The 72,089-nt window shown below is 46.9% G+C and overlaps 2 protein-coding genes across 2 annotated transcripts in view; both read left to right on the forward strand.

Annotated features, from left to right (window-relative positions):
- PRKX (protein kinase X-linked) overlaps positions 1 to 8,701 on the forward strand; it is a 210,673-nt gene extending 201,972 nt beyond the window's left edge. The window contains exon 15 of the transcript XR_003796375.1: positions 8,515 to 8,701. The gene's annotated coding sequence lies outside the window, so the exon portion shown is untranslated. The remainder of the gene's footprint in view (positions 1 to 8,514) is intronic.
- A 19,203-nt stretch (positions 8,702 to 27,904) lies between these two features.
- Positions 27,905 to 55,921, forward strand: MXRA5 (matrix remodeling associated 5). The gene is made up of 7 exons (XM_029240536.1): positions 27,905 to 27,951; positions 30,373 to 30,588; positions 35,667 to 35,796; positions 36,047 to 36,437; positions 40,159 to 45,135; positions 48,496 to 49,396; positions 52,901 to 55,921. Exons 1-7 carry the CDS (start codon positions 27,905 to 27,907, stop codon positions 54,807 to 54,809), a joined length of 8,571 nt encoding a protein of 2,856 aa, XP_029096369.1. The 3' UTR covers positions 54,810 to 55,921.
- Positions 55,922 to 72,089: the final 16,168 nt, after the last annotated feature.

Consider the following 72,089-nt stretch of genomic DNA (forward strand, 5'->3'; position numbering starts at 1 on the left):
AATTAAAACTGGCCCTTGCCCTCTGACCTCTACCACGGGCTACCTGGCCAGCCTAGGGCTGTCAACTACTTCCCAGGGTGACATTTTCATCTTCACTCCATCTGCTTGGAGGGATCCAAGGGACTCCATGCTCCTAAGTTTCTGATGACCTTAGTACTGGGAATGACAGCAACACTCAATATGTGGGGCTTCCCTGGTGGCGCAGTGGTTGAGAGTCCGCCTGCCGATGCAGGGGACACGGGTTCGTGCCCCGGTCCGGGAAGATCCCACGTGCCGCGGAGCGGCTGGGCCCGTGAGCCATGGCCGCTGAGCCTGCGCGTCCGGAGCCTGTGCTCCGCAGCGGGAGAGGTCACAGCAGTGAGAGGCCCGCGTACCGCAAAAAAAAACTCAATATGTGAATTACTTGCCAATTCCTGTAGTGCAAACGTTCACCACGGCTGATTACAAGTCGTCAGTGACTTGAGAACCTGCAAACAGAGCTTCTATTGGTCTGTCTGGTCTGTTATTCTACAGATTAGAGGGACCCAAAGTTGGCCTCACATTACCCGAGGAGCTCTCAAAAATCCTAATGCCCAAGGATATGGAGAAAAGAGAACCCTCGTACAGTGTTGGTTGGATTGTAAATTGGTGCGGCCACTGTGAGAAACAGTATGGAGCTTCCTGGAAATTTTAAAAGTAGGATTACCATATGATCCAGCAATTCTACTCCTGGGTATGTTTCAGAAAAACAAAAACACTAATTTCAAAAGATACATGCACCTCAACGTTCATAGCCGCTCTATTTACAGTAGCCAAGACATGGAAGCAACCTAATTGTGCATCACCAGATGAATGGATAAAGAAGATGTGGTACATGTATACAATGGAATATTACTCAGCCATAAAAAAGAATGAAATAATGCCATTTGCAGCAACAGGGAGGGACTTGGCGGGTTTTATGCTAAGTGAAATAAGTCAGACAGAGAAAGACAAATACTATATGATTGCACTTATCTGTGGAATCTAAAAACTACAACAAATGAACAAATGTAACAAAAAAAGAAGCAGACTCACAGATACAGAGAACAAACTATTGGTTCCCAGTGGGGAGAGGGAAGGGGGGAGGGGCAAAATAGGGGGAGGGGATTAAGAGGTACAAACTACTAGGTATAAAATAAATAAGCCACAAGGGTATATTATACAGCACAGGGGATAGAACCAATACTTCATAATTACTTTAAATGGGGTATAATCTATAAAACATCAATTCGCTATGTTGTACTCCCGAGACTAATATAGTATTGTAAATCAACTATACTTCAATTAAAAAACTGCTAATGCCCAGTATGAATTCCTGATCAGTGAAGTGGAATATCTGGATTGTGTTCTGGGTACCGGCATCTTTAAAGTTCCCCTGATGATTCCAAGGTTTGATAAGGTTTGGAATCCTCTGCTCCAGGTATTAAGCCACTAATCAATTAATTAATTAAACCATTTTGAAGATGCTTGTTTGTTGCCTGCTCGGAAGTGACTGGGTTTTGAGGGTTACCCTTGAGGCCCTTACCCTGAGATCTTTGTACAAGGCGGTCCCCCCCATCAGGAAAGCAACCCAGCATAATATTGTTGATTACGGGCATGCTTGTATAGTTAGGGAACAAAATTAAATCTAGGGTTTCATATCAATTCATATACTAGCTTCATGGAAATTCATTTTTTTTAATTATTTTTTAAATTAAAAAGTTAATTCATGGTACATGACATGTCATTATACATTTTCCAAAACCCATAGAAGGTACACCACCAAAAGGGATCCCTAATGTAAACTGTGGGCTTTGGGCGATGATGACGTGTCAGTGTAGGTTCATCGGTGAAAACAGACGTTCCGTCTGGTGGCGGATATGGACACTGGAGGAGCCTGTGGGCAGGGGTCGGGGAGCAAGGGGCTGTCGGAAATCTCTGTACCTTCCCCTCAATTTTGCTGTGAATCTAAAACTGTTCTAGAGAAAAAAAAAAAAAAGTCTTGAAAAAAAAGAGCTAATTAGCCTCACGCAAATTCAATATTTTTCTCCATTTGTAATGACCTTAGAAATAATAGCTGAAGAAAGAGTTGAGCTTTTCAATTACTTTTCTTCAAATTTGACTCTTTGGGGGGTTTCTTTGTTTGTGTTTGAATTATTTTTAACTTTCTCCATTTTAATTGAAGTCTAGTTGATTTACAATGTTGTGTTAGATTCAGATGTGCAGCAAAGTGATTCTGTTTCACATCTTTCAGATTTTTCAGATTCTCTTCCATGACAGGTTATTACAAGACATTGAAGGATAGACAATGAGGTCCTACTGTATAGCACAGAGAACTGTATTCAATACCCTATGATAAACTGTAATGGAAGAGAATATTTTAAAAGAATGGATATATATGTATATATATGTATAACTGAATCATTCTGCTGTATAGCAGTAATTAAAGACAACATTGTAAATCAGCTATACTTCAATTTTTTTAAAAGGCATTGAATATAGTTCCCTGTGCTACACAGCAGGTCCTTGTTGTTTATCTGTTTTTTATATAGTAGTGTGTGTTTGTTAATCCCAAACTCAGCTGACTTAGATCCCAAGCACTAGGTTATCAACTTACTATGTACTTCTCTGGGTGAATTGTTCAACCTTCTCCCTACTTCTGCTCTGCTTACCAGTGAGCTCCTTGGGATTACAGATTACGGGATCAGTGTCTACCAGATAAAGCAAAGGTCTGCAGTCTGCTTGACTTCAATTCTTGAGCAAGTATTTTTATTCAATATCTTTGGACATTGTTGGGTTATGGACGGGATTCAATAAGACGCCATAGGGCAAGGACTTGGCTCAGAGGTTGTATACGACTTATCTTCCTATTTGTGTTCCCTGGGGTTTGAGACGGTGCCTCTCGCTGGATGAAATGAATCCGTTCTCACCTCATGGTGTTAGATCCAAACCAAATATAGAAACACACATTTCCCCTAATGTTGATGGAATTCCATATGCAAGTATACGTATACACACCACCTCCTTCATCTGCTACGTCTTACCAGCGTCTCTAGAATACTGCCGTTGAAGCCATTGGGAAAAATAGAATAATAGGAACCCGTGACTTTGGGATATAACCAGAAGGCCATGGTGGATCAAAGTTATTTTCCTTTTCAAAGAATCTGAAAAAGAATACATATATATATACACGTGAATCACTTTGCTGTACACCTGAAACTAATACAACATTGTAAATCAATTATACCCAATTAAAAAAATCGAAAACAACACAAAAAATGAATTATTCCATCCAAGGTGAGAAAGAATGTTTAATGTTCATTAACGACCTCATGTCCTCGTTGGCATCTGGAACCTGACTGCTGGCAGCTTGAGAAGATGAATCCTGACATGCCTCTCAGTCTGAGGCATAAACGGAATCAAGCAGTTATTAGGATTAATAAGATTTGAGACAAGAACAGCATCAAAAAAAGAGTCCTTATGCTCAGAATTCCAATGTTTAGATGAGAAACAAACCTAACATCATAGAAGGCATTAAATACAATACGTTCCCGTGAGTGGAATAAGGAACAGCTTTAGACGTGGTCATGAACTGTGCAGTCTGAGCTACCCAAGTACATTCTTTGCTTTTCAGAATCATTGCAAGGAGCCAGAGAACAACCCCCGAGGGACAGAGTTTCCTGTTTAACTTTCTCGTCCAAGACAGGCTTCCTGGTAGCGAACTCTTTAAATAGCTCTGGAGTGCATTACTTGTATCCATTGATTCGTGCGTTTTTGTTGCATGCCTGCTAGGTTACGGGGGTTAAGAAGGGAGTACAACCAGAGTACTGGAAGCGAACGGTAATTTAAAAATCAGACGAGTGGACAATTATAGACTGTGGTAGGTGCCACGATGGAAATAAACAGGATGCTCGGAGAATGCCTAACAGACAGAGTGGGTTGGTCCAGCAGGTCAGAGATGGAGCTTCCACAGAAGACGCAGTATGTCCAAAGGTCTCCAGCAAACGGGGCTGAGAGTGGAGGAAAGCAGTGTGATGGGAGGGCATGTGGAAAGGGGAGAGAGCTGAGAAATGAAACTGGGGAGGGAAGGAACTTAGGATCCTGGACATCAAGCCAACTATAACAGCCATGGCAAGCTGTGCAAGCTTTAAGGAAGGAAGGATGCCTCGAGCACAAGGGAGTTTTGGAAAAGTCACTGCCTGAAGGGTGGAGAATATGGAACAGAGCCAGTCCATAGGGTGGCCATTCAGGAAGCAAAGTGTCCAGGTGACCAATGATGGTTTCCTAGTGGTGCTGATGGGCACAGAGAGATGCAGGTCAAGGAGAGCTGTCCTTGAGGGCCGCTGATGGATAAAACAAGGAGGAATGAAGACTCCTAGGCTCCTGGCTTGTGGGCCTGGACCTGCAAGGCTGCGAGCAAGTTTGATTTTTGGTCTTGATGACTTGAACGACCTTTGAGGTGTTGGAGATGAAATATAGGGGTCTGGAGGGTGTAGACAGAACCTAGGCTACACCACACATTTGGAATGTTGGAAAGTCTAGAGTGGTGACGGACACCAAGGGTGTCTGATGATAAAACTGAGCAAAAGTGGGTCGAATAAGAGAAAGTAGTCCAGGAGAGACCCTAGAGGAAGAATGGAGAAGGCCAAATGCATCCTTTGGGGTCAGTGAAGTTAGTTATCATGAACTCACTGAGAGCTAAGGGTAAATTTCAGATTATATCTGAGGATGAAGAAATAGGACTTTCAATATCAACAACTCAAAGAATATGGTTCACTCTACTCATTTAGTGATGCTTCCACTTCTTTTTTTTTTTATAAATTTATGTATTTATGTTTGGGTGTGTTGGGTCTTCGTTGCTGCACGCGGACTTTCTCTAGGTGTGGCGAGAGGGAGCAGGCTTCTCACTGCAGTGGCTTCTCTTGTTGCGGAGCACGGGCTCTAGGTGCGCAGGCTTCAGTAGTTGTGGCGCGTGGGCTCAGTAGTTGTGGCTCGCGGGCTCTAGAGCGCAGGCTCAGTAGTTGTGGTGCACGGGCTTAGTTGCTCTGTGGCATGTGGGATCTTCCCGGACCGGGGCACGAACCCGTGTCCCCCGAATTGGCAGGCGGACTCCCAACCACTGCGCCACCAGGGAAGCCCCTTCCACTTCTTATATCACCTACGTGTAACATACAATACATTAATCATCTTATCTCATTAGAAACTAGGTCTCCTGCGGTTTCTCTTACCAGTGCATAGGGTTTCAATTCAGCAAGAAACTGTAGATTCTGTTTCACTGAAGGAAGTGCAATCTGTATGTCTCTTATCTCCCCTGGAAAATAATATATTTTAAAGCCCGGAACTGAAATCATGAATATGCAAAAGTACATGTCTTCCATTTAATGGCATGGCCAATTGCCAAAAGGAAGCGTGTTTTTTGGGGGGGGAACATTCCAAAAGTCACCAAGTCTATGAAAAGGAGAAGACCATTCCTGGAAATGTGTTCACAATTTCAGTAAAGTACCGTACATTCCAGAAGATGTCAGGAGGAAGGTCCTTGCTGCCCCCAAAAATCCGTTCAGTGGGAAGCAGTTCTGTTTCCCCAGATGAAACTGCTTGGGTCAGCAATTCTTTGCACAGGAGCTGAGCTGCACAGGTGATTTCCACTACGAGCCTGGTGATGAGGCTGGACCACTTTGAAGGACCTCTTGTCCAGATGGTTCAGGCCGTCCTCTTGTGTGGTCAGCAGCCAGTATTCCTGGGGAGGAAAAGAGACAGATGCCATGGCCTGGCGGGTCTGGGGGTGCAAGGGGGGCTTGGGAGAATGAGGCGTCTGCATTCATCACCAGCCAGGGAAATCCCAAGAAGGAGGTGGTAGATTCTTCTTCCCTGAAAGAACTCAGAGCGGATGCAGTTTTTACATTGTGGTCTCTTGGAGGCCACAGGGAACGTTTCGGGTGGGAATCTGGTAGCTGCCAGAGGGAGCATGTTTCTGGGGAGGAAACGGGTCTCCCACGCAGTGGATAAAGCACGGAAGGGAGCACATCAGAAGCTCCTGGGATGGGCTGAGGAAACTCGAGAAGTCCGGCAGCAGGAACAGAAACGCTATAGTCAAAGTCTCATGGGGTTCCTCCCTGCTTTCCCTGTTCTACCCACTCATGTCTCCTCTGCCCTGTAGCATCCTTGGTCCCTGTCTGCCCTTTCTGTCCATCCTTTCCACCTCCTAGCTCGCCCTTCCCATCCTCTTTGCGCATCCTCTCTTCTCCACTCTCAGAAAATGACTCTGCTTCCAGCTAACCAACAACTACTTCTCCTTTATCCCTTAGTCTCTTCCGGGGCACATTTCCTTTAAATACAAGACTGTGAAACCCTGCCAACAGAGAGGATTCTTCCCCGGGGACGTTTCAAGATGTGACAGGCAGGTGAGGGGGCTCTGTTGATCAGGAGAAGCTTTTTAGCAAGCCTGAAAGTCAGTCCTCAAATTCTCCCAGACCCACAGCTGGCTTCATGTGACGCTGACAAATGCTGGGCAGGTTTTTACCACGAGATGTGTAGGTATGTTTCTGCAGGTCAGTAAAGGGTGATGAAGATTGAGTGACGAACCCAGATAGAGGGTTAGGCGTTGTGTGGGGAGCTTAACTCTATGACCAACTGACCTTACTGCTCTAGGACACGACTCTGAACTCCAAATTCCATGTGTGTATTTGTGCCCTAGAGCTGCCATAAAGAAGCACCATAGACCGGGGAGCTTAAACAACAGACATATATTGTCTCCAGTCCTGGAGGTCGGAATCTGGGATCCAGGTGTAGGCAGGGCTGGTCCCTCCTGAGGCCTCTCTGCTTGGTGTGTAGACGGCCCTCTCATCCCTGTGTCCTCACTTGGTCATCCCTCTGTGTGTGTCCTAAGCTCCTTTTATTATAAGGATACTGTCATGCACAGTTTCTGGTTCATGGTTAAGACTGCATGGAAGTAAAAAAGTGAACGGTGCAGGTTCTTCAAAATGTTCATCAAAGGGCTCCCCCGGTGGCACAGTGGTTAAGAATCCGCTTGCCCATGAAGGGAACACAGGTTCGAGCCCTGGTCCGGGAAGATCCCACATGCCGTGGAGTAGCTAAGCCCGTGTACCACAACTACTGAGCCCGCGTGCCACAACTACTGAAGCCTACGCGCCTAGAGCCCGTGCTCTGCAACAAGAGAAGCCACCGCAATGAGAAGCCCGTGCACCACAACAAAGAGTAGCCCCCGTTCTCCGTAACTAGAGAAAGCCCACGCGCAACGAAGACCCAACACAGCCAAAAGTAATAAATAAAATAAGTAAATTTTTAAAAATGTTAATCAAAGAATTACTATATGACCCAGCAGTTCTGTTATGGCCTGAATTGTATCCTCCCCCCTGCCCCCAATTCATATGTTGAAGTCCTAGCCCCCAGCACTTCAGAATGTGGTTGGATTTGGAGATGGAGTCTTTAAAGGGGAGACGAAAGTAAAATGAGGTCATTAGGGGGGTCCTGATCCCATAGGACTGGTGTCCTTATAAGAAGAGGAGATCAGGACACAGACACACACAGAGGGACGACCCTGTGAGGACACAGGGAGGCGAGGGCCGTCTACACGCCCAGGAGAGAGGCGTCGGGAGGGACCAGCCCTGCAGACACCTTGATTTTCAATTTCCAGCCTCCAGGACGGGAGACAGTAAATGTCTGTTGTTTAACCCACCCCATCCATGGCACTATGCTATGGCATCCACAGGACACGAATGCACCCATGCACTGGCCATACCTGTCCAGGTAGCCTGCATACCTGAGCTGGATAATGTTCCTCTCTCCCCAGGCATTTACAATGCTGATGAGAACCATGGCTGCTTACCTCAAGGTATTTGGTTCATGGTTGGTTTTTTTTTTTCCATTTTCAACTTAGATTCATTATCTTTAAATCATTTCAAGGCTTATTTTAAAACAATATGGGTCACAGAGTTTTGAGAGTTTCACACAACGTGTTTGTGGCAATGAGTTTCAACTTTTAGGGATTAATATATTTTGCTCATCTCTCTTCCCATTACCAGTAAAGGCTGCCATTCATTAGTAACGTGTGAGAAATATTGATCGAAGCAATTCTTAGTCATAGCAAATGTCCAGTCTGGTCAAGGATGCAAGAGTAACCCAGAGAGTTTCAACAGGAAAGTTGACTCCCTTGATTAGGGTTGAGGAAATTCATAAGTCACCAACATGTTTTGAAACACAAGGAAAACTGCACATGGATGAATTGGTATTTTTAGAGCATCGTAATAAAGTACAAAATCAACTGAGGTCACGCCCTGAGTAGGTTTGCATTTTTGTCCAATTCACCCAACACCAAGAGATGGTGAAGTGTTTAATAGGGCTAGAACAACAGAGCAGGCAAATAGGATGAAACACACACACACACACACACAATCCTCAAAGACTGAGGAGGCATATGAAATATCCCTGCAATGGAATAATGTTCCCGGCTTCAAAAGAAGCCATTCTAAGTTATTTTTCCTGTGTCTTCATGCCTAGACACTGAGTTCCGCTCTCCTCCTACACACAGAGTAGGCTGGCCCTGTCGACCAGAGCTCTTCGACCACAAAGCCCGGGGACAGATCTGTTGTCTGAGAGAAATGGCGTCCATGCCACGAGTTTGCCTTCTGGGAACCCAATAGATACACTGGATATATGTGATTAAGAACCTCCCACGCATTACTTACCTAAAGGGTTGCTCGCTGAGATCATTTTTGGCCAGAGTCATGGATTCTAATAAATCATTATTTTCTACTCTTCCTATTGCTGGTCATTTTTTTTTTTTTGCATGTGTTATTCTGTAATTCTCCAGGGATGTTTTTGCATCCTAATGGCCCATCTCCTAAGCACACAAATCTTATATCATCGCAGCATCTTGTCGGTACACAGCATGTCTGGAAGAGGAAGAAGCAAAAGAAAGATCTAATTGTAAGACCGCGATGAACCGACTTCTGAAAGTATTATAGGATCATCACGATACTGTCAACTGAATGCCCTCTGTGTGTGCTTGGTCCGGGGCTAATGGCTTCACAGACGTTATGTTTGTGAGTCAGGACACTTACTATCCAAGTGGGAGCTGGAATCTGAACTCAGGGTTTGGCTTCTGTCTCTGAGTTCTTAACCACTAGTCTACACAACAGAGCATTTCAGAGCTCAGCATAATCATTATATGTGGGTTTTTTTTTTTTCTTTTCACATCAGGATCTTGGAATTCTTTCAACACACAAATAAACGTGGATTTTGTGTGTCTGTGAAACAGAAACTTTTTGCTAGAAATTCTTTTTTTTTCTTTGCTTTTTCTATTTCATCTCCCTCCAAGCAGAAGACTGTAACCGAAGAAAAAAAATGGTGATTCAAGTAAGAACAGCTTATGATAGGGCAGAAGATACGGACAAGACTTGCATTTTTGTTCCAACGTAAACCAGGAGTGAGGCCATAGGAGGAACCATGCCTAACCACCCTCCTTGATTTTGAATCTGCAGGTGTGCTTCCCTGGTGGTTTCTATGAGGTGCCAAAGGATATTTCTCAATGTGAACTCTCCCAACAAAAGAATCTGTGCAAATCTGTTTCTTACATTCCCCTGAAGCCCTCGTAGCTCTGAAAAAGAAATCATCTCTTTCAAGAAGTACAGACTTGTGGAAGGCCCTGCCTTTTCCCCTGCTCCGTTTAGCTGCAAATGGATAAGACCGGCTGAAGCTCTGTATTCCCTGCTCTTTACTCCTCTTTGTTTCACATTTCCATAACTCTGAGCTGTGAGAAACTGTCTGCCTCTTGAAATCACCCTCACCAGCAAGACGTGTTCAGGCCGATCTCATGGTGTGGTTGGTGACAGGTGGACTTCAGGCATGGTTGGTTCTAGCAGCTCTTCAGGAAATTTCTTTTGAAAAAAAAATATCTAGCACTAGTAGTAATAATGTGTTTCAGATGATGCAAGTGGGTATGTCAGGGAATGCAGATGGGTGGACCGGGAATGGGTGCACCATCCCCGTGGAAACTGCGACTCTGCAGAGGTGTCTGTTACGTAGGCGTGAGCCCAGGGCAGCCCTGACCAAAGGCTTCTGTTGCCACCATCTGTACGTCTCGCTTTTCCTCTCCTTCATTGTCCCTATTACCACCTGTCTCCCCATCCTGTCTCGTCCAACTACTTTCATCGAGGATGGGGATTGACCCCGTCCCAACTGGCAAGTGAAAACAGCACCGAAGAAGGAAAGAAAATGTTTGTGACCGAATTTTTTCCTCCAGTCTCTCAGCTGTAGCCTTTGAGACATGAGTACACACTTTGTGTTCTCACCCATCAAAGTTCCTCAGATCAGGGATGCTAAGGTGGTACAGAGTAGATGCCGACACCTGGGAATCAGGGAAGTGGGCTGTGGTTGCCATGATTCCTCCTTGTTGTCATGGGAACATGGCCAAGTCCTAAGAACGCTAGGTCTTACGTTTCCTCTTCTGGAAAACCAAGGAGTCGGGGTCAATCTGGGTTTTTCGATCCTGACCACATATTAACGTGACCTGGTCCAGTGCTAGGTTCTGGTCCAAGAGATTCTGCTCTAATGGATCTGCTACTCAAGAGTGTGGTCCATGGACCCATAGCATCAGCATCACCTGGGAGAGTCTGAAATGCAGAATTTGGGGCGCCTACTCCGGATGTACCGAACCAGAATCTGCATTGTAACAAGATCCCCGGGTGATTCAAAAGCACATTAAAACTTTAGAAGCACAGGTCTAGGAAGATTTCTCAGACCCGTCCATTATGGGGTTTTCTTCTTGCAAAGCGTTACGCATGATACCGTATCTCCTAAACTTAGGAAGCACTGATTGTATTTTAAGAAGCTCTTAACAGACCGTCCACCCATGAAACACATTCCCCCAGCACCCTCTTTATATATAAGAGGGTATATATACTTTATAGATATTACATCTGCATTTTTATTTTTAGATTGCTTTAATAGATGCTTGCCCTCACAACCCTTTAATTTAAATCAGGATAAATTAAGAGCCAGAAAGGAACCTTAAATCTCTTTCAAAGTAAACAATATTGAGAAAGAATCTTTTGATGGCTCATCATTGTTTTTGCTAAACCAAAGCTAAACCCCCCAAGAACATCGACTCCAATTCCAGGGCACCATGTGGACTCTTAGAAACAAATTATATGTTAACAATTTGCGACCACAAAGTCCCAGATGACCGGTAACCGGGAAGGTAGGCACAACTTACAAAGAATAAAGAAAAACTTGAAGAAAGGAACCGTTCTTTCAGCCATGGCTTTACTTTTTAATTTGGAAATTGGCTTCCTTTTTGGATTTGTGTTCCAAGATGTGGAGCGACTTAACGGATGGCCCCTTGCCATCTGCTTTATTGCATTTAACACTCCTCTGATCATATTATTATTTTTTTTGACCACCACTTTTCCTTTCTTTACATCTACCTGCTTAGTGACCGTGAAAATGTGCATTTGCTCTAAAAGCTGCAATTTTCAAGGTCTTTTTGCCAAAATCATAAAAGGAGATTCAGTTGCTTCTCTTTGTTAAGTTTAAAAGTTTTTTCTTTAGACACTGACATGCTGTAGATCACGGTCTATTCTGTTAACCTGTCTTTCGCTTGTCATGAGTATTCACCGTGTGCATTATTTAGTGAAGATGTGTTATGTTTCGCATTTGTGACGTAGTCTCGTATAGTAAAATCATGGCAGATTTTTTCTTTTCTGTGCTGAGGTCTGTTTAAGAACTGTTCAGATAAAAATGTCTAAAAATGCCAATTTTTCCCCTTTTGCATGTAGTTGAATTAAAGTTTCCAAGGGTTTATAGATCATCAAAGGTTACCTCTGACTCCAGGGTCAAAACGAAGAAGTTCCAGTGTTTTGAACGGATTTCACTTTTATTTCCAAATGCTAGTCCTGTAACCATTTGCAAACTCAAAGGACATCCTTTAAAGACACCCAGAAGGCAGGTGGCTGAAAATGATCAAAGAAGGACAGGATGAATACGTTAGTATCACATATGGAGATGAATTTTTAAAGCACATTCGGGTTAGTTAAAATAAATAAATTAATTAAAAGTTAAAAACAAGCAAACAAAAAAATGCATTCAGTCCACATTTCTACTTTCAAAGAGAAGCCTCTGTTTCCTGTGGGCTTAATGATTTGTCTCTGCCTCTTAGTATCCTGACCCGGAGATGTGAGAAGAAATGGCAAACGAGAGTCAGCAAGCAGGTTTGACTTTGGATGGGCATTAGGACGATTCCTAACGCAGCGGGATTTGAGGCAAATGGAGAAATTCTTCCACCGAAAAACAATAAAATAATAATAATTATTATTGTTATTAATATATTACATTATATATTATAAGCAATCAATAGAATAATTTTTATAGAATAATTCCTCTATAAAAGTTATTTATAGTAATTATTCTGTAAATAATACTGATGCAATAGAATAGTAATAATAATTATTACTACTCTGTTGACGCCAAAGGGTCCAATATTCAGTCTAATATCAAGCCACTTATCTTTTATTTCTCAAACTCCAAATGGCCAGTGGTAGGGTTGCCAGGTTTAGAGGATTCCAGTGAAAGGTGAGTTTCAGATTAACAATGGAGAATTTTTAAAATTTTTATTTTGTATTGGAGTATAGTTGATTTACAATGTTGTGTTAGTTTTCAGGTGCACAGCAAAAAGATTCGGTTATCCATATACATGTATCTATTCTTTTTCAGATTCTTTTCCCATTTAGGTTATTAGAGAATACTGAGTAGAGTTCCCTGTGCTATACAGTAGGTCCTTATTAGTTATCTGTTTTAAATATAATAGTGTGTATATGTCAATCCCAATCTCCCAATCCTTCCCTACCCCACCCTCCTCCCCCTTGGCAATCACTGCTCTGTTCTCTGTGTCTGTGAGTCTGTTTCTGTTTTGTGGATAGGTTCATTTGTGTCATATTTTAGATTCCACATAGAAGTGGTGTCATATGGTATTTGTCTTTCTCTGACTTACTTCACTTAGTATGATAATCTCTAGGTCCATCCATGTTGCTGCAAATGGCATTATTTCATTCTTTTCATGGCTGAGTCGTATTCCATTGTGTATATGTGTACCACATCTTCTTTATCCATCCATCTGTCAGTGGGCATTGAGGTTGCTTCCATGTCCTGGCTATTGTAAATAGTGCTGCTATGAACTTTGGGGTGCACGTATTCTTTCAAGCCATGCTTTTCTCCAGATATATGCCCTGTAGTGGGATTGCTGGGTCATATGGTAGCTCTTCCTTCATACAGTCAGTATTACTTCTCTGTCCTTGAATGGTGTAGGTCATCGGGTGGAGACACTAGCTTCCTCTGTTTAGGGTCAGAACTCTTGCTGGCATCTCTTTGGGTATACCCTGATTTTCTAGGTGGCTTCTGGGAATTAAACAAGGCATTCCTTAGGATGGAATTACATGGAAAAAAAATATTTACTGTCTCTTTGGGAGCTAATAGTCAAACACTGCCTGCACACTGTTCCTCTTTATAAATTTCAATTTACGTGCGTTCCCACAGACAATTAAAATTCTGTCAGTCCCCCTTATGTCTGAACCACAGCCAAAAAATGGGATTGGCTTCAAATCAGAGAAAATTACATTTTTACCTCTAGGGCACTGAGTATAAAACACTGTGAAATAAAAGAATTTCAGAAATATAAATTGATAGTATAATGACTCAAGTCCTTAAGTGATAAACACACACACATGCACACACACTCTAACTCAGGTTAAAAATTGAGTTCTTTTTACCCTGTAGAAGGAAAGTATGACCACCTTGATTTTTTTAAATCAATTTATTTATTGGCTGCATTGGGTCTTCGTTGCTGCGCGCGGGCTTTCTCTAGTAGTGGTGAGCAGGGGCTACTTTTCCTGCAGTGCATGGGCTTCTCATTGCAGTGGCTTGTCTTGTTGCAGAGCACGGGCTCTAGGCGTGCAGGCTTCAGAAGTTGTGGCTCGCGGGCTCAGTAGTTGTGGCTTGCGGGCTCTAGAGTGCAGGCTCAGTAGTTGTGGCGCACGGGCTTAGCTGCTCCACGGCACGTGGGGTCTTCCCAGACCAGGGCTGGAACCCGTGTCCCCTGCACACATCTGGTATGTGGGTGTCCTCTGATTCTGGTTTCCAATAGATGTGCTTCTGCTCCCTTCGTAAGAAACCCCATGGCTCTCTCAGTCCGTGATTAAACCTAATTTGTTTTCCCTCCTTCCTGAGACGATACTTTGTACTCATTTAGCACTCCACCCCCTAAACCTGGGCATGCCCATTTCTTCCTCCAATATATACTGATGGTTCCAGGCACTTTCTTAGAAGAATGCAGTGAGAATGCTGACAATCCCGTTGACCTCATGTTCCAGGGGGAGCGGTTAGAGACGATGCAATAAATACCAAATCCCAGTATTCGCGACTGTTTCCAAAAGTCCATCCGGCCACAGGGAGGGGGGAAGCTTATTCTGGAACAAAGGGAAGCAGGAGAGCCACTCTGAAGAGACGGTATCTTAATAAACCATTCAGCATTTGGAGAAAGAGGCTTCCAGTAGGTTTAAAGGGGCTGAAGGGGTCTATCTTGTGCTGTAGCTTGACCGACAGGATTTAAGTCTACTGTCTCCTGGGGCTGCTGTAACGAAACTGCCACCGCTTAGCAGCTCAGAACAACACAGATGTATTCTCTTCGCGCTCTGGACACAAAGTTCTGAAATCAAAGTGTGGGCAGGCTTGGTTCCTTTCGCAGGCACCAAGACAGAACCTGTTTCTTATCTTTCCAGCTTGTAAATCTGTCCAGGGACTTCCCTGCTGGTCCGGCTGTTAAGACCGCGCTTCCAAGGCAGGGGACACAGTGTCGATATCCGGTCGGGGAACTGAGATCCCATATGCCACGCGGCCAAAAAAAAAAAAAACTCTGTCTAAGTCCTTGGCTCACGGCCCCTTCGTCACATCAATCCAACCTGTTTCTCAGATCACATGTCCTTTTCAAGCTTTGAGTCTCTGGCCTCCCTTTTCCAAGGACCCCTGTGATGACGTAGGGCCCACCTGGAGAAGACACGTGCTCCCACTCTGCACAGCAGCACTTGTTATCTCCACACCCGATGCGCAGAGACTGAAGCTGAATCCAGCCTCTGTTACCCCGACACGGAATTAATTCTCGGAGACAGAGCTTTGGGGTGAAGTAGAAGAGAATAGCTTTCTTGCTTTGCCAGGCAAAGGGGGCCACAGTGGACTCATACCCTCAAAACTTTGTGTCCTGACCTGGGGGGGGTTAGGAAGGACTTTTACAGTCATGGTTCAAAGGGGGCGTGGTCAGCTCGTGGACCTTCTTCTGATTGGTTGGTGGGGAGGTAGGTGGGAGTCGGCATCATCAACCTTCTGGTTCCAAGCGTCTGAGGTGTGCGTGCTGGTGGGCAGCACGCAGTTACCTTCTCCTGCCCCGTGGAGGTTTCAGTATCTTCAAGACGGCTCAAGGATATTGTTCTGTGTATCCCTGGAGGGGGAACCAGGACCTGCCCCCAGGCTGCACTGTTGTTTCTTCACTGCTCCTCCCTTGTCTCTGCATCCCCTCCCTTCCCTGATTAGCATCTGTCTGAACCTGCCCTTTGGAACTCAGGGAAGGCTGAATGAAGCCTACTTCCTGTAATCGAGAAACGGGGGACACAGAAAGGCTTCTGTGCCCAAGAGCCCCCCCAGGGCCCTGCTCGGTATCAAGATTTCTAAATGCCTCCGAAAGCTTTTACAAAAATCTACAACGGATTCAATGAGACTTGGTCATAAGAAACACTTTCCCAGATCAGGTGATGTATTTGGGGTTGGCCAAAAAGTTTGGGTTTTTCCATAAGGTGTTACAGAAAGACCCGAATGAACTTTTTGGCCAACTCAGTACTATGACACGCGGCTCCATCAGCTGAAGTGTAGATACAGCCCTCGTCCCTACCTAGCCCCACCTGGATACCCACGAGCGAAGAGTCCTCTTGTTTTGAAAGAATATAGAAAAGCGAAGCCTGCTACAAGGGCTTTTAACCAGGACGTGCACGGACGTGTATGTATTCTAAAGGAAATAAAACACGGGAAGCACAGGGATTTTTTTTTTTTAACTTTCAAAGGGCTGCCATGGAGATGAAGTACCACAGACATCTTAGATGTCCACTTGGGGCATACCTGTGACCCATTAAAGTTACAAAGAGATGGGTTTGGGGCTGAATGTGATCGATTTTGGCATGCCTCTAAAAGAATCAAGCCCCCATCATTGGAGGCAGTCAACTCATTCAGGAGCTTGGCGAGGATGGTATGGAATTACTTCAGCCATTAATGGGGTGATAAAATCAGATGGGGACTATATAAACAAATGGGCAACTGCCCTCCGTTGAAGTTTTTCCTTTTGAAGTACACTTATGTGTGCTCTCACTTTTTTCTGAAACAGCCATCCTGAGCTAAGCCCATGGGCTATTATTTCCCTCTCTTTCTAGCTCTCCTAACCACTAAAATTAAAGAAGGATCTAGGTCATCTGACTTGCTCTGGATCTGTACCCATTTCCCGCCCCAATCAAGGTTATACTTGGTATGGCAGCAGTGTATTCCTTTGCAATTAACTTAGCTCCCTAGATTATATACACAGACTATCATTTCCGTACGTGGAAAGTATGTAAATTGTATCTATTCCTTCAAAAAATATACAGTATATATATATATATATATATATATATATATATATATATGCAGTATATACAGTATATATATATAAAATTTTCCAGGTGTTTAATAGGTGTGTTGGCCCCAGGGTTGAACTTTATGTATGAACATGTTACTTGCTTTTTCCTTCCTTAACAGTCATGAAATGTTTAGTCTCTCTTGGAAACACTGTTATATAATATCACTGCACGGTGTGTGTCACTTAAGGATCCAGGATATTTGGCTAGGTAAGCAAAAGTAGCTTCTCTCAGATACCTTGCATGACGCGTGGGGAGAAGGTGGGTGGTCCGTTTAGAACGCAGACCTCCTATTTCAAGATTCCAATTCACATGCGCTTGGCACTTTTTTCCAGGACGGGCTGAAGGAGGAACTCAAAGGATGTTCTTAAAGTCATGTTGCGTTTAACGGTTCAATTATCGAATCTAATTTGCAGTAGTGAGTGACTCAGTAAGCACTTTTAAAGAAAGAAGGTTTGAGGGGAAACTTGGGAAACTGGAAACTAGGATCATTAGATTTATGTTGTCCTCCTGACAGTGTGATCCTTAGGTTAGAAGAGTATCCAGGTGGTAAATCATCACCAGGGTTGGTGAGTTGGTGTAACTGAATTATATGGGGAGAAGCAAGTATAGGGCAAAGGTTTTCAACACTAGATTTAGCAATGATTTCTTGGACAGCGTACCAAAGGCACAGGCAACAAAAGGAAACATAGAGTGGACCTCATGAGAATTAAGAAATTTTGTACATCAAAAGACAATATCAACAGATAAAAAGGCAGCCCTCGCAATGGGAGAAAACATTTGCAAATTAAATACTTGATAAGGGATGCACATCCACAGTACACATCAACCTTCTAAAACTCAACAACAGCAACAAAGCAATGGCAGGGGACTCCACATTGGTGATTTTGACTCAAAATACCCAATTAAAAAACAAGCCAAGGACTTGAATAGACATTTCTCCAAAGAAGATATACAGATGGCCAACAGGCACATGAAAAAGATGCTCAACATAGCTAATCGTCACGGAAATGCAAATCAAAACTACAATGAGGTATCACCTCACGCTCATTAGGGTGGCTACTGTAAAAACAAACAAACAAAAAAATACAAACACACAAACAGAAAAACGACAAGTGTCGGTGAAGATGTTACAACAGCAGAAGTGTCGGTGGGAGTGTGAAGTAGTGCAGTTGGCAGAGGACACATTGTGGAAGTTTCACAAAAAATTAAACATAAAACCACCATATGATCCAACAATTCCACTTCTGGGTATGTAGTCAAAAGAATTGAAAGCAGGATCTCACTTTTTGTTTTAATGTGGAATGCAGTTTATTATTATTTTATTTAAGAAGAAATCGTCAGACTCAAAAATTTCGAGCAAACCTTTGGATAAGGCTATTTTTTGGGTCAAATTAATGGAAATTAGTTGCATTCGTTTGTCTTAGGTATAATAGGTATAGGCAGGTAGGTAGATGATAGATAGACAGAAATGATGAATAGATTATCTTACTCCATTCAGGAAAAAATAGACCACATTAAGAAGTAGTAATGTACAAAGTCTGACAAAACCCACACTTGCTGGGGTAACATTGTTTCTACGAGGCTTTCATTATAACTTGACGACCTGATTCCGTGCGTAGACCAGTTACGTTGGGAGAACAGCCAACCAGGTGATGATTCTGAATGGATGCTTCATTGGAGAGCTTCTCTGAGTCCTTGCCAGGAATGAGTATTTCACATGTTAGGAAAGTGCAAACTACAAAGTCATCTGCTCGTCCACGACCTCTGCTTGAGGGGGACTCCTGCCCTCGAAGGTCTTCGGACAGAGGCTGGAAGGAGAAGCTTCCTGTGTATTCCTGTGTCATCCTCGCGGTGCCAAGACTTCACCAAGTACCTGGGATTTCAGAGTCTGGTGTTTGGACTTGTACAAGGACAAGATATGTCCGGGATCCTTTTCTTCTCTTGCCAATGCGTAGGCAGTGCAGCGTGGCATCCCTTTGGGTCCAGAATCAGGTCTCAGAGCTCTGAGCTTTTTTGTTTGCTTGTTTCTTTATCATTTTGATGTATTTTATTTTATTTAAAAAAAAATTTTATTGGAGTGTAGCTGATTTACAGTGTTGTATTAGTTTCAGGCGTGCAGCAAAGTGAATCAGTTACACATATACATATATCCACTCTTTTTTAGGTTCTTTTCCCATATAGGTCATTACAGAGTATTGAGTAGAGTTCCCTGTGCTATACGGTAGGTCCTTATTAGTTATCTATTTTATATACAGTAGTGTGTATATGTCAGTCCCAATCTCCCAATTTATCCCTCCCCCTCAGAGCTCTGAGTTGAATCGGGGTTATGTGAGTATGTATCCACCTCAGGACGGATTCTATTCTCATTCCACTGAGACCTTAAAGTCCTGACCGTGGCTCATCGGTGTGACCCCTGGCGGTCAAGGCATCAACAACCATAAAGTATACTTCTCCTTGCACAAGTTACATCTAACTTAAACTACTGGCAAGCAGCGGGATGTCGGCGTGCTCTCATTCTCTGTGCTGATTTAGAAACTCCTAAAATGGGCAGAATTCCACCTAAGCTATAGAGAAAAGTCTTCATGCCAGACACACGTTGCCAGTTCTTCCTAAATATAGCTTTATCTATGCAAATTGTAAGTTGACATAACCCTTGCCCCTAGGCAGGAAGTTCGGAGTCAAATGCCTTTATTTAAATCAAGTCAGCGGCTAAGTACAAGTCAGCAAAATCCAACACAACTATTAGAATCTTAAAAATGATTTTGTCGTCAGTAATTGTATGGAATGATGCTACACGTGGGATCCAGAGAGATTTCTCATGCATTCCATCCCTGTGGAGGGGAGAGACATTAGGAGCAAAGCTTGCCTTTCCCTGCAAAAAATACAAGAACTGTGGTTGCAAGGTGTGAATCGGAGTCTCTGCGTGTCACAGTCACCCGTGGTCATTTGCTGACCTGCAGAACCATGCCTGTTTCACTAGGTCTAAAGCAGAGTCTTACATCTTTGGCTATTTTCTAAAAAGCATTTCACTGAATTCTACCTATCCACCCGTGCATGAGTGGATAAACAAAACGTGGTCCAGCCATACAGTGGAATGGTGTTCAGCCCTAAAAATGAATGAAGTATGAATACAGGCTACAACATAGATGAACCTTGAAGACATTTTGCTGAGTGAAAGAAGCCGCACACAAAAGACCACATACCCTACGATTCCACTTAATATGAAATGTCCCAACTACGTAAATCTAGGGAGACAGAAAGCAGATGAGCGGTTGCCAGGGGCTGGGGGTGGGAGGAGGTGTGGAAAATGAAGAGTGACCCCTTAATGGGTCTCCTTTGGGGACGACGTAGGTGTTTTGGAACCAGGTAGTGGTGACGATTGCACAAGATGGTGGACGCTCTAAAGCCACTGAATTGTGCCCTTTAAAGTGGTTAAAATGGTAAATTTTGTATTGTGTGACTGTTACCTTGATAAAATAAAAGTGGAAGTCAAAGAATGACTAAACTTTGGACACGTTTCATTTGAGCAAGAAATATTCCTTCTTAAAAGATTATTCTAAGTTAAAAGAAAAAGGAATCCCCCCAAATTAAAAGCATTATATGTCCTGGATCTTTTACTGGACTGGGCTTTGACTGGGCTAACATCTTTGACTGGGCTCACATCATATTCCTTAATAGCTTTACATTTAAATTCCAAGGCAATAAAACATTCCACTGTATTGTTATAAAAATCAGGAGACATTTCTAAACCAAACAAAGGCCCCTTTTGGTATAAAACTAAAAACTCATATTGCAAAAAAAAAAGAAAAAGAATACAAACCCTAAACGTTTTTTGTCTACCCCCCCCCCCTTGTTTTTCGGTCTTAAATGTCAGAAGTAACAATTAACGATTTCTTTTAACTTCTTCAGAATTTTTATGTACAGTCAAGCATGTATATATGGGTGTATGCCATTAAAAACACTGTAAAACATGAAAGAATAAACATTAATGCATACGCTTATATTCATAACGATTATGCCTGAGAAACAAATGGGGAAGGACCAGTTGTAAACCGTTACCTTAGGAATTATTTTCAGGAAATCCTGAAAACCCTTTTCAGGAAAAAAATGAAACTCACGGATAAATGACTATGTGTTCTAATAATAATAAAACATAGCATCATAATGAAAACAAAGCAAACATACATTTTTCTTTCAACCATACAGGTTTTGTTGATTCAGAAAATGATTTGTTCTAAGTGGTGCAATTTAAAAAAAAACAAAACTGGGTTAACATTTCAACGGTGATTGTTATATCACTGAGAACTTTTTTCATTGCAAGTAACAAAAACCCAACTCAAGTTAGGAAAGCAATAAAGGTGCCTGTTGGCTAAGTGTGTGCTGAAAGGTGATGGAAAGTTGCCTGAATCAAAGGGAAACTATGCAGTCCGTGGAGATTACAATTACCTTGAAACTCAAAGCTGCCACCCACCTCTGTCTGCCTCTCCTCAGGTCCACCTGTCTCTTCTCAGCTCCAACCTGTGGAAGAATAAAGCTGGAAAGACGAGTGAAAAGTATAGGGGGAGTGGTCAGAGGAGGACTTGCTGAAAGGGACCCCCCTGAGCAAAGACCAGGAGAAGGTCCAGAGGAAGGCATGGGGGAATCTGGGGAATGAGCACTCCAGGGAGCAGACACAGTCAGTGCAAAGGTCCTGAGGCAGCGTCTTTTGTGATAGTTAATCTGTAGTTCCCCACAATAAACCAACACATCTGAGGGCAGAACATCTGTCTTTATGGGGCTTGGAGTGGAACACCATCCAGTGGGCATTTCTGCTTTGATCCATAACAGGAAAAGCTATCAACTCAGTTGAACCAACTCAGGCAAGACAGGGAGGTTACTGGAACCCACATGAACCTTGAGAAGGAAGCAAAGGTGGGAATTCCCTGGTGGTCCAGTGATGAGTACTCTGCGTTCTCACTGCCGAGGCTGCGGGTTCAATTCCTGGTCGGGAAAGTTAGACACCCCCCAAGCTGCACAGCGAGGCCAAAAAAGAAAGAAGAAAAAAAAAAAGAGGCAAGTGCTCTCTGCCACATGTCCCCTTTCTGGTTCTCCAAAATGTTGACCTCACTTTCTTGAACAGCCTTCCTCGCCAGGACAAGAAATATGGCGGCTATGGGTCTTCACACGGGCCCACTGGGCATCACCAGGAACTGCATCTCCCTCTGTGTTTGAGAAATTCTGGGCATGGGTCGTGACTGGCCTGGCCTGGGTCATGTGCTCACCCGTGCACCAATCATTTGTATCCAGGAGCCAGGCATTTTGATTGGTGCAGAAGGTCCATCCGCGATTGCTCACCTTGGTGCCAGCCAATCATGGCCCAGCATTGTAGGATGACATGAACCTAGCCAATCCCACTTGAACCCAGTTTAGGACTCAGAGAAGAGCAATGCCAGGAAGGACTGTGTTTCTGCTGGGTCTGGAGGTTCTAGATGCTGGAACAAGAAAAAAAAAAAATCCATCCTACATCAATGTACCCCACACCAGGGACCTACATTTTCAGGTAGGCACTATGATAGGGTTCTATTTCCTCTATCGCAATATTTCTATCATTACTCTAAAAACATGACGTTTTAAGGTTGTTAGGGGCTGATTTACTGCTTCCATGGTCGATGTCAATGTGACACATTTTACCCTCTTACAGGGCAAACAGGTAGTGCCGTAAGGCAAACAGTATCCCCTCAAAATTCATGTCCAACTGTGATCTCAGAATGGGACCTTATTTGGAAAGAGGGTCTCACTCTGCAGATGTGGTGCAGGGAAGGGTCTGAGATGAGGTCCCCCTGGAGGAGGGTGGCCCTGCATCCAATGACAGGGCCCTTCTAAGACACAGAAGAGGAGAGACCCAGACACAGAGGAGAAGCCCTGGAAAGACAGAGGCAGAGACGGGAGGGACGCGGCCACAAGCCCAGGGATGCCTGGAGCCCCCAGGAGCTGGAAGAGGCGGGAAGGACCCTCCCCTGGAGCCTCTGGAGGGAGCGCGGCCCTGGGACACCTTGACCTCAGACGTCTGGTCTTCAGAGCGGAGCGCAGTCAGATTTCTGTTGTTTTAAACCACAAATTTTATGGTAGTTCATTACAGCAGCCACTGAAAACTCATATAGGTACGATCCAAGTTTGAAGGCTAATTAGGAGTCGTAACGACGCCACGCAGTTTCTGTTTCTAAGTATTTTCTTTGCCGTGTTCTTCTTTGGAAAACCATGAACAGAACATCAGTTTCTGCTTCACACTTTCTAATCGTTTTGAGTCATGTGTTCCTTCCACTTTATTCCTAAGTAAATTCTCTGTGCATCTTTAAAGACCATGTCCCAAAGCCTGTTGTTACTTCTTTGAACTCAGTTTGGGTTTGGGTGCCTGTCTAAGCTATTCTGCTTACAACGCGTGCCTGTGTGTTGTCCGTGCCCATGCCACTGACAATTCGGCAAATCCGTGTTTCTCTTCCGCGATGTGCAGGGAGAACTGATGGTCACCAGACACAAGAATGTCTTCCTGCTTGTCTGTTTTCAGAATGACCTAAATTCTCTGCATAAGTCATCTGTTGTCCATAAGTGAGGCTGCCCATCCCAATTCATGAAAGAGGCATGTTCCCAAAGCATAAGGGACCTTACCTGGTGTCTTGAATGCATCCACAGGTGAGAGAAATACCCTGGGATCTATCCTTATGAGACCCACGGAAGGGCCAGGGATCAAACCCTCGCCCCCTGCAGTGGAAGCGCGGAGTCTTAACCACTGGACCGCCAGGGAAGTCCCAGAAGTAGCTTTTAGTGACCTTTCATCCCAGCCTTTCGTGCACCTGCCGTATGAAATCCCGGAGAAGCTACTTGATTTGTATTCCTAGAGGCAGGATGTAAAATCAGCATAAATGCAGGTCAAAATGCTTTGTCAAAAAAAACACACCGAAAACCACAAGTCTTGACACTGCGTAGAAGGTTGAATAGTCACCATCACAGGACATCTCTCCGGAATGAATAATTTCACCTTGAGGTAGAGACCACGGGTAACTTTTATTTCGAAACGGAAGACCGATCTTGGTTTCTGACACGTTGCCATCCAGAGCTGAGGTCTCTGAACGGGTGCCTCGGCGTGGGCTGCTTACCCCAGTCTGCATGTGATCCCGTGGTATGGAGGAGAGAGCTGAAATTCCATTGTCTTATCCCCCTGCACTTGGTTTCCTACCAAGCAGAATCTGGAGACCCAGAGTGGAAGAGCCTGTGTCTGTGGCTTGTTCTAGATGCTTCCGGCTCAGATAAGGGGGAGGGATGGAGAAATAGCTTCCAGTTTGCCGAGCAGTCCCCTTCAGCGCGTCCCCCATGGTGGGTCGGACTGAGTTCACGTCTGTATCTGATGCTTTTTCTGTAGATTTCTACCCTCCCCGCTGAGCAGAATTTGCTCCAGCCCATTTTGCAGATATAATTCAACTGTGCTTTGGGAGATCTGGGGAGTTCCTCTGATGTGTACTTCTTATTTTTTGTTCTGTTTAAAAATTCGCTGTTGAGAAAAATCTGGAAGCATTTTAGTAAATGCGGCAGAATGGGAGACTTCCACTGACTGTGGTATGAAGGAACGAGGCAAAACAAAAAATACCCCCTCATTTTCAGAGAGGTTGCCAGTAGCTTGTATTCTCATTTAAGGCTTACCCTAGACAGACCGGGGGCAAGTTTCACATGCAACATTCCTGAAAGTCTGTTTCTGCTCAAATAAAGATACATCCCCACTAGCTATTAGTCTACCCCTGGGATTTCCCAGTTATGCGAGGAGACATTTCCTGTGCAGACTTTTTTTTTTTTTTCCTTTCTCTCCAGTCATCCTAGAATATTTGGGGTCAGTCCTTCATCTGATTATGGAGGCTGGGTAACAGCCGCTGATACAGGATTTACTTTTACAATCCCTGTTAAGCAAAAAACCATATAATCCCGTGGTCATGCACAGGCCCCCCCCGGAACATGAAACTCTCCCATTCAAGATTCAGAGCTCCTGCTCAAGCAAGAAACAGCCACTATATCCCCAGAGATCCTGTCTTGGGGAGAAATCAGGTAAGAGGATGAAAGATATAAGAAAGGAGTAAAAAATAAAGGAGTGTAGGTTCCACAGATCCTGTGTATTAACCACAGGTACGACACAGGTACTGTGTTCAGGTCTTTGTCTACAGGATTGCATCCTGTGGTCACAACAGCCCTGAAAGATGGGCATCATTGTTTTTATGTTACATTTGGGGAAGCTGATTTTAGGGAAGGTTTCTGCCCAGCCAAGAAAGAGTGGGAAGGAGGAAAGGGGGGCGTTAAGCCCAGCTGTCTGTACTCTTTACCAATGGCTCTGCTGTTAAGGGGGTCCAATGAGAAGACTGGATGGGAGGGCTCTTACGGTGATGCAGACAAAATTCTTCAAGAAGACAGATGCCGCTAGAATTAGAAAGATGGAGAAGCAATTGCTGATAAAATCGTTGGGTGCACCGTGCAAGGAGCTGCCATCCACCAAATCACATGGTGTTTGGTTACTCTGGAGGACTCCAACCTCTTGTCACTTCGGAGGTCAAATCACTCCTTCCCTCAGAAAGCACGTTCCGCGCTGTCCTAACTTACTGACCTGTCCCTTATCCCCTCAACCCTCCTCAGCCTCCACCTTGTGGAATTGTGGGGAAACAGGTGAATTTCATTCAACTGATATGTATTTAAAACCCTCTGTATTCAAGGACTTTTGTTGGCACTTCTGGGGATCCAACAGTAAATCAAACATGGTTTCCGGAGCTAACCACCGAGGGAACAGAACAAGTGTCGAAACGAAAGGAATAAATACACCAAACTACTGATTTTTTTTTAAAAAATATGGAATCATGGAGAATCCGTAATGCTATATTCATGGATTTGTCATATCCGTTATGTACTGTGACTTTTTAAATCTACACTTTTCTTAGTAGGATTGAACCTCATTCATTCCCTCCCTCACTTATTCATGCATTTGATCGAGAACCTAGTGTGTGCTAAGCTCTGTGCTAGTTTCCAGGTTTCGAAACGTAACCATATAATTAGACAAGGGCAAGTAACTGGCCATAAGACAAGCAAAGGGCCACGTGGATGGGCAGGAATGTTGGAAAGTGCTATGAGATGGAGGCTGAAGAAGAGATCATCAAACAGCGGCAGGGAAGGGACGAACGATGGACTGAAATACGTACCTCAGGACGAGAACATGCATGGACGTAAGAAGAAGGAGGAAGAGAAGAAGGGAGGGGTCTGCTACCATTTCTTCAAAGCCGGGACATCAGCAGATACAAGGTCCCTGGACAGGCTGGCAAGACCCTGCCATGTCATGTGTCACCGTGGACAACTTCAGAACTTGTTTTGGGCATGGGGCAGCCCTCCAGGTTCGGGTGACCCGCTGGTGGTGGGACAAAGAAACAACTGATGAAGGAAGAGGCAGGCAGAAGCTAAGACTTGAGCACCAGACTACAGTACCGAGCGGGCAAGGCCGTTGGGCTCAACAATTCCCAGGAGTCGCAATCCACGAGACTTGGCCACCAGCTGACTTCAAGGTCCTAGAGGAGAGGCACACGGGGACCGTGACTTGGGTTTCCAGTTTAGCTGAGTAGGTGGATGGCAAAGCCACGAAAGAAAGCTAAGGAGATGTTCTGGGGACAGGTTTTTAATAAATGTAATTAAAGGGTTTGGGGCATTTCAAGAAAGAGGATCCCTAAAACCAGTCCCTGGAAATATGTCAACACACATTATTGCTATGGACGCAGTGAATGGACCCACTTATGAACTGGCCCCTGATCTACCTGGTGGACGCCCGCCACCTTGGGCAAGGGGCAGTGAGGAATTCCTAGACACTTTTTTGTTGTTGTTTTTGGTTGCAGTGGGTCTTAGTTGCGGCATGCGTGTGGAATCTAACCCAGGCCCCTTGCACTGGGACCACAGAGTGTTATCCACGGTGCCACCAGGGAAGTCCCTCCTACACACTTTTCAGGAGAAACTAAGCCAGTCCCTACTGGGTGGATCAGAAGCAGCTCGTCTTAAGGTTCATTTCTGGACACCTCCTAGCAGCGCTTGGACAGGTACCAGGCACGCAGCAGGCTCACTCAGGACACCTGGCATGTTCCCCTCCTGGATGCCGGCCCTGGGACACCCCTGTTTCTTTCTCTTCACAGTGGGCGCTCTTCCTAGCTCTGCCCAGGGGGTCTCTGCTGATGAAAGTCCTCACCTGACCCCTTGGTCCCCTTCCCCAGATCTGATTCCTCCTGGGAACCAGGATACCTCCTTCTCTCCCTTCCCCTTCTGCGTTGGGGACGCAGGGTCCTCTCCAACCTGTTATTTCGCCCTGTCCACAAGCGGTTCTCACTTGCCCCAGCGAGTACCACCGGGCTCCCCAGAATGCCGGCACCGGCCCAGCCCCCCCCCCCCCGCCCCCGGGCTCTCCAAACGGGACGAGGGCATTCCACCTTTTTGGCAGGAAGATTCTGGCAGGGGGAGGGAGGCTGGCGGCCAGGAGCCACAGCAGAGGCGGGAGGGCGTGGCCGCGGGGCTCACGTGGCAGCCGCGCCTGCCCCTCCGGGTCAGGGGGGCGGTGGGATGCCGGCGGGCGCAGCCGGCTCTTGCCAACCCCGGGGTTCGGAGGCGCGGCCAGAGAACACTCCGACCCGCCCGGAGGAGTGCAGACCCTGTTCCCTCTCTCCTCCGCGGAAAGAAGGAGACCCTCTCCAACTCTGCTGGGAAGGGCGCTCCGGGTGCGGACTTCGGGCTGCAGTTCGCACCGCGCTCCGGGCCTCTGCCCCTCCCGCGGGTCCCCGGAGTTCGTCTCGGACCCGCAGCCCTCCTTCCCAAAGCCGTGTGCGCTTGGCCCCTGCCGGTCCTCCCGGCGGCGTGGACGAGGCGTGCCCACTCGGGACGCGGCGCCATGAAGAGCCGAGAGGAGGGCTGAGCGCAGAGCGGCGCGGCCAGGGTCCCTGCGCCGAGGCCCGCGCCCCGTCTCCCCGGGGTGGGGCAGGGCGGGGGTGGGCCGAGGCGTGCACTCGGGGAAGTCTCTGGGCGACGCGCATAAAAGGGCGCCGGCTCGCCGCGCCGCGCTGGGAAGCCGCGCCGCCTCGCCCCCGGCCCCGGGAAGGGCATGGCCCCGGCGGACCCGCGGCGGTGACGCGCGCGCGCCGGCCCCGCGGATGCTCTGGGCGCAGCGCTCCCGTGTGCCGCGGCTTCCGAAGGACAGGTGAGGACCGAGGGCGGCCGGGGCGCGCGGCGGGGAGCCGGCTCTGTCTGCCAGGGGCGGGTGACGAGAGTGCGGGACGGACCTGTGCCGCGGGGGGCGAGGGCAAGCAGACGTGTTGAACTGTTTCCTGGCACTACAGTGGAGGGCCCGAGGGGCCGGCTTCCGTCCAGGCGAGAGGCTGACGGAATCCTCCGGGAAGATGCGCTGAGTAGGTCTGAGGAACCCCCGAGCCTTTCTTCTCTCCTCCCTCCCCCTCGCGACCTCTCTCTCATCCCTCCCTGGTTTCCAGGGCGTCACCAAGGGGATCCCCCAGCGTAAGCGATTGCGCTCTAGCGTTGGCGGGGGACACCGGCGCTGCAGGGCCGCCACGCTCCGGGGGCTGAGACTCTCGTCCTCCTCCCCCTTCGTCTTCCCCTGGAAAGGGGGAGACGCGAAGCCCCCCTCAGCCGGGGGCTGAGCCGCGCGGGAGCTGGGGAAGTCACTGTCTGGGAGAGACGTCCTTCGCTGCCCGGGTGCCAGGCCTCAAGAGACCCGCGGGGCCCCCCGAGCCGCGCTCGGGTTAGGCTCGGCGTTCACCGCGCCGTCTGCCCGGCCCCTCCAGGTTGTCTACCGCCTGGTGTCCCGAGGCCAGCCTCCCGGGGTTCTCCGGGCGTGCCGGGAGGTCCTGCAGGCTCAGGGTGCTTTCCCTCGAGACCTCGGGACCAGGGTTCCCGGGGGAGCGTTCCTGCGGTCTTCCGGGGGGGGCCGGGTGGAAGGCAGGATGCGGAGCGCGGCTGGGGAGGGGGCATCGGGAGGCCGTTGGCAGAAAGCCAGGGCGGAGGTCAAGCGCGCAGGCGGGAGCGGGGGAGGCCTGGGCTCAGCAGAGCCAGCCGGCTGCTCTCCGCAAAGCGGCAGGAGCCCGTTCGTTCCAGGGCGCGGCGGAGGAAGCTGCGCTTGCCTGTTGCGCGGCCGCCTGCACCGTCAGCTCTGGAGGGGCAGCTGAAAGGCGGGACGCGTCCGGATTTTAGAGAGCATCTCTTTGGAGGTCCTGTAACGGATGGAAGAGCTGCGGCCTCGGAGTGTCCCTCCCGCGTGTCAGCGGAGGGAGAGTTTATGATCAGAAGTGAGGGCTTGCCCAGAGCAGGGACGAACCGACAGGCGCGTTTCTCTTCTGTGCCCTTTACTCTCCGTGTGTGTCACTTATCTGCAAATAAACCTCGTGCAACAGTTGACAGAAATATGAGTCGATGAAGGAAGGCATGACCGAGGCATGAAAAAATAATCACGGGCATTCTAAATGAGGTAGCTGATGCAACCTCATTTTTTTTTTTTTTTTTTTTTGCGGTACCCGGGCCTCTCACTGCTGTGGCCTCTCCCGTTGCGGAGCACAGGCTCCGGACGCGCAGGCTCAGCGGCCATGGCTCACGGGGCCCAGCGGCTCCGCGGCGTGTGAGATCTTCCCGGACCGGGGCACGAACCCGTGTCCCCTGCATCGGCAGGCGGACTCCCAACCACTGCGCCACCAGGGAAGCCTGCAACCTAATATTTATCTGACCGTTTCTTTTCTTCCCTCCCTTCCTTCCTTCCTTCCTTTCTTCTCTCTTTCTCCTTCTTCCTTTTTTTTTTCTTTTGTCTTACTGATCTTTTTCGTTTGCCTCAAGATTCTTCATCAGGAAATAATTCCTTTCCTCTTTCTCTAGTGGCAGATTTTTCAGAGGTTTGCCCCAAATTTCCTCTCCGGTAACTATGATGCTGCACCATCTCAACATTTTCGCTCTTCCAAGGAAAAAACAATTAAGGATCATAAACAAAACCACATATAATGGAACATATTTCGCTTTAGTGAATGCCTCTGTAAGCACTTGAAGAAGATATAATTAAAACTTTAAGGAATGTCATTAAAAGAAGGAAACCCTTCTGATAATAACGGCCTTCCTGAGAAGCTTTTTATTCAGATATATACAATAAGCAACGGCTCGGCAATAACGTTGGAGGCGGACGCATAACATTTATTGTTTATTTTATTATAGAAACATGAATGTATCTCTCCTCTCTCTGTATCTATAAGCACAAACATATATACACATTTATACAAATATATATGTCTGTGTATGTATACATTTATACACGCACATATGTATGTAAGTATATTTATGGGCGTGTATGTGGGCATGTGGATTCCGTACCCTCCTACACAGCATAGTGAGATTTCCAAGTCATCTCAAAGTCAGGAGGGAAGGTTATATTCTATAGTAACGATTAAAGTGAATGGTGAAAGATTTTAAAAAATAAATTTTGTGTTTCTTGATGCACATGTTTTGTGTCACTGACATATACTGTGTGATGTCTTGCGAAGCTTACCCCCATGGTGCAGAATTCAAGTAAGATCTGCTGGAAATACGGAAGCGCTACCTGACATCTGGTTTTGTGGTTCCACGACAGGTGTCCTGGGATGACCCACCCCGACAAGATGCCAACGCGGGCGCAGTGGCGAACACTCTCCGTGGTGCTGATTCTGCTGTGGGGACATCCGCGCGCCGCGCTGGCCTGTCCGTATCCTTGCGCCTGCTATGTTCCCAGCGAGGTCCACTGCACGTTTCGCTCCTTGGCTTCCGTGCCCGCTGGGATTTCTAAACATGTGGAAAGAATCAATCTGGGGTTTGTACCACGTTCTTTCTGAGCCATCTCAGCCTCCTTGCATGCGTGTTGATTTGGTTTTTCGTTATGTGTGTGTGCGTTTACGTAACTGCGAATATATGTTCCTTAATGTGTCACTGTGTCTTGCGTTATGTGCTCCTATATGGGCTGAATCGAGGGGGCATTTGTAACTATACTCAATGTGGTCCTTTGGGGGCTGTTATCTGAATTGATCCATCACCGGAAGCTTCTGTCACAAGGCTTAATAACGAACCGTCTCGGAGAGCTTCAGTTCCTTGATAAGTCTCCGTTGATAACAGTTCTTTAATGCAGATATGAAAGCATATGACACACACATAAGTATACTAATAGTATTCTAAATAGACTTCAGGAACTATTACAGGATAATAAAAAGAGTAAGTGAGACATCTGTGACATTTTGTAGGTTATCTGCATGACGCAGTTGTGACATTGAGGAAATAAAAGTTCTTTCAGATTTTGCCTATTTAAAATATTAATATCTTTTAAACAGATATTTTAGTGCAGCATTTCAAGGTAGAATTTTTGTATTTTTAGTTTCCTTTTATACCCATATATGCTTTCTATACATTAGTGTACATTGCTATGAATTACAGGTACTCACGTACAATTTTCATATTAAACAATGTACAACTTCAATAGTAAACAATCATTTGGACTTCTTCAACAAAACCTATTAGCTACTTTCTACCACCCATAAAACAACAAAATTATTTAGGGTTTGATGAATAGCCACTGTGGGGACATTTTCATAAGATGAAACAAAAAATTGTAAACCTGCCTAGACATCTCTGAGTACAGCGCTTCAACCATTCTTGCATTTATCGATTATAAAGTCCAGTAGTAGAATAAAAGAACGGCAAGTTAAGACAATAAGAAAAAACACTGAATCCATAGCAATAGGCCATTAAATAGCAAAAAGTTTGGCAAACTTTACGATTTGACGCTCTGAAAAATCTAACCACAGTGATGATGGTTCCGTGGGGAAAACAGTTTGGCTTTGCCAGCAGAGAGAATAGTAACAGTTTCCTCGTTGCCATCTTTAAATCATTTTACAATTTTAAAACCAGTTTCCTTTTCACAATCTTAAAATTCATTCAGAAGAGGAACTGGGGCTGCTTTGAGTCAGGCTGGGATGGGCTGTGCTAGTTTGTGGAAAGGGAAATAGAGCTTATCTATGATTTCTCTTCTTTCTTACACCTCCTGGGGTGCAAAAGAGCTCTGTCTGTAGGGATCACACCTTTCGTGAGCCATTTGCAGCACAGTGTCCCTCTTACTGGGTTAACTACCTAATCCCTCAAGGCTGACCCCTTGTCAGGGCACAGAATCGGGGCTACTGTTAGGCCTTAGGGGAGCCCCCTAGACAGTGTGGGATTGAAGGTGCAGGGGGACTGTTTTCTGCTGTGTTTCCTGTGTAGGAGCCCCGAATGCCTCACCTGTTGTGTGTTGAGGGTCTGGGCTGTCAGGTTGGCTGGGGGGTTGGGGAAGAAACCGCATGCATCCTCTCCCAAAAGTTAGCTGTGTGATAGCTTGAGACTTGCAAGACCTATAAACTATTTTTTTGTGGAGCGGTTTGCATCTCATTCACAGTTTCCAGGAGGGTTCTCTTCCGCCCATCTTTAAAATGGCGTGTTTTGTAAGCGCGGAACCTGTGTCACGTCTCAATGAGAACTTAGTTCTCCGTGGTTTCATTTTAAGCGATTAGGGCTGAACACAGTGAATTACAGTGTCCTCAAGGCTTTGCCACTAGAATGAAAGACAGATACCAAAATTATTCTTTTTCCTACCGTCTCCAATAAGATCTTGAGATGGTTTTGTGTGATATTAAAGATAAAGGGGAAAAAAAGGAATAGTTTCACTGCACCCACATATATTACTTCCATCTGGCTTAATTTGTAACATTATTCAATGTGCCACATTTTAAAAATCACTCTTATAATATCACAGCACTATTTCTGGAAGCCGGTCTCAAAGCAGATAAGGAGGCTGGCACTGTGCCTTTTGTTGGGAAAAAAAACACAAAAAAACAATAGCAACGTCTAATACAGATAGAACTCAGGGTCTGAGTTGTCTATTAGCGGTCTGGAAAGGGTTTAAAACCCTCAAGGAATGAGGGATTATTGGCAGAGCAGTAATGAAAAATTTTCATTCCCACACAGATGTTTTTAGGGTTCTCACTCAGCACTGAAAGAAAGATCTGCTGTTTCCTGTTTGGACAGCCCCAGAGCTTTTTCAGAAATCACTTTCCAAATATTTCTGAGTAAGGAAATATCATCCAGTTCCATGTCTGATTTATAGACCTTTAAAGATTTTCCCCCCTTTGATTGAAAGATGAGTTCTGATGACATCTTTCTGAAATTTCTCCCGTGCCCATTAGCGCTTTTTCATTTTAAATTTTGCTTTGGGATCCTAACGGGTATCCGTGAAGCAATTTTACCTGTATTTGTTTTCCTTTCTTTTTTATTGCGGTATCACTGACACCATTATATGAGTTTCGGGTGTAGAACATAATGATTTGATATGTGTATATATTGCAAAACGGCCCTGTGTTTCTGATATAAAAATCATTCCATTTAGCTGGTTATGTGGTCAGTTATTGCCCGTCAACAGATGAGGAAGACGCTTTGGAGAGAAGGATGGGTAGCTGACCAGTTAAAGGATGGGACTGTACACCAGGTCATTTTAGTCTGCCGGTCAAATTATTTTCCTGACTGCCACGTGAGTTTCCCTGTCTCTCTGCTGGCTTTTAGACAGATGCGGAGAGAATTCACCCACACCCCTTGGGTGTGCAGAGAGAATACCATGCTTCCTGCACTTGCCATTCACGTGATTCCCTTGTCTTTTGTCTGTCCCGCAAATGTCCCCACCCGCCCCCCACCCCCACCCCGCATTCGTAACCTTGACACCAGCAGCTCCTGCATCTGTCACTCTCTTAAAAGGAAGCACCGGGAAGGTGATGCAGGAAGGAGGATTCCTGAGCTGACATGCCCCCCATCCAGGACTTTGAGGGGATTTACTCAGGTGGGGAGGGAATCCAAACAAGGTGACCCTCTGCACCCAAACATCTTCCTCCCCTTTATCTTCTCCCCGTCGCGGCATCCACCGTTGTAGCTGGACGTCAAGTTGGAAGTGAGGCTTTGGGGAGACAAAAAAATTCCAGGAGAGGAATAGCACAGCCTTGAACGAAAATGTGCTGTGGAACATCAGACTCTTTCTGACCCATCTGAGAGATGGAGCCTTTGACTTGCACCACCGCTGCCTCCGAGTCAAGACCTGCCTCTTCCCTCTGGCCTCTCTACGCTTCTTTACGTGTGGGGTCTTCGCAGGTGGTGTCACCTCCCCCCAAGCCCTTAGTTCATGCGTCCGTTCGGGAATGCTTCCTGCATGTGCACATCTCAGGTCTTGACGTGCCTCCTGAGCCCCACCCTCACCGTGGCGTCTGACAAGCCTCTTCAACATCCCATGGCAAATATAACTTGCAAGTGTTTCCCCCGCAAGCTTTTCCTTATCTGCAGTTCCATCCCTCAGCCATGCCTGTGGCCTCTTGCTCTAAGCACGTCTGGAAACTTCCCATGTACGTTGATCTCCACGGCTGACACCCTGCCCGCGGACACCGGCGTCCCTCCCCGGGATTCACGTGGTCTCCTCATTCCCCTCTTGTCTGTCTCTGACCCATTCTGCACAGAGTGGAGCTTTGTTGTTTTACCACGTGACTTTCTTCATACCACAGCCTTCCTGAAAACCCTCTAGTGACTTCCCGGTGGACTTGGAACAAAGGAAGCTCTTTCCTCTCTACATCCTCCCAATTCTGAGATTACCTGGTCCCTGCCAGCCTCACCTACTTCCCCTGATAATATTCTCCCACGAACTGTTTCCAGACGAGCCTCAGGCAACAAGGAATGGAAAAGAGTTTACGGGCTGATACTCATCCCCTCTTGGGTGTTCACCATCTCAGGCAGATTTCTTGGTAGAGTCCAAGTAATGATGAACAAGTGAGGCAGCACACCAACCCCCCGTCCTATCCCAACCTGGGTTAAGGCAGGGACTCTCCACTTCAGCACATGACGTTTGGGGCCCACTTACCGTTTTGGACAGCACGGTTCCTTGTCATGGGGGCTGGCCAGTGCATCGCAGGATGTTGAGCTCTGGGGTGGACCTCACCTCCCTAGAGGCTGTGATCACCGAGGTGTGGGGCACGTATGTGTCTCAGGAGGAAACTGGACCTGGCCATCACCTGCCGAGTTAGCTCTGAGCTTTTACCGGCCTCCTCTACAGATGCATTTCCTTTTGTTGAGGTGATAAGGGGAAATACAGAAATCATGTCAGGATAGATGTGTTGGATTTCCGCAGAAGCCCTGACCCCAGGTTCCTGCCCTACAACACAGCAAGGTACAGGATTCTCTGTTCATCTTATAATTGGTTCTCCAGGGATTCACTTTGGGGGTTCCCTGGTGTCACTAACAACGGAGCAGTGAGGAATTTCCAGACCGGTCGAGGAAGCGTCTTTACCAATCTCTACGCAAAAACAACACCCCAAACGCACCAGAATGTTTACAGATAACTTCCATCACCCATCAGAAATGGGAGCTTGTGTCTGCGAAATAAGGGTGTCTGTTTCATTTGGTCCTTTATTTCAGAGAACGTCCTTGTCTTACTATATGCAGAGCCACTTCCAAAGCTGCCTTTTGTTTTTTTGGTTTCCATTCATGCTGGCCACATGTCTTTGTTATGATTTCCAATGAGGGGCCCTTTCGACCAGCTGCGTTTAAAGGTCTAAATCTTACGTATCTCCCCAAATAGCCTGTGACCACGTAAGTGTACTCCCAGTCAGAATTCCCAGCGATCATACCTTCACTGAACGAAGGCTAATAAAAATGTGTGGGTTTCTTTGCAACCTTAGAAATAGACAAGGACACAGAGAGAGAGGATTATGCTTTGTGAATGGCACCAGTACAACCTTAGAATCAACATTTTGCTAAGTTGCCCCTGGGCGGGCTGGGAAATCCTCCCCAGATGGGATTTAACTTCACTGTTCCTCATTTCAGTCACTTATTTTCCAGGTTTAATAGCATACAGGCTTTGTCGGAAACCTCGTTTGCGGGACTGACCGAGTTGGAGCTACTTATGCTTCACGGCAATGACATTCCCAGCATCCCCGACGGGGCTTTGAGAGACCTCATTTCTCTCCAGGTAAACCCGGGCATTTATGAACAGCGCGACTAGCAGCCTCTAGGACCAGTCGTGAAGAGGGGAAGCTATAGAATGTTCCCTAACAATGACTTAAATGGCCTTTTTTTTTTTTTTTAACATAAGAAACGAGCTTAATGTCGTTACTTTCCTTCCCTTTGTTCTGGTTTCTCTTCCTGGTTGTGGGTTGGTTGGTTTTCTGGTTTTTTATTTAATCTTAGACAGGATTTCCCGTCCTCCCCCGTCTTTGTAGGTTTTCAAGTTCAGCTACAATAAGCTTCGAGTGATCACAGGAGAGACCCTGCGGGGGCTCTGGAACCTAATAAGGCTACACATGGACCACAACAAGATCGAGTTTATCCACCCACAAGCGTTCAGCGGCTTAACGTCCCTAAGGCTACTCCACTTAGAGGGAAACATGCTTCACCAGCTGCACCCCGCCACGTTCTCCACGTTCACGTTTCTGGATTATTTCAGACTCTCCACCGTGAGACACCTCTACTTAGCCGAGAACATGATTACAACCCTTCCCCCCGGCATGCTTCAGAGCATGCCGCTTCTGGAGAATCTTTACCTGCACGGGAATCCGTGGTCCTGTGGTTGTGAGATGAAGTGGTTTCTGGAATGGGATGCAAAATCGAGAGGTAAGGACAGGAGAGCGGCTGCGTGACCCTTAGCTGCCCAACCTTTACCTCTCTGGACAAATTACTTTCTGCGCCATTGCTTCATGTTAGGTCGGGTGAAACCACGTCCTCAAACCAGTGAGGCAGGAAATGATATAACTGAAATGTCAAGGCAGCTCCATGGCATAATTCAAATGCATGTATCCTTTATCGAAATGTAGAGTGATTATCATTTAATGAGTGATAGACAGTTGACTCTGGTTGGCATAGCAAGGATGTTTGGAGGATCCTTTTCGACCTTGGGTTACAGCTAAAGGTTGGATTTTCCGTGCATCCTCGTCCTACAGGAAGTGTTCAAGGATGCTCAGAAAAGAGAACACTGGGCTGGCTATGTGATTATTCTTTTGTGATGGGGGATACAGGTGTTCTGTATTGAGCCAGAGGGGGGAAAAAAAACCAGGATTGATAGGTAGAAGTTGCAAGAAAGTAGATTTTGCATCAAAATAAGAAAGATTTTTTTTTCCTTTTTCTTTTACACCCCCTTCCCCAAGCCCCACGTTGGAACCCATCCTCAGAGCCCGTTGAGCTTATCCTACCTGAGTCTCGTGGCTCATCTCCAACCTCACAGCCACCAGCCTGGGTCTAACTCCTTTCTCCTGTCTCTAAGGAGGCAAATGGAGTGCTCTGAGTAGGTCTTTTTCTTTTCTTTTTTTAAAAACATTTCTTACTTTATTATTTTATTTATTTATTTATTTATTTATTTATTTATGTTTGGCTGTGTTGGGTCTTTGTTGCTGCGCGTGGGCTTTTCTCTAGTTGCGATGAGCAGGGGCTACTCTTTGTTGTGTTGTGCGGGCTTCTCATTGCGGTGGCTTCTCTTGTTGCGGAGCACGGGCCCTAGCCGTGCAGGCTTCAGTAGTTGTGGCGCATGGGCTCTAGAGCACAGGCTCAGTAGTTGTGGCTCGCGGGCTCAGTAGTTGTGGCGCGTGGGCTCTAGAGCGCGGGCTCAGTAGTTGTGGCTCGCGGGCTCAGTAGCTGTGACGCGTGGGCTCTAGAGCGCGGGCTCGGTAGTTGTGGCTCGCGGGCTCAGTAGCTGTGGCGCGTGGGCTCTAGAGCGCAGGCTAGCGCGGTGCCTACCCTCCTGCGATGGGCTGGTCCCACTGTTCCCTGTGCTCACTCTGCTCTAGCCACACTGCGTTGCTTTCTGTTCCAGGCACCGTCTGAACCGATTTGTAGCTCAGCGTCATTGGACCTGGTCATCATCTACCAAGAAAACTCTTCTGCTAGATGTTCAAGGGTCTGGCTTCTTTTCAGCGTTCAGATTTTCACTGAAAGCTCTCCTCCTCTGAGAGGTCTTGCTACCCTTAATTTCAGCTTAGCCTCTCAGCCTGTGGCCATCGAGGAACTTCCAGCCCACACACCTTAGGTCACAATTTTGTTTTCACATATATATATATATATATATATATATATATATATATATATATCTTTTTTACATGTATGTATATATATTCTTTTTCAGATTCTTTTCCATTGTAGGTTATTTATTGAGTATAGTTCCCTGTGCTATACAGTAGGTCCTTGCTGTTTATCTATTTTATATATGGTCCTGTGCATCTGTTAATCCCAAACTCCTAATGTACCCTCTCCCCCCTTTCCCCTTTGGTAACCGTAAGTTTGTTCTCTGTCTGTGAGTCTGTTTCTGTTTTATAAATAAGTTCTTTTGTATCACTTTTTTAGACTCCATATACAAGCGATATCGTGCGATGTTTGTCTTTCTCTGTCTGACGTACTTCACTCAGTATGATCATCTCTAGGTCCCTCCACGTTGCTGCAAATGGCATTATTTCATTCTTTTTCATGGCTGAGTAATATTCCATTGTATATATGTGCCACATCTTCTTTATCCATTCCTCTGTCGATGGGCCTTTGGGTTGTTTCCATGTCTTGGCTGCTGTGAATACTTGGGTGCGTGTGTCTTTTTGAATTATGGTTTTCTCAGGGTATATGCCCAGAAGCGGGATTGCTGGGTCATATGGTAGCTCTATTTTTAGTTTTTTAAGGAACCTCCATCCTGTTCTCCATAGTGGCTGTATCTACTTACATTCCCACCAACAGTGCAAGAGGGTTCCCTTTTCTCCACACCCTCTCCAGCATTTATTATTTGTAGACTTTTTAATGATGGCCATTCTGACTGGTGTGAGTTGGTACCTCATTGTAGTTTTGGTTTGGTTTGCCACAGTTTAATGTAGGCACCTGCAGTGGCGAGGTGTCTTTCCTCCATGTGGAGATGGTGAGATTCAGGTTCTTTCATCGATGGCTCCACTTTACATTTGGTACCAGATTTGCTAAATCAGGCAAAGGATGAGGAAGGACAGGTATACTGACCTCTTAATTTTCTTAATCAGAAAAGACACACGTCACCTCCGTTCATATTTCAGTGCCCAAACCCCACTGGGTCCAAGACAGGCTGAAAACCGTCATTTCCCAGCAGGAACACTACACGCTGATGGTGGAATCATGAAGCTTCGGGGGGTAGAGAGCCACCGCAGCCATTCTGCAGATACACGCCTGTGCCCTTGTGTGCTCATATGTATGCGTTATGTCTGTATATGTTTGTGTGTGTCCATATGTGTGTCTGTGTGGTATGTCTTGTATTTGTGTGTATGTGTGTTTGGGGGGGTATGTGAAACCATCCTATTTGCATCTCGAGATTTTTACTTTGAAACTCGAATAGAAAGCTGCCTTCAGAGAAGCAAAAGTAGACATAGTGACATTGGTTGGAAGGTTTGTAATACTCCGGGTGACGGCAGTTTGGCTGTTTTATTCCCAGCGCGGATGGAAAGAAGTGGACACGTGCCGCGAAGACTGTCAAAAAGCATCCTAGTTTTCTAGTCTCCCCACTTACGAATACAGAAAAGCCACGAGACGTCTAGCAGGGAGAAAACATAATGTGGTTCTATAGGTGTCAGTTCGAGGAACCTTTGTGCCCTTTAATAGACGTGTCAAGTAGGGCATTGGGTGTGGGACTCATAAGAATGAGTCTGGGCTGGAGAAGCACAGCTGGAACTCATCACTGGCGAGTGAACGGTAACTGAAACCATGCACGTGGGCGAGGCCATCTTAAGACCTCAGCACAAGAAGGGAAAGGGCCGAGACCGACTCAAGGAACACATCATCCATAATGAGTTGGGCAGAGAAGGAGGAAACAGTGAAAGAGTCAGTGTTGGCCAGAGAAGGAGAAAATTCTGGAGGATTTAATGTCCGGGAAGCCAAGAGTAGAATGTGAATCCAAAAAGTAAACACTGCCTGCCTGAAATGAATAATTTTAGCAAGAGAAAACATAATTATAAAAGGTAGACATGATACGATCCATGCCAACTGTTGATCCCATAACCTGGAAATATATTCATGGGTTGCAGTGACTTAACGTAGATTCTCCTGGGCCCTCGTAAAAGGTTACTTGTATAATACGTACAAACAGACGTTCTTTTTTAACTTAAAAATACCTTTTAGAAAAGTACTCATTACTCACCGTCCAGAAGTTCCAAAACCCCGGTGAGGTACCACGCACCGTGCTAAACTGACTTCCAGTCAGAGGTGACGTCACAGAGCGAGGTGGGTGAGGTCTTATGTCGTTGTGGAAGTGCATCCGGGTGATAAAGATGCAAAGGCTTTAACCCTCTAGCCGTTCTTTGCGTCACCGACTTATGGCATGTTTGTGTGTGATTGCGTGTTTCAGGGATTCTGAAGTGTAAGAAGGACAAAGCCTACGAAGGGGGTCAGCTGTGCTCCATGTGCTTCAGTCCCAGGAAGCTGCACAAGCAAGAGATTCAGAGGCTGCAGGACATCGCTTGTGAGAAGCCTTCTATCGAGTCCCCTCTGAGGCAGAACAGGAGCCGGAGTAGCGAGGAAAATCAGAGTCAAGAGCAGGACGGTGACACCCCGTCCTCCCTGCAGGGCTTCCAGTATCCCGTATGGAACGTCTCTCTGAATATGAGCGACGAACACGGGAACACAGTGAACTTGGTCTGTGACATCAAGAAGCCCGTGGACGTGTACCAGCTACACTTGAACCAGACAGACCCTCAAGAGATAGAGGTAAATGCCACGGTCGCCTTGGATTTTGAGTGTCCGATGACTCGAGAAAACTATGAGAAACTCTGGAAGCTGATTGCCTATTACAGCGAGGTCCCTGTGAAGCTACACCGGGAACTCACGCTCAGCAAAGACCCCAGACTCGGCTACCAGTACAGGCAAGACGCCGACGATGAGACCCTCTACTACACGGGTGTCAGAGCCCACATCCTGGCAGAGCCAGAGTGGGTTACACAGCCGTCCATAGGCCTCCAACTCAACCGACGTCAGAGTACGGCCCAAACGGTGCTGCTGTCCTATTCCTCTCAACATGCTGTCACCGTGTCCGCCAAAGACGCGAGGGCGTCTCGGAGCAGAAGCTGGGTAATGATTGAGCCTAGCAGAGCGGTGCAGAGAGCCCAGACCGTCTTGGAAGGGAGTCCATGCCAGCTGAGCTGCAACGTGAAGGCTTCTGAGAGCCCATCCATCTCCTGGGTGCTCCCAGATGGCTCTGTCCTGAAAGCACCAATGGAAGACAAGGACGGGAGATTCTCCATCCTCACCAGCGGCTGGCTGAAGATCAAATCCACGGAGCAGTCAGACGCTGGTTTGTACCAGTGCATCGCTCAGGTGAGGGATGAAATGGATCGAATGGTCTATAGGGTCCTTGTGCAACCACCTGTCACTCAGCCCCCTGATGGACATACCGTGACCATTCAGAAGAGCCCAGGGGAGCCGGTGACGCTGCCTTGCAATGCACTGGCCATACCTGAAGCCGAGATCAGCTGGATCCTTCCAAACAGAAGGATAATTAACGATATGGCTAACACGTCACACACATACGTGTTGGCCGATGGAACTCTTTACATCCCAAAGGTCCAAGGAAGCGACAGTGGTTACTACAGATGCGTGGCTGTCAACCAGCAAGGGGCAGATCATTTTACAGTGGGGATCACGGTGAGTAAGAAGGGATCTGCCAGGTCATCGAAAAGAGGCAGACGCCCGGGTGGGAAGACCCTTTCCAGAGGAAGAGGAGATGTCGTGGAGGATGAAGGGGGATCTGGCCTAGGAGATGAAGGTAACACAATGAGGAGAGTTCTCCATCCAAAGGACCAAGAGATGTTCATCAAAGCAAAGGACGATGCCATCGCTGGAGGTCAGAAAACCAAGAAAGGGCGCAGAAAACTGAAACACTGGAAGACTTCCGAAAAGGAACCAGACACCAACATCGCAGAAGGTCGCAGAGTGTTTGAGTCCAGACGAAGGATAAACGTGGCAAACAAACAGATCAGTCCAGAGCAGTGGGCAGATATTCTCGCCAGAGTGCGTGGGAGAAGTCTCCCTAAGGGAACAGAAGTACCCCAGGTCGTTAGAACCAGCACTCCCCCATCGGAGAGTCTAGAAGTGACACCCCTTTTGCCTGCAGCTGCTCCCCGCTCAGTATCACCTGTGCAGACCACAACCAGTGCGGAAGAATCCTCAGGAGATGTCTCTTTATTTGGCAAGGAAGAGCAGGTTTCTAGCACTGTTTCTTCAACCAGGATGGCTCTGGTCCAGTCTGGGCACGATGGAGTGATTCTTGCTGACCCCAAAGTGACAAGCACACACCTGGAAGAATTGATTGTTGATGAGATTTCTGAGAAGACCAAGCCTGCAGCTCCCACTGCAGTTGACTCGAATTGGGCTACAGCCACGACACTGCTACCTGTGCCTTACGAATCTTCTACTCTACAGACCCTGGATATGGTCCGCGAAGAGCCCACTAACAAAAACATAGCCACAGAGGGCTGGTCTACACTAGACGCTGGATCCATGCCAGGGTCTCCATCCAGTGAGTATGAGTCTCCATTGGATGCCACCTCCTCGGCTGAGTCCGAGACCCTGCCATACTTTTACCAAGATCTGGAGACAAATTCACAACCAGGTGAAAGTACGACGAAAGAACAGACCTCCGCACACGTTACTCCAGTGCCTGCCTCGTGGGTTGCTAACACCAGGACCTCTGAGCCATTTGAAGATCCCATTTTAGGGGACCCCAAAGTCCCAGCACAAACAGCTCTGCAAGAGCCAACAGAGAGCCCCGAGCTTGTGAAAAGTGGTTTAAGCCCTCAGGGCCACCCACTGATTGCCAGGGGCACAGAGGAGAATCCTCAGACACTGCAGGAAGGAGGTCTGCTAGAGAGAGACCCCAAAAGCTCCAGAATTCCTGAGAGTGAGAGGCAAGGCATCGAATCCGCCACCCTGGAAGCCACGGTGAGCATCACTGCCATGAAGCATCCCGAGGGAACCACACTTGGCCTTCTGCTCGACGAGGACACCAGCACGGTAGCAATGATGAGGCCAACCCAAAAGGCCACTTCCCCATCAGCGCTGACCACTCATCCTTCCCGAAAGAGACCCAACGGGAGGAGGCGATTACGCCCCCATCGATTCCGGCACCGGCATAAACAAACCCCGCCCACGACGTTTGCCCCAGCGGCCACTTTTTTGCCACCACTGACTCGGGCACCTGAAGTGAAGACTCCAAGCCAAGCGGAAAGCTTGCTGGTTCCTACATCTTGGGTTGATAGCACAGTTGGTACCCCAAAACTGATGGACGTGGAGAAGCATGCAGAACCGGCATCCAGGGGCACCCCACGCAGGAAACATGGGAAGAGGCCAAAGAAACATCGATACATCACCTCTACCGTGAGCTCTGTAGCGTCTGTGTCCAAGCCCAGCCCTTCCCCAGAAAATAAATATAAAAGCACTGTTACCCCCAGTTCAGAAGTTGTACTTTCACCCACCACCGTTTCCCTCACAACTGGAGACCCACGTGAGATAACCAGAGTGGAAGATTATAGGACAGCCACCACCGAAACACATTTATCTCATGATAAATTCCAAGAGACAATTCCAGTCACATACGAGCCTGTATCGGACGGAAAGGAAATTAAGAATTATGATGTCACAAACATCAAGGACTATAAAACCGACGGTCTAGTCCCTGGCGAGTCAGTCACTCACGTGGCATCACCTTCTGGGGCCGAGGTCTCCAGTGTGGGAGTATTTAAGGAGGCATCCCCTCCTTCTGGCTTTCCAGGAACTGCAAGGTGGACTCCTCCAAGGGCAGCCCAGCCTGAGCGGCTACAGACAGACCCACCTGTTACCAGCTCTTCAGAAGCTCTTACAGACTCACCCTTTTTAAAAGAGTTGGAGGACCTAGGTTTTCCTTCTGAGTTTTCACCTTCTGCCACAGTCTCCATGCTCTCGCAACAGGAAGAAGTGGTCCCTTCAACCACTCTCGCCATCCTAAAAGTAGAGGCATCTTCAAGTCAGGCGGAAACCTCCATCAGTGGTCAGAGTCATCGTGAAACCACTGCAGCCACTGTCCGTTCAGAAATTAGACACCGGAATGAAGTCTCCACACGTGCCCTGGTGGGGGAGCCAGCAACCCCATTCCCACCCTCAACTCGTGTGTCTCTGGCGGAAACGACCGCAAAGCCCACACCTCTTACGTCAGAAACACTGCCAACGTCAGACGCTTCCAAACGAAATGTTTTCTTCCGTTATGCTGCGGGGACCCCAGCAACCGGAACACCTTCAGTGAGTAACGAAGGAACTCAGCATGTATCGAAGCCAAACGAATTATCCACTCCCTCTTCCCACCGGGACAAATTTACCTTCACTCCAAAGCAGGAGTTGCGAAAGGAAGCCTTTGATGGTACCACCAAAAGCAGCCTTCCAAGGGGTCCAGATACTCACCACGAGGCTGGGAGGGGCCGAGGTTTCCACCAACCAGCCAGAGTCACTGCCACCGCGGTCCCCCAGAGAGGAACCGTGAGGCCGCCACACACGGCCACAGAAAGCTCCTTTAGGTACGTGGTCACTCACCAGCCCCACCTGACCAGCAAACCGGAAATCACTGCATATCCGTCGAGGGATCCGCCGGAGAATAAGCGCTTTACGGCTCCAGTATTACCAAGTTCCACAACTCCTGTGGTTCCGTTGCCTAGGTACAAACCTAGCATTCCTAGTAAGTCGACTGACCAGGGAGCTGACCCATCCAACGGCAGCTCCACATTGTTTGGAGACAACAGCATCCCTGATTCAAGAGACCCAGCTGGCAAGCTTCCGGATTCGAGAGTCCCTTATTATCCCGATGGAAGAGTCCCTTTCTTTTTCAACAGGACCCTCTCTTTTCCACAGTTGGCAGTTACTCCAAAGCCTCAGATCCCCACCTCTCCTGCCCCAGGGACGAGAGGGAGAAAAGTCAACCCAGGTCCCTACAATAGGATACATTCTCAGAGCATCACCCACGTGGACTTTGGTCCCCCAGCACCACCTGTACTGCACCTTCCCCGGACCGTGGCGCCACCCTCAACAAACTTAAGAAACATCCCTCTGGTCTACTCCACCCGGAGCTCCATCCCTTTCATAATATCTTCTGCCCAGCCTTCCAGAAGCTTCCATCAGAGCAGCTCAAAGCTCTTCTCTTCCAGAGGACCACCTGCATCCAAGTTCTGGACGCTCGGGGAAAAGCCCCAGATTATCACCAAATCGCCCCAGACCGTGTCCGTCACTGCCGAGACAGATGTCATGTTCCCGTGTGAGGCTGTGGGGAAACCCAAGCCTTTCGTGACTTGGACAAAGCCGTCCACAGGTAGGGTGTTTGAACATCTGCATTTTAACCAGGGCTTGTGTAGGGGAGGGGCTTACTGGAGCCTGTGAGTGCAGGTAGAACCAGAGATTCCGGGCAGAGGGACAGGCAGATGGGATGGCAAAGGACAGCTGAGAATCTACCGACAGGTGTATTCCTTTTCGGGCACGGGAAGTGAGGCATTCAAATGGGTGTCGGGTTTTAATGGAGTCGTGGAAACACGTACGAGCTTCTCTGGGTAGGGCATTCCTAACCGAGGCTCAGGGCTGCGCCACTCTTGCCTCTTCCCGGTGAGGTCCAGCACATCCACAAGCCATGTCGGGGTGCAGAGGGGCGTGAGGGGAATTGTGCAAACCCCTCTTGTCCTCGCGCTGGCCTGAGAGGTCAGTGAAGCTTGGTCTGAGCTCATCAGGCATTGCTTTGACTTGAACCTAGAGATATGATCGTATGAGTCCGCTCGGGCTGCTGTCGCAAAGCGCCGGAACAGTTGGTGCGGCTGCAACAGCACGTGTATTTCCTTTCAGTTTGGGGAGGTTGAAATCCAAGATCGAGGTGTCACGAAGGCTGGTTCCTCCCGAGGCCTCTCCCCTGGGCGTGTAGGCGGCCATCTCCTCCCCGTGTCCTCATAGGGTCGCCCCTCTGTGTGTGTCTGTGTCCCAATCCCGTCTTCTTACAAGGACACCAGTCCTGTGGGATCAGGACCCACCCTAATGACTTCATTTTACCTCCATCCCCTCTTTAAAGACCCCCAACTCCAAATACAGCCACATTCTGAGGTCCTGGGGGGTCAGGGCGTTAACGTATGAATTGTGGTGGGAACACAGTTCAGTCCGTAACAAGGCTCTATCCAGTGGTCTCTACTTGGCAGGCTGGGATACCCAAAGACCACTTTGCTTCGTAAAATGACCGTCGGCTTTCCCGATGGCGAAAGAGATTCTAGGAGACGGAAGAAAGTAATAGCGGAGGGCCTACAACCTCCACGAACGGACCTCCCTTTTCCCGTTTGTCTTCCCTCCTCTCTCAACGTGGCTGAGTCCTTCAGGCTCGCGTCCTGTTCAGAGGGTTGGGTTTTTTTCGGTTGCCATTTAGATAATCCAGGAAATGACAAGTGCTGATATCACTAGAGAGAACTGTACATTCCCTGCTTATCTCACACATGTTGGATGTGTCCCAGTGGTGAGCAGAGGGCACTGAGCATAGGGAAATTACCAGCGTCTTTGATCAGCTCCGCATTTGACAGCAAACGCTTTCGTAATGATCTAATAAGGAACTTGCTTGAAATAACAAATGGGGAACACCACGGGGTTTTCATTCTAGAAGGATTGTGCCTTCGAAGGAAGGCATATTCCTCCCCTGGGAGATCCCATTTGCATTCATCCTTAGGGTCTACCATACCTTGTGCCATTTTAGAGCATCCCTGGACCGTGCCCCCTCCCTAGACAGTCATGCACCTTCCTCTACCTGACCAGGAATCTGTTTCTACTGCTGGCTTCTCCTTTGTTAGCTAGCTCCAGTTTTTAGAAAGTTCTTCCTCATTTCATGCCCAAACCAGACAGTCTCCCATCCAGCCAGCGTTGTTTTCTGTGGTCCTGGAGCTGCACGATGTCTCTTATTTTATTGAACCTTTTCTACCCAGTAAACCAAATCATCTCATCGAGTGCTAATAGGAGGCCACCTTCTACCTGCCCATCGTGATCTGCAGGCGGTTTTAGTGGGCCTTCCCTCCCACCTGAAACCCAGTGAAATAGACAAGCGCTTTGGGGTCTCTGCGTCATAAAATCCCTCAATGGGGAAGTGGTTGAGGGGCAGCAGGAGGCCTTCCACGCCCACAGTCACCTGTCATCCAGGAGGGCTTGGACCCAGACCAGAAGGACCTGCATCTCCTCGAAGGCAGGGAGGTTATACTGTCGTCAACCAACACCTGTTTCCCTATGAGCAGGTGGGCTGGGAAGACTCACCTGCAATACCCCGTGCACGGCGGAAAGGCTTGCCGTGGGAAGTTTCAGGTAACTTAGGAGGTCGAGGACATGAGTCCTCAGCACTAGGGCCGGGGACGGCGTCCAGGGTTCCAGGGTTCCATGCAAAGGCAGGACTCCCAGCTTAGAGAAAATTACTAGGAAAAGAAGCAGAGGAGTTTGTCAAAACTAAAATGAATAGCCCACTGACGGGCGCATGGACCCGGGAACCAAGCAGCGTGGGATAGGGTGGGAGGATTGAAACTCAGGGTTTTCTGGGGCTTTTCCCAGTCTTTCAATATAGGATTTGTTATTTTTCAGGTATGGCGAGGCTAACAGGTCAGGAGATGACTGCCACTGAAAAGACACTTGGGCACTCACGGTGGCCAAGAGGAAGGGGCACAGCACACCAAGCAGGGTTACACGGGGAAGCACCAGGGTCGGTCAGGAGGCAGAGGGAAAGGGGGAAACCAGACGAGAGCCTTTACTGTGATTTTCGCAGGAAGGAACAGGTGAGGCAGGGTGAGCGGGGTTAGGACGGCCTGGTGTGAATAATTCCAGCAGGTCCTGGGTGCACGGGCTGCCCTAGTTGTCTGGTACCTGTCCTGGGGGGATGAGGGCAGGTGGATGGTGGCCCAGAGTATGGGAGCCTCTCAGAGCAGGGAGTGGGGGGCAGGCTCTGGATGGGTGAGTTTGCATTTGGAAGGGGGGTCCTCTGCTATATCTCTAGGAATTGGCCATCCCTGGAAGGTCAGCAAGGCCCCAACACGTCAAAACATCAGAAACTCTTGATTATTACAGACCCCGACTGTGGCAGAATCCTGAGAGATGGGCTATAAAATACAGGGAGTGTAGGCAGTGGGGAGAAGGACGGGTGTGTGCCCTCTGACTGTAGAGGTGGGGCTGTCAGGCACCGTCAGGAAGCCTGCGTCAGACTGCAACTCAACCAGACGGGGCACAGCACGACCAGCCCCATGTCGCTCTCAGGATCCTGGCCGGACAGAGGCGCTCGGTGACTGAGAACCTGGGGCATCCCTGCAGCCGACCTGGGGACCTCAGGAGGACAGCCTCCACGCAGCGAGGCAGAGGCTGAGCAAAGTGGGGCTGCCTCTCCAGTACCTAAAGTAAATGAAGAGGCCACCCTGGGAGACCCTGGGGTTCATGACGGCTTCCAGAACCCTCTCTGAAAACCATGCGTGCTGCCTTGGCCTGAAGGTGGCATATGCCCTGATGTGGGAATTAGCGTAACAGTCAAGACGAGTATCAGAGGAACTGGGTGGTGGGTCTTTTTTTGCTTTCACTGTCTGGACATAAAGAGGAGAATCAGATTAACTCATAATCCTTGTTTCGTCCCTTTGGCAAGACCGTGTTTGCACTGAACCTGACGGTGCCTGTTTTTGGTTTCCAGGGGCTCTCATGACCCCCAACACCAGAGTACAGCGGTTTGAAGTCCTGAAGAATGGCACGTTCGTCATCCGAAACGTACAGGTGCAGGACCGCGGCCAGTACCTGTGCACGGCCACAAACCTGCACGGAGCAGACAGGATGGTGGTCCTGCTGTCAGTCACGGTGCAGCAGCCTCAGATCCTAGCCGCCCACTACAAGGATGTCACCGTCTACCTGGGCGACACCATCGCCATGGAGTGCCTGGCCAAGGGGACCCCAGCTCCCCAGATCTCCTGGATCTTCCCCGACAGGAGGGTGTGGCAGACCGTCTCCCCCGTCGAGGGCAGGATCACGCTGCACGAAAACCGGACCCTGTCCATCAAGGAGGCGTCCTTCTCAGACAGAGGCGTGTACAAGTGCGTGGCCAGCAACGCAGCCGGCGCGGACAGCCTCGCCATCCGCCTGCACGTGGCGGCCCTCCCACCCGTCATCCACCAGGAGGAGCTGGAGAACATCTCGCTGCCCCCTGGCCTCAGCATTCACATCCACTGCACCGCCAAGGCCGCGCCCCTGCCCAGCGTGCGCTGGGCGCTCTGGGACGGGACGCAGATCCGCCCTTCGCAGTTCATCCACGACAACCTCTTCGTCTTCCCCAACGGGACCCTCTACATCCGCAACCTGGCGCCCAAGGACAGCGGACGCTACGAGTGCGTGGCCGCCAACCTGGTGGGCTCGGCGCGCAGGACCGTGCAGCTCACCGTGCAGCGCGCCACCGCCAACGCGCGCATCACGGGCACCTCCCCGCAGAGGACCGACGTCCGCTACGGGGGGACCCTCCAGCTGGACTGCAGCGCCTCCGGAGACCCCTGGCCGCGCATCCTCTGGAGACTGCCGTCCAAGAGGATGATAGACGCGCTCTTCAGGTACGTGGCGCTCCTGCCTCGCCAGCAGTCCCGGGGCTCCTGAGCCTCTCTCCCCTCTGGGTGCTGGGGAAACCTCCTCATGGGGTCGGGCAGAAAAAGGAATGACTCCTTGTCGGCAGTGCTGACGCACAGATGTTCCTTCCTGTGTGGGCCGGGTGGGGGGCGTTTCTTTCTCACACGATGCAATCTTGTCTTTTTTCTTTGTTTCCCGCCCCGCCCGGGGCGGCACGTGGGATCTTCCTTCCCCGCCCCGGGGATCGAACCCTTGCCCCCGGCACTGGGAGCGCAGAGTGTTGACCACTGGACCGCCAGGGAAGTCCCACTCTTGTCTTTATCAGTTGAGATGCAGAGCAAACACCTAGCCCTTAGCCCTGCTTTTCTACTCCCCGCCTCCAAAGAAAGATAAAGCAACAGCTTTTGTTTTCATGCTCGTAGTTTTAACTGTATTTAAATAATTAGATAAAACAATTTCTTGTCTTATTCTAATCTGAACAAAACACAAGGGAGCTTCAGATCGTATCTTAAAATGTGTTAGCAATAGAAGGAAAGGAGGTAAAACAAAGAAATTAAAGGCATATGGCAGCACAAAGGTAGCACATCTGCAGTTCTAAGAGTTCATCTTGGCTAGGAAAAAAAGCACCTTGCCATGCCCCGTCTTCGATTCGCAGATGTATGAATCTAGAGCAGTGCGTCTCAACCGAGCGGGATTTCGTCCCCCGGGGACATTGAGCCATGTTTGGAGACATTTTTGGTTGATGAGACTTGGTGAACAAGGAGGGGATGCTACTGGCACGTGGTGTGTACAGACCAGAGATGCTGCCGAGCACTCCACAGTGCACAGCACAGCCCCATGTCAGAGAGTCGTCTGGCCCCAAATATCAGTAGTGCTGACGCTGAGAAATACTTTCTTAGCGAGGAAAGCCATCATCTATCTGTTTATCTATCTGTCATTTATTTTTATCTGTCATCACCTATCTGATATCTATCATTTATCTGGTATCTTTCCACCTGCCTCTCTATCCTCTATTCTGTATCTATCTGTCATCCCTCACCTTTCCATATCTAGCTCAAACCCTTTACCTATTTACGAATCATCTATTTTTATCTATCTGTCACCACCTATCTGATATGTATTATTTACCTCTATAGTATCTTTCCATGTGTCTCTATCATGTATTCTCTGTATCTCGTGTGTCATTTATCTCTTCTGTGATCTTTATCTATCTCTAACCCTCTGTCTGTCACCTGTCTCTCTATGGAATTGGTTCTCAACTAGACAGTTCTGTCTACCAGGGGGCACTCCTCAATGTCTGGACATGTTTTTAGTCGTCACAACTCGTGGGGAAGGGTTGCTACTCTTTAATTAGTGGAGACCCGGGAGGCTGCTCGGAACCCCACCGTGCACAGGACGCCTCACCACAGAGAGTCATCCAGCCCCTGATATCAGTAGTGCCGAGGCTGAGAAACCCTGAGGTAGATCCCCAAAAGCCATTGTCTCTTTAATAAGTGTTTCAAGATGCAGAGGAAAGAGACAGTGATTGGCAACAGGAAGCAAAGACACTTCAGTGGCGCCATGTTGGAAACCCTCTGGCTTATGGTGTGTCTTCAGCCCACACAGCCTGGCAGCTCAGACAGGACCCCCCCACCTCAGCGCGGGTTCCTCCCTGGGATGTGATCCAAAGCAGCGTCCAAGGCTCCGCGCAGCTATGTCTGGTCTGCCCAGTCTCCTTCCGACGCAGGAGAGGGGCCAAGTCGCCGTATTTTAACTTCAGACGGCTGGGTGGTGCCTAGTGAACCCTGCACAATCGATCCAGAATACCACATACCCGATTTTCCCCGCAGTATCTTCCAGCTGAGCCGGTGTCCTGCCATGCAGAGGGTTGTTTTCCATTGACATTGGCGAGGCTGAGGCAGTGCTGACTGAACACTGAAGTGAAAGAAAGTAGTTCCAGTGTGAACTGGGGCCGTTCTACTGGTATCTCGCTATAAATCATAAGCCACAGCCTCTGTAGCTTCATTATTCCTAGATTCCGGCTAATTACACTCTTAGAAAAGTGTAATTAAACAGCCCGTGTGAGTTTTTTAAAAGAACGGGCTGCTTGCCCTGCCGCTGCTTGCCCTGCCTACACACTGGGACTGTTTTGAAACAGAGATACTGGACTTTCCTGTCTCGAAGCTGAGTCTCCTGTAATGACGCATGTTTTTCAGAGTCGCTCTGTTGATTCAGCTAATGACCAAGGTTAGGATTTGCTGCTATAGAAGTTTCTAAATGTTTACAGACATGTGCTACTATATACATTTTTGGATTCTAACTCCAAGACTCATTAAAATACCTCTGTCTGCTCCACGCCTATCGAATGACCTTCTGATTCAGGTTGACTTGACTCTCGCTCATGGCCAACAAAACACGTTACGTGGTCCTTGTTAGTGGGTGCTTTGATGAACAATAATCGGGCTTGAATTCCATCATAGGCAGACACTTCTTTTTTTTTTTTATCAGTGACACGGTTCCAGACGTGCTATTAGAATGACACAGTATGCAGGAAATATTTAGGGGTAATAGTCAAGCTCTCCCTGCAGATGCCAGAATTATAATTTATAAGTAATTGAGATTTTCAATCTGGACACGTTTAAAGCAGGAACCTCCCAAATCTCTTCGCCCCGTTATTCAAAACATTAGTTCTGCGTTGCTGGAGGACATACCGATATATATTTATAAAAATGTCACACACCTAGTGAAGATATTTCTGTCTTTCTTTCCATGTTGCCTTTTTAAACTGAAAAATCTTTCTCGAATATTAACTCAGCAGTGTGTGAGTTTAGGTCTACCACGTGGAGAAACGGAAAGTCAGCAGGAGGGTACGAGCTGGTGAGGGTCATGAAGCTTTCGTTACAGATTCTAGGGAAGAAGCTTTTACGCCAATAGCACCAAGTTCTGAAGAATCCAGTCGTAGCCTCGAAACTCTGGGTATAACCACAGCTACGTGATCCATACTGTAGCTACTTTGCTGCCTGTTTGCCTCATAATGGGATACAACATCATAAAAATTGTCAAGAGTAAAAATCGTCTATAAAACTTTTAGGAAAAATGTCACCTCTTCCTAAGGTTAATGCACATTCATCCTGTCCAGGACGCTAGAATTTTATCTGCTTTTATCATTACAACAAGCTCCACACTGACAGCCAGGCAAATATTTGATCCACACACGCCCACACAAACCGGGCTGATGTCTTAGACTGCGTTTCACATCTTCGAATCAGAGGCCAGGCCAGCCAAAGGTCAGACTCCACCGGGGAGTTCTTAACTGTGGTAAATAAATCACTTCTGCGTTTGGATGGCCGTCCCCTCCGGGCTGCAAAATCCATCTAACGTTTTTGAGCGGCAGTCCTGTGCGCCGAGAGTTCTGAGATCCACAAGTTTTTGTTTCGTTCCGGTGACCTCAAGCCGGGAGAGACAGCGTTCGGGAGACTGACATCTTATTCTGTTTTCTTTCTCTCGGTCAGCTTTGATACCAGGATCAAGGCGTTTGCCAACGGGACCCTGGTGGTGAAATCCGTCACGGACAGAGATGCGGGGGATTACCTGTGCGTCGCCCGGAATAAGGTTGGCGATGACTTCGTCATGCTTAAGGTAAACGTGGTCATGAAAGCAGCCAAGATCCAGCGCAAGGAGGAGAATGACCACAGGGTCTTCTACGGGGGCGACCTCAAAGTGGACTGCATGGCCACCGGGCTCCCCAACCCCGAGATCTCCTGGGGCCTCCCGGACGGCAGCCTGGTCAACTCTTTCATGCAGTCCGACGACAGCGGTGGACGGACCAAGCGCTACGTCGTTTTCAACAACGGAACCCTCTACTTCAACGAGGTTGGGTTGCGAGAGGAAGGTGACTACACCTGCTTTGCCGAAAATCAGGTTGGCAAGGATGAGATGAGGGTGCGCGTCAAGGTGGTGACCGAGCCCGCCGTCATCCGGAATAAGACGTACTCCGTGGTCCAGGTCCCCTACGGGGACGTGGTCACCGTGGCTTGTGAGGCCAAAGGGGAACCCACGCCCAGGGTGACCTGGCTTTCTCCAACCAGCAGGCAGATCCCCACCTCCTCCGACAAGTACCAGATATATCAGGACGGCACTCTCCTTATCCAGAAAGCCCAGCGCTCGGACAGCGGCAACTACACCTGCGTGGTCAGGAACAGCGCCGGGGAGGACAGGAAGACGGTCTGGATTCACGTCAACGTCCAGTCGCCCAAGATCAACGGGCACCCCAATGCCATCACCACGGTGCGGGAGATTGCCCCAGGAGGGAGTCGCAAACTCATCGACTGCAAGGCGGAAGGCATCCCCACGCCAAGAGTGCTGTGGGCCTTTCCCGAGGGCGTGGTCCTGCCGGCCCCTTACTATGGCAACCGCATCACCATCCATCGCAATGGTACCCTGGACATCAAGAGTCTGAGGAAGAGCGACTCTGTCCAGCTGGCGTGCATCGGGCGTAACGAAGGCGGGGAGGCCAGACTCATTGTGCAGCTTATGGTCCTGGAGCCCGTGGAGAAGCCCATCTTCCACGACCCGGTCAGCGAGAAGATCACCGCCATGGCTGGCCACACCATCAGTCTCAACTGCTCAGCAGCCGGGACCCCGACGCCCACCCTGATGTGGGTCCTTCCCAACGGGACGGAGCTGCAGAGTGGCCACCAGCTGCAGAGGTTCTACCACAAGGGCGACGGGATGCTGCACATCAGCGGCCTTTCCTCCGTGGACGCTGGGGCGTACCGCTGCGTGGCCAGGAACTCGGCGGGCTACACGGAGAGGCTGGTGTCTCTGAAGGTGGGGCTGAAACCCGAAACAAGCAACCAGTACCACAATCTGGTCAGCATCATCAGTGGGGAGACCCTGCAGCTGCCCTGCATCCTCCCGGGGGCCCGGCAGACCCACTCCTCCTGGACGCTGCCCAACGGCATGGTGTTAGAGGGTCCCCAGGTCCGAGGACGCTTCACCCTTTGGGAAAACGGTACCCTCACTGTGCGCGACGCGTCCGTCTTCGACAGGGGCACCTACGTGTGCAAGGCGGACACGGAGTACGGACCCTCCGTCGTGAACGTCCCGGTGATCGTGATTGCCTATCCTCCCCGGATCACCAGTGAACCCACACCTGTCATCTACACCCGGCCCGGGAGCACCGTGAAGATGAACTGCTTGGCCGTGGGCATTCCCAAAGCCGAGATAAGCTGGGAGCTGCCGGACAAATCGCACCTGACCGCGGGGACGCAGCCCCGTCTCTACGGGAACAGGTTTCTTCACCCACAGGGGTCGTTAATCATCCAACAGGCCACCCAGAGGGACGCGGGCTTCTACAAGTGCACCGCCAAAAACCTCCTGGGCCGTGACTCGAAAACAACCTACGTCCACGTCTACTGAAACCCCGGGAGCACACCCTGGACTCCACGGCCGCTGCTTCCGAAGTTAGAACAAAGCCTCCTGTGGGTTCACAGGTGGGGCCGGAGAGTCAGGGCTCTAAAAGGATTTGTCCCGGGGCACGGTGGCCCCCTCCGGCTTGGGTTCGAGGCTCACTGTCGACCTTGACCTGTGCTCGTTGACGAAAGGAAGCAATGCAGACACGGGAAGCAGGTGTCAGCCTCTCTGGGGGACTTCCTTTCATGTTTACAGGATGCTGTATGCTCTTGCCTTCCATTTCACAGGACTTGGGCGCAAATTACAAATTCTGTGTTGCTGGCACCATCCTGATGCTTGAACGGGCGTCTGTAGGATATCTAAGGAGCATTCACTGCAAAGAAGCTGTAGAGATTCACAGTGCCTTGCTACCCCCGCGGAAGATGCATTACCTAGTTAACCCGCTGCCGTTTTAACATGATAGAACGTTCTAGAATGAGTATCCATCTTTCCGTTACTCCTTCTGTCACTTCAGAACTCCAGTTTGCCCGACAAGGGCTGAGAACCAGAGGGATTGTTTGCTTGTTTGTGTCTCATGTACAAGTGTCCTACAGTACAGCTCCCATTTTATAGGAAAGGATGCTTTCTCCCTGGAACTCACTTTTTATATAGTGTTTTATATATATATATATATTTTTTTTTTTTCTTTCTAATCAGACGATGAGAGTAGAAAGAGAAAGACATACTTTCTGTCTCATTAAAAATGATAAATTATTGGTCTTTACAAGGCTTGTATACATTAGAGCAGGCACGGAAATGCAATTAAAACCAGTTTCCTTCCCGACTTCCTTCAAATTCATAAACCACTGTTATATTACCTTTCCCAGCGACCCTCTGGTAGGGGATGCTGAGATATTGGATTTCCCTGTTGATAATAAAATTTATCCGGAGAGAGCCATGCGGGACCGGGGAGACGACAGGAGAGGGAGGACAAAGCGAGGTTGTGACTGCACAGAATGAACCCAGAGCCTTCCAGAGGAGCCCAGAAATATCTTTCCTCCTGTCAATTTGTGTCCTCGAAAAATAGATCTGTTACTTCCACGACTGCTTTGCTGTATTTTTAAGGTCAAAATAATGTACATTGGATAATAAAATAATATTTTCCAAAGAACCAGGCAGTCATGACAGTGATATTTTCAAGGGCAAAAGCCACTTCAAGCGAGTCTGCGCTTAGATCAGATTGGTTGAAAAACTGCTTTTATCCACCACGTTGGAATTATTCTCTTCTCTGTGAGTATTTCACCAGCAAGGAAACTAAGTCCAAGGTGGCAGCTCCAGCAGAGTCTCTGACAGGAAGGTAAGGTGGGACCAGCTCCAGTATGAATCAGGATTACTTGAGGCTGAAGAAAGGGTGCCACAGCAGTCCTGCAGCCAGTTTTCTTTAGGGGAGAGACATCTCGGGTGCCCATAGCAGTATTCCTCAAATATGCACTCTTTGGCTTCCCGCGAGAGGAAGGAAAAAAGCAAACGCAAGATAAATATTGGGGAAGCACGTGACTTTTGACCGTGCTGCCAATCTGGAAAGAGTGGCAGTCACTGAAGTGAAAGAGAGCTTGGCTTTTCAAGACTGTGGGAAGCACGGACACTGTCTCACTCATGAATCCATTTATTTGTTTAAGGATAAGCACACAGCCCCTTGGGGTGTGCCAGGTACCGGGATGGGCACCAGGGTACCCTGATGCATAGGAAACACATCCTGCTTGAAGAGTTCATCCTCCATAGACAAACCCTTCATCCAGGACAGGGTTTCTCAACACTAGCACTACAGACATTTGGGGCTGGATCATCTTCTGGGGTGAGGGCTGTCCTGTGCCCTGTAGCGTTTTTAGTGGCATCTGTAGGCTGTATCCACGAGATGCCACTAGCATCCTCCCCTCCAGGGCTGACAATCAAAGAATGGCTCCGGATATTTTCAATGTCCCCTCATCACCCTTAGTTGAGAACCACCACCGTAGATCTAGATACAATTTGATAGATAGATAGGAAGAAAATAGGTAGATGATATGATAGATAAGACAGATAAATGATAGATAGATGGTAGAGATAAATAGATATGTGGATGGATGGATGGATAGATGACTGATAGATACGTACATAAATATAGATGATAGATATGATTGATAGGTAGACAATAGATGATAGATAAGATACATGAGATAGATGGTAGAGATAAATAGATTATATGTGGATGGATGGATGGATAGATGAGTGATAGATACATCAGTAGATGGTAGAAAGATAATAGCTAGATGATGGTGGTGGTGATGATAGATATATAGATAGGGAAGATAGATGACAAATGGATGGATGGATAGGTGCATAGAGAGAGACCAACAGATTGAGTCTCTCATGCTAAGGCAGTCTCCAAACCTCACCACCCTTGCTCTCTGGGACTGAGTCATCCTCCATGGTGGGGACCATCCTTCACTGTGGGCTGTGAACAGCATCCCTGGCTTCCACCCACTGCGTGCCATTATCACATTCCACCCTCCTCTCCCCCAGTTGGACAACCAAAAGTGTCTCCAGACGTTGCCACGTGCCCTCTGAGTTGTAGAATCACTCCTGGTTGGAAACCACTGTGCTAGAGAAATAAATGCAGCAAGGAATTTTAGAAACAGACTCATTTGGACTGACTGCCTCAGAAAATGAGACCCAGGATGGTACAGCAGCCAAGGCATAGGCTGCTACATACACGTCACCTAGAAAAAAATGGTCCCGTCATTCTGGGTTCATGTAAGGTTAAGAACTGGTGGTAAGTTTCTGTGAGTGAACTCAACATACATTCTTTTTTTTTTGGCTGCGCTGTGTGGCTGGCGAGATCTTAGTTCCCCGACCAGGGATTGAACCTGTGCCCCCTGCGGTGGAAGCACGAAGTCCTAACCACTGGACTGCCAGGGATTTCCTTCAACATACATTCTTAAGGACTTGCCTTGTCCTGATGTAGGTGAGGTAGCATGACATGAAGAGGTATATGGTGGTCTACACTCTCCATCTTCTCAAAAGACATAAGACTACAAGTCAGGTTGCTACAAGGCTGAGACACTCAGAAGCATTCATGGTGGTTCTAGGGGGTGTTCCTGTCCCGGGGGACTCAAAGGCCACGTCATATGGAAGTCTAAGGGCTAGTTATTTGATGGAGAAGCCATTTTTACTGGGCTAAGAAAGAGAGATGTCTGGGCAGGATAACATGCACAGGAGGGAAGCACTGCTCTCCCTGCAGCAAAAACATTTCTAAGAAAGTTCTAGCCTCCAGCAAGGTGACCTCGGGTCGAGCAACAGATAAAAAGTAATAGGCATATCTGGACTAGAGTTTAAATAAGTGTTTCCTTTTTGGTTGAAAATGCTATGATATCGTAGTTGGTTGAATAATGTTCTCCAAAAATCCATGTCTACCTGGAATGTCAGAATGGGACCTTACATGGAAATAGGGTCTTTGCAGACGTGATGAAGTGAAGGATCTGAGATGAGGTCCTCCTGGATGAGGGTGGCCCTACATCCCGTGACAGGGTCCTTATAAGACACAGAAGAGGAGAGACCCAGACACAGAGGAGAAGCCCTGTGAAGACAGAGGCAGAGACGGGAGGGATGAGGCCACAAGCCCAGGGACGCCCGGAGCCCTCAGAAGCCGGAAGAGGTGGGAAGGACCCTCCCCTGGAGCCTCCAGAAGGAACTGACCCTGATGACGCCTTGATCTTAGACTTTTGGTCTCCAGGACTGAGAGAGGATGAATCCCTTTTGTTTTAAGACAACCCGTTTGATATAATTGGTTATAGCATCCGTGGAAAACAAACACAAATCTTAAAAATTTTCTGGTGGAGACAGTCACAATGACAGGTACTCGAGTACTTTGAGATTTAGTCATCCTGAGTCTTTTAAAATAGTTTGCTCAGAATGGGGGTGTATGTGGTTTGAGATCATTCATTGCAATCACATACGGTTCTGTCGTGATTTGTAAATAATATACTAACTAAAAGATAGGGGGGTTTTTTTCCTCCCAAATGACCAACGTCTCACATCTGGTATATGCGCTTGTAAATCTGTGCGCACAAGCACAAATCCTCGCTTAGCAGTCAACTGTCAGTCTTCGACTGTTCCCAGGTCCTCACTGAAAAACAAAACCCAAACCAGGCTTTTAAACCCACTCTTTAAGATTTGGTGTGTCATTGCAGACGCAGCTCTCATTCTGAAGAATCTGGACAGGACTTGAGTCCTCGTGAGGGGTGACCTGCTACTGAATTCACACTGCAAGATGCCGAGCCCTGCGGGAGATTTTGCGGCACTTTTAATCGTGTAAGACCAGACTAAGGATGGGCAGCGTGGTGAGTTCCTGGATCCCAAGAGGACCTGAGGTTATGGGGGGTATGTCGCGGGGTGGGGGGAGCCCAAGGGTCCTTTTAGCTCCATCCTGACCGTCTGCCTATTCAGCCTCCATCCTAAGAGACTCTACTGTACGTTAATCTTGTTATGACAGGGCAAACCAGTGGTCCTCCTTGGCTTCCAGTTATAATCACCTAAGGAGATTAAAAATTTCTCATGCCCTGGTATGTGCATTTCCTGCAGCTCCTGGAACAAATGACCACAAACCAGGTGGCTCAAAACAATTGAAATTCATCCTCCCCCATCCTGGAGACCAGACGTCTGAGGTCAAGGTGTCCCAGGTCCATACTCCCTCGGGAGACTCCAGGGGAGGGTCCTTCCCGCCTCTTCCAGCTTCTGGGGGCTCCAGGCATCCCTGGGCTTGTGGCCGCATCCCTCCCGTCTCTGCCTCTGTCTTCACAGGGCTTCTCCTCTGTATCTGTGTCTCCCCTCTTCTGTCTCTTAGAAGGACCCTGTCATTGGACGTAGGGTCACCCTCATCCAGGAGGACCTCATCTCAAGATCCTTAAGTTAATTACATCTGCAAAAATCCTTTTCCTAAGTAAAATCTTATTCAGTTTCCAGGTATTAGGATGTGGACATATCTTTTGGGAGTCCACTGTTCAACCCACTAACTAGACCAGAGTCTTTGAGAGAGAAGCCCCAGCGATAACATGTTCATCGAGGCTGAGATGAAGATGTGGAGGTTTTAGTGCTGGGGTCCTGCCAATGGTTTGGCAAATCTGTACCGGGATCCACTGCATTTCTTCATGGTTCAGTGCTCCATGGGACATTCTAATGTGCTAATTTCCACCATACTGTAGGACCCCTCTCCATCCAGAAATCAGAAGCTTGGTACGTGTTGCTTAAGCTCTCTATGCTTTTGTTTCCAGACTTCTGAGAAAGAGGAATTACTGCACACCCACCTCATAGGGTCATTGTGAAGGTAGGGAATAAGGAGCTTAGAACACAGCCTGATCCGTTGCCTGTTCTTAGTATGCATTGCTATTTCCATGATCCTTGCTACTTTTCTCCAGGGTTTAAAATATATAACTGTGGTTTCCAAAACACTTTCACGCACTGTATTCCACTGAAGCTTCACCACTGCTCTTGGAAGAGTTGATTTCTGGGGAAGGGTGCATAGAGATGATATGGTTCGATCCTACACCGTGCAACATTGGCTGTGACTTGTCCATCCAAAGCCATGTTGCAGAACCAGAATCAGAATCAGAACAAACCTATGTACTGTGCTGGGCTCTGCTCAACCATGGGGCTGATTAGAAGTTTATGGCAGAACCAACGAAGGCTTGAGTAGCTGAGAAGTGGGCTGGAATTTAGGTTCTGCCCCTTAACAGCTGTGGGAACCTTGGTGTCATCTACATCAACTTCCATTTCTGTATGTGTCCGATGGCGCTGATACCACTCACTTTATAGGATTACTGGGAAAACCACTGAGATAACATATGGATGGTGGAACAGAGGTCAAAAGTCATATTTTTAAAAATCCAACAGTTGTGCCCCCCCCCCAAGTAGGGTAGCATAAATCATCGGAAAGATATGTTTTTGTTTTAGAAAACTCGCTAGGACACTTTTAGATTATGTAAAAAGTTTCCCATGGCTGAACTGTCAGAAGGAAGTTGAGATAGAGGCAAAGTAGTGAGGACACAAACGGGAAATCAGAATAGATAGAGATAGATAGACGATAGATACATAGATATAGTTACATTGATAGATAGATAATAGACGATAGATACATAGATATAGTTACACAGATACATACATACATACATAGACACAGATAGATACATTGATAGCTAGGTGACAGATAAATAGATAGATATAGATAGACAGGTATAGTATATAATATGTAAATGTATACCATATATACAAATTAATATAAAATTGTATATGTGAATATGTATTGGAATTCAAGGACTCACATTTAAGCATGCTATACAATCAATTTTAAATTACCGGCCGAATTGTTTACTCCACAAAATATTCACATAGATCTCACACTCTGCTCACCACTGCCCACCTGGGCCTGGTCCACACACCATAAAAATATCATACAGGATCCATTTGTCCCAGTTACAGCTTCTCATCTGTTTACAAAAACTCTTCCATCCACAGAAGAGAATGTCACAGTCCTTCATAGTATCCAGGTCCTTTCTCACGTCCTAACATCATCTTAAAAGTTATTTCTTATTTTAAATGTCTTTTCTCTTTGTCTTTGGAGTGTCTGTAGTGACACTTGGGGAAGTAAACAGATGGGATTCCAACTGTAGAGTCGGATAACCCAAAAAGTCACACAGAGGTGGGAGCACGTAACTTAGGGGACATTTTCAACCCCAAAAAATGAATTTTAAAAATCTCGGTCCTATTTTTTTGGTATGCCACTCACATTTTAGTGCCCAGAAGACGTATTTTTCAGAAGCAATCCTACCACATTGTAGCCTGGGTCTAAATCTGGCTCCTAGTTATCTCAGTTCCTTCACTGCTAAAATGTTAAGAGCAATGCAAGTTCCCTGAGGCAGAGGTGCTTGGTTACCCGTCCCCCAAGCGTCAAGCACCAGCTGCCGGATGACAGAATGTTCGTGGGAGTACAGCATCCCAGGCAGAGTCTATATTTCCCAGGATCCCTTGCTTGGAGGTGGGGTCACGTGACTAATTCTCACCAATGACGTGTGTCCCTTCCAGGCTGAGAAGGTGAAGATGCAGAGATGCCCTTCTGGCTCTTTTCCCATCCCCCAACTGAGTAAAGGGGTTACAAGGGACCAGGGAATGGAGGAGCCACAAGATAGGAAGGACCTGAGTTCCTGAATCACCATGGGCACAGACACCTGTCATGGGCTGCCCTGTGGGTTCTGTTGGGCTCTGGTCTCCATCACCTTTCCTCTTATGGCCACCATGGCTCTTGAGGACCATCCTTGCTCTTGAAAGTGGAAAACCGTGCTTATTGTGTTACGCGTCTGCAAGCCTGAGGTTTATCTCAGCCGTACCATCATCCCACGTGAAACATTAAGCCATTTATTTATCTTACCTATAGCATTGTCCCACGTGACACATTAAGCCATGAAAACGCTGTGATGTTTAAATAAGATAACATTTCTCAAGGGCGTGCCATGGAAATTGTTTTTTAAAAAGTCATTAGTATTATTGTTATTATCATCTTGACGGATTGATGGTGGGACTCAAATTGGCACAAGAGTGGCAATTTTCAAAATCTTTCATGTACACTGTGACTTTAGCAATGGAACTTTCACTATTATGTCTTTATTCAAGTTCATGGAATTCCGTGGCCAGCCCCAATTCTTGCCGTCTGCGAGCGGCAGAGAAAGACTGTCTGAAGTCCAGCTCAACATTTCAGTTGTATTATTAAACGTGGCATACGTTAAAATTTTGTACAATGTTGCAGTGAAGACATCTGGACTCTGAGGACCCCTTTATCATTTAAGAGACAGAACGAGTAAAGTATATTTTAATTCTTACAAAGCCCTAGAAAGATTGGGAGTCATGATGCATTGTTAGTGAAAAACCCAATTCAGCTTTTTGTTATTAAAAAAAAATGTGGACGTGCTGCTTTTGGAAGGAAAAAACAAGGCTATTTTCCATTAATGTCTGGCGACGTGCATTGAAAAACAATGATAAAAAAAAACACCAACAAGCACACCTAAGAGAACTCATGTGTACCATGAAGGTTCCTGCAGTCTCTTTTTACTATTTTGTGTTGTATAGCATCTATGAAATATGCCAAAACAATTCAGTGAGTGATACATTTTCTGGGTCTGGGTGAAGAATTGGAGTTTATGGACTTCCTTGGCTCTGAATAATTATAAAAATAGATTCTGAATAAAAGCTCTCTTTCTATTTTCTTTCTGAATGATGGCAGGAGCTGGAGGTCTATTTTAAATCAACAGTTAAAGGAAGAGACTAAAAACACAATTTTCAGAGAACTGGATTAGTATCCACTGCCTTTTCATTTTCTTATTGTTGATTCTGGAAAGTGAGACATTTTGTCAAAGCTGGGATCTAAGCTAATAATTAAAAAAAAATAACCACTGAGATTTTTCCTGCAGAAAATACCACATTGAGTACATTTCAAAATGGAGGAAAATCATCTTTCTTGACATCTTTCCAGCAGAAACCAGGAAAGTGCACATAAGGCCACCCACCATGAGGCCAGGTTGCTCAAGGGACAGAAGGAATTGGCCGGAAGGAAGGTGGATCTGGGAGTTGGGGGCCTTTGGGGAGGAAAAGACCAAGTTTCTAATGTTGTCACATAGCAAGCGTGTACTCTACTGAGATTTAAACCCTTATTTTATAGTATACATTTTATAAATAACTAAAAATAATATAGAAATATAGGAACAAATGGAAATTATTCATACACAAAAATTCACAATCCCATTACCCAAGGATAAACTCTCTGAACATGTTCAGATTTTGTGAAAATATATACCTATATATATTATATATATATATATATATATATTCTATTTATAAGCTTAACTATATGGTTTTAAGTCCATTTATTTTCCACGTAACAATATGATTTGCATCTCCCCATGTCATTAGTCAGGCTAATACCCCATTCAACGGATGTGCCATTATTTAATCCTATCTTGGTGGATATCTACATTGTTTTCCATTTTGGGCTGTCTCTGCAAAGACTGTCCCATAAATCTCTGAATTCTGAGATATATCATTGCAACAGTGAAGGGTGTGAACATTTTTAAGGCTCTTGCAAACCGTTTTGGAAGTGCTGTCGAAAACCTTAAAAGGCTTTCCACTTCCCGTGGCCACCGTACTGGCATGTAAGGATGCTACCTTTCCACCCTTTATGCCTCAGAACTGCTCTCACTTTAACAATTCCTAATTTTATACTCAAAGGTGGCTCTGTATTTTCTGTCTTTCATACTTTTTTCTTTTTTTTTTTTTTTGCGGTACGCGGGCCTCTCACTGTTGTGGCCTCTCCCGTTGCGGAGCACAGGTTCCGGACGCACAAGCTCAGTGGCCATGGCTCACGGGCCCAGCCGCTCCGCGGCATGTGGGATCTTCCCAGACCGGGGCACAAACCCGCGTCCCCTGCATCGGCAGGCAGAACACTCAACCACTGCGCCACCAGGGAAGCCCTGTCTTTCATACTTTTGAATTAATGGTCAAAATACATAAGTTGGCCATTTCATGGAGGAATTAGTTATTCATTTTTGAGCTGTTTATGCTTTCTTGCTTGAGCAATGGAATAATTTACATAACAAGGCCTTAACGCACCCCAAGTGCAGCAAATACACAAGGCATCAATACTTGTTCTAAATATAGCACATGTTTTTTTTCCACTCATCATTTTTTTTTTCAGTTGTTTGGAGAACTGCAATCATTGGAAGTACAGGCCTTTTGAAATTGTTTGTAGCTGTATCTCTCTTTTTTTCCCTCTATTTTTTTTAATCCTTTTGTATGTTTAGAAAGTCCTTCTTCATTCTGAGATTAGGTATTCTCCTACATACTTTAAAAATATTTCTCATTTTTAAATATCAAAACTCAAAACATTTGTAACTCACTTGGCTCTACGGTATGAGATGAAAAAAACTAAATTTTGACTCATTAAGCCAATTTTTCTAACGCCATGTATTGATGTGTTATTTTCCCAGTAATCAGAAGTTTCCCTCACATTAAATACCCCTGCGGGCTTTGGTTCTCTCGCTTATTGGAGGGTATTTTATATCATATTTTAACATGACAGGGCAAGTTTCTTAGTATTTCCCATATTTTTTTTTTTTTTTCGGTACGTGGGCCTCTCACTGCTGTGGCCTCTCCCGTTGCGGAGCACAGGCTCCGGACGCGCAGGCTCAGTGGCCATGGCTCACGGGCCCAGCCGCTCCGCGGCATGTGGGATCTTCCCGGACCGGGACACGAACCCGTGTCCCCTGCATCGGCAGGCAGACTCTCAACCACTGCGCCACCTGGGAAACCCAGTATTTCCCATATTGCCATCTGCATTCTGGCTCAATTTTGCCTTGAGATAAATTTTATTTTCCAAGATTTCATAACAAAAAGTCATCGACATTTCAGTTGGAATTTTTAAAAAATATGAAGTAGTTTTGCAATATTTGTATTTTGTGAGATTGAGTCTTCCCACACAAGGACATGAATTGTTCCTATTAATAAGCTGCTTTTTATATCTGCCAGAAACGCTGTGATCTTTTTTTCATGGAAGTCTTGAATCCTTTTGCTAAATCTTCTCATGGAGGTCTTTTTTACGTACATCATTTTCAGCAGAGCTACTTAATTGATCGCATTGTCTGTGAAAAAATATAGCTTATTCTCTTCCCCGATTGTTAGATCTCTTTTTTATGTTTCTTGTTCTGTTCTATTGACTGTACGTCCTAAAGCCACCGGTTGACAACATTTCTCATTGTTAACAGAAGGACAATGTGTCTGGAGCAGCATTTCTTAGGTAGAGCTCAAAACTCTGGTTCTGACAGATGCTCTAAAAAAGAAACAAGGGCTTTTCTACTTAAGAAAATCTGCATCAGGCAACACAAAGAAAATATTTATTTAAGAAGAATCTTTCTAGAGATACAAATGGCCAATAGGCACATGAAAAGATGCTCAACATCACTAATTATTAGAGAAATGCAAATCAAAACCACAATGAGGTATCATCTCACACCGGTCAGAATGGCCATCCTTAAAAAGTCTACAAATAACAAATGCTGGAGAGGGTGTGGAGAAAATGGAACCCTCCTGCACTGTTGGTGGGAATGTAAGTTGGTGGAGAACAGTATGAAGGGTCCTCAAAAAACTAAAAATATAACTACCATATAATCCAGCAATCCCACTCCTGGGCATATATCCAGACAAAACACTAATTCAAAAAGATAAATGCACCCCTATTTTCGTAGCAGCATTATTTACAATAGCCAAGACATGGAAACCACCTAAATGTCCATCGACAGATAAATGGATAAAAAAGATGTGAGATATATATATATATATATATAGAAAATGGAATATTAGTCATAAAAATGAATGAAATCATGTCATTTGCAACAACATGATGCAACTAGAGATTGTCATATTGAGTGAAGTAAGTCAGAAAGAGAAAGATAAATATTATATGATATAACTTGTACGTGGAATCTAAAATATGACACAAATGAACTGATCTACGAAAGAGAAACAGACTCAAAGACATAGAGAACAGACTTGTGGTTGCCAAGGGGGAGGGGGGAGGGAGGGATGGAGTGGGAGTTTGGGGTTAGCAGATGCAAAGTCTATATAGGATGGATAAATAGCAAGGTCCTACTGTGGAGCACAGGGAACTATATTCCATATCCTGTGATAAACCATAATGGAAAAGAATATTTTTAAAAAGAATGCTTATATATGTATACCTGAATCACCTTGCTATACAGCAGAAATTAACACAACATTGTAAATCTACTATACTTCAATAAAAAAATTAAATCAAGAAGAATCCTTCTGACCCTAAGTTACTAACCATGTTCTTTTGTTGAGAAGGGGTGTTTCCATGCACCAAAGACCTTTCTCACACACTGTGGATGAACTGCGTATGCAGTGGCTCACCTTGGCTCTAAGAAGCCAAGTCAAACAGGAATTCTGAGAGCCATCCGATCAACCATGGATAGCTTGGCCTCAACTCTAGTGGAGTATTTACATCATGGAAATTGTCAAGCTCTACAAATCTGAGTGCGTGTGTTTGAAAGACAGTCCACTTCACACACCACTTATTATATAGCTTACCTCCTTCATGCATTCATTAAATGCATATTTTTGAGCATATCCTATGTGCCAAACAAGGTGAAAAGAGCATAATAAAAACGTCAAAAATGGAGGTGAAAATTTAATGAATAACTACACAGTAATCCATGGATAAACACAGTCGTGATACATCTCATAAAGAAGAACAGGACGCGATCAGAGTTTGTAAAGCAGGTATCTCGCCAAAGCTGAGCTCTCAAGTGTTCCCCGAGGACATGACGCCTCGGCTTTGACCGAGTTACTCACCAGGACTCTGGACCTTATAAATATATGAACAGTTCTTTTCTGACTGGAATTCCCTACATCAAACGCAGAGAGACCACTTTTTTTAAAAAAAACAGCTTACCACAATAAACAGAACCCGCCTCAGTATGCAATCCAAGCCTCAGAATTGAATAATAAAGATTCACTCATATGGGAGAGATCTGAGATCAAAGGACGGGACAGAGCATTTATAGTGGACTCTACAGGAGATCCTCAGAACCCACCATGTTTCCTGAAAGATTCTCCAGGTCAAAGCTTCCCAGGTCTAATTCTCACACATCAACCTACCACCAGTTCTGGTCCTTTTGGTTCCCAGATACATTATTGTCTCTGTGTAGCAGAGTGCTGCATGGAAAAGAAATCTAATGAGTTCCACATGGTTTGAAAAGAAGCAAAATAATAAAAGCATAACTTGGAATACTTCATATTCTCTCACTTACTGCCCAAATTCTGCATGTGTCTGTGTTTAGGAACTTGGAAACGTTTCTTTCCCCCCTGACTCTGTGTCCTGGGTTTATAAGCAGTACAAGGTAGCAATAGGTTTTGCCCTATCAAGTGTTGTTTACGTTAGCTTTATGTGACAGAAGTACCATTTTTATTGTGTTTGCTATTAAAATAGCTGATAAAATGCCGTGCCAACTTGTTTACGAATTGAGTTTCCTTTTGAGATCCAACCTTTATTCTTAGCTGTAGAGGTCCACGGGCAGTCAGATTCACATGGACTTCTTAGAGAGAGATGATAATTCCATGTCCTTACGTAGGTATCAGTGACATTGCTTTACGTCTTCTCATATTTAGTGAAGACCTACTGTTGATCATCGATTCACGATTCGGTGGAGAAAAATGAGTGAGATAAACCAATGACCCCAAGGACAGGATAGACCACCAAGTAAACGCTCCTTAACAGGGGTAGTTGAAAGAGTTTTAAAGAGGGCATACAATTGGATGAGAAAAGGGTCTTAGAAGAAGCGTCAGTCAAGGAGGGTTACGATGCGATCAAGCACAGATGGCAGACAAACATCCTTGGAAGAAAATGACCTTAAGGAAGACACAAGGATGTGGATTCCTGGGTCTCTGAGAAACAGTGAGTGGCTCGATTTAGCTTAGGGCTGCGGTTCACGGAGTGTGGGGTATAGGGGGAAGCTAAGTATACCCGTTGTGCTGTGTTATGACGAACTGTCCGTGATAAGATGAATGGCACAGTCGAGACGGAACAGTTCTAGGGGTCTTGTTTGTTTTTTGACGACATACCATAGATTCTTTGACTTCTAAGAAACTTCAAGAAAGTTAATGGGGACATGGTAAATTGGCATGATTCCCATTGGGAAAAATTAATGGGGCTCCTGGTAAGATTCGTTGGGAGGTGATTGTCATCATCCAGACAAGAATTAATGAAGTCTTGATTGAAGGGGGTCGACCAAAAAGAGAAAGGAGAAAAGGTGGTTGTGAAATAGGACAGGAAGATTCTCTAAGATGTGGTGATTGCTTGCATGTCAAAGAGGAAATATCCCCACCTAAAAATAGTTGGATGAGTGACTAACAGGAATGTATCTCCTTCAGCAAGAAGGGGTAAGTCCCAAGGTGAAGCTGCCTTTTTCCAGATGGTGAATTGAAGTTATCTGGCCAATAATTAGAAATTAACTAGATTCTATTCAATATCACCAGATTCAGAAATAATTACATTTTTTAAAATGTATCTATTCCATTATTTCAAAGTTTAACATTTTTGACTGTTAGACACTCATTGATATGACCTGAGCTAAAGATACCAAAAGAAGAATGGATAAACAAGAGGACGTACTGCACAGCACAGAGAACTATATTCAGTGTCCTGTGATAAACCATAATGGAAAATAATATAAAAAAAAGAATGTGTGTGTGTGTGTGTATATATATATGTGCACAACTGAGTCACTTTGCTGTACAGCGGTAATTAACATAGCATTGTAAATCAAGTATAATTCAATTAAAAATATATATATATACCAAAAGAAGGAACATAGAGGTATTGGGGCAAAAATCCAACCCTAGCTGGCAGGGTAGGAATGCGGAGCATCGGGCCGATGCATACAAGGGGGTAAACTGGAGATTTTGATTTTGATTTAAAGCTGCATCGTCATACCCCCAAGTGCGTGCTGGTCGGAGACTGGTGAAAGGTTTCTTAGCCTCCTATAAAGCCTTTGTTACTTGGCCCAAGTGGGGGCAATAAAGACCCAACCCAGAAAACCTACGCAAAGCTGCCGCAAAGCCCAGTAAAATCCACTCAGAGCACAGTCCCAGCTGGCCTGCAGAGCTGTGTGCCTGGACGTAGAGGACCCAGGGTGATTGGTTGCATATGGGGCTGGCGGGTGGGACCGGCTCTCCACCAGGAGGCCCAGACGCAGACCCCCTCCCCATTCTTTCTTTTCCTGTCGGCAAGAAGGAATCGCAGACGCACAAAGACAGCTCCGGAGCTCGGACTTCCCTCTGAGCACATGGCAGCGATGTGCTGACTGCTGCCGCCACTGCCCCCAGCCACAGAAGCCAGCAAGAGAAAACGCGCGGGGAGGGGGGCGGATCACAAGTTTCCTTTGCCAAGCCAGGGACACGAGCAAAAGAGAGAAGACCCAGTAGGTACAGATTTAAGAATCACAAAGGACCATGAATTCCATCCATGGTCGATGAATGGAATTCTCATTAGGCGGACCGTCGAAGTGACCTGATATGGTCTCCGTGCCAACTAAACAGCCAACTGCCAACCAATTTGCCAGGATAAATAAAGCAGGCTGGGCCCGTCCAGGTTTGGTGAATGGCTTTTGTCCTAAGGGTGGTACCTAGGAAAGCTTGGGCTTCTACCAAGAGCTCATTAAAGCTCGGTCCACATGCCTATAGGATGAATCAGGCTGAAGCCAAACCTGCAGTAGACGCACCAGCAGACAGACCAGGAAACAGGATGACTTATACGCGTGGGCAGTGGCAGGCCTGGCAGCTTTTTATTTTATTTTTCGGGGACTGTCCCCATGGGATCACAAAGGAAGGGTCAGGCGGAACAACCAATACTGCCATAAGTTTTGGAAAACCCTCCATTATAACTTTCTTATCTTACTACGAGAGTAAAGCGATGCATAATATCAGAGGCCACAGACACCAGGGATACAGAAACATGTAAACGGAAGTCGTGCGACAGCACGGGGAGACGTCAGTATCCCAGGAGAAAGGAGACGTGCGTTCCGAGCGAACAGAAGGGAACGCTGTGATTAGGGGATAGACCGGCATTATTCAGACAACAACTTTCATCAGAATCATACCTGTAAATACCGCAAATCGTTACCTTCATGAAGCTAAGATTGCCGTGTACATAGCTGACTAATGAGAGGCTTGAATGGCCATGGACATGGCTGACGTTAACAAAATGTTTGAAACCTAGGTGAATGCTGTAACATTTTACCACAAATCAAATCATCAATATATTCTTTGGACAACAAAGGGGTAAAGCTTTTCTTCATTTGTAAATTGTATAATTTATAAGGGGCATTTACAACAAAAGATCGTGCCGAACCATGTATTGCTTTTGGTCAGAGGTCATTAAAAAAACGACTACAGTAATTCACGGGAAAAGCAGGGTCCTCAGATTAAGACAGTGGAAGGTAACTCAGGTGTCCTGAGGGGCCAAGGCTGGCTTAACCCCAGGCTCACCCTTTCTCTAGATTCTCAGGAATGCCTGGTACAAGAGATATTATTTCCCTGTTTGCCAGGTGGGGACTGGGGCTTTCGGACGCCAGGTGATACTCATAACGGTCAAACCTGGACCTCTGGAGTCAGAGCTGGGACACCTAAGCTCTGCCACTCCCCACGTCGGTGACGTGGTCCATTGTCGAGCAACGTGCACAGCGGTGAGCTGCAGATCTTGAGTCAGAAATGAGGTCACACCAAGTGCAGACACTCTGCTCTGTCCACTGTACCGTGATGTCCCTGCAGAGGGTCTGAAATGGAAACAGGAGAGTTAAGGTCTGTACGTACCTCTGCATTTTAGTGCCATCTACCGTCAATGCCTACCGGGCTTCCCAAGACTTAAAGCATAGAGAAGGCTTCTAACCCTTGCCGATCAAATAGAATGGCCACATTCTGCAGTTTTCCTTAATTCCCTCTCTCTCCCTCCTCTCCCTCTGTATATTTTTAGGAAGGATTTACAGTCCTACAATATTATTCCAGCTTCTCACTGCAGCTCCACTTCTTGCCTGCACATACGGTCATTCACTATGGAAAATGTACATAGAACTGACCTATGTACCGGCTGTCCAGAGAACCACACAGGCATTTCTTATAAACTGTCCAGCTTCAGCTCACCTTCCCTGGGGTTGCCTTTTCACTAAGTAGCCAGGAGAGCTCCCATGAATCCCTGACTACACAAATCCCCACAGGCACAGCTGCTCTGTGATCTTTATTTGCTGCATCCCACGTAACCTCTTCTTCTACTCAAAATATAAACCCCGGGCTACTTCAGCCAGATGGCAGGGATGACAAGCTTCAACACGCAGGGCGCTGTCAGTTCAGGGGCTGATTTTACCGCGGGGACGTTTGATTGTGCGGTGATTCAGGGCCGCTGAAGAGACACCACGGGAAGACAGAAGGTCACCTTAGAATGAACGTTCCTTCAGGGATTATCTGGGTGAGGGCACACTGGGAAGGGCTGTGTCAACATTCAGTTAAGCATCCTTCTTGCATGGCTCTAACACCAGCTAACGGGCAGAACTCGGGGCTTCTCTAGCAAACCAAAGGGACAGTGAATTAAAGACATTGCCAGAGATGTTGGGGAAAGCCTCAAGAAGAAGCATGTATCTGGAGAAAACCATAATTCAAAAG

This window comes from Monodon monoceros, unplaced genomic scaffold (assembly GCF_005190385.1).
Source record: "Monodon monoceros isolate NGI ecotype Baffin Bay Population unplaced genomic scaffold, NGI_Narwhal_1 Super_Scaffold_22, whole genome shotgun sequence".
Taxonomy (NCBI): Eukaryota; Metazoa; Chordata; class Mammalia; order Artiodactyla; family Monodontidae; genus Monodon; species Monodon monoceros.

Excerpts from the sequence above, each read along its gene's own strand:
- MXRA5 (XM_029240536.1), top strand. The coding sequence starts at position 27,905 with ATGCTCTGGGCGCAGCGCTCCCGTGTGCCGCGGCTTCCGAAGGACAG. Across the intron at positions 36,438-40,158 it reads ATGGGATGCAAAATCGAGAG|GGATTCTGAAGTGTAAGAAG; the intron begins GTAAGGACAGGA and ends TGCGTGTTTCAG. Across the intron at positions 49,397-52,900 it reads ATGATAGACGCGCTCTTCAG|CTTTGATACCAGGATCAAGG; the intron begins GTACGTGGCGCT and ends TCTCTCGGTCAG.